This window comes from Phyllostomus discolor, chromosome 1, assembly GCF_004126475.2.
Source record: "Phyllostomus discolor isolate MPI-MPIP mPhyDis1 chromosome 1, mPhyDis1.pri.v3, whole genome shotgun sequence".
In the NCBI taxonomy this organism is placed as follows: domain Eukaryota; kingdom Metazoa; phylum Chordata; class Mammalia; order Chiroptera; family Phyllostomidae; genus Phyllostomus; species Phyllostomus discolor.
The window spans coordinates 177,669,292-177,740,243 of NC_040903.2; the positions used below are offsets into that span (position 1 = coordinate 177,669,292).

At 45.9% G+C, this 70,952-nt stretch overlaps 2 protein-coding genes across 2 annotated transcripts; one reads left to right on the forward strand and one right to left on the reverse strand.

Annotated features, from left to right (window-relative positions):
- Positions 1–12,062: 12,062 nt before the first annotated feature.
- Positions 12,063–49,670, forward strand: NOX5 (NADPH oxidase 5). Its single transcript, XM_036009657.1, has 17 exons — positions 12,063–12,383; positions 16,270–16,393; positions 17,809–17,959; positions 22,146–22,356; positions 23,385–23,619; positions 27,911–28,064; positions 28,287–28,465; positions 29,371–29,553; positions 31,089–31,221; positions 34,456–34,598; positions 36,826–37,020; positions 37,913–37,957; positions 38,316–38,440; positions 38,737–38,821; positions 39,507–39,606; positions 46,048–46,214; positions 47,259–49,670. Exons 1-17 carry the CDS (start codon positions 12,334–12,336, stop codon positions 47,388–47,390), a joined length of 2,412 nt encoding a protein of 803 aa, XP_035865550.1. The 5' UTR covers positions 12,063–12,333; the 3' UTR covers positions 47,391–49,670.
- LOC114492928 (nucleophosmin-like) lies at positions 18,736–19,596 on the reverse strand. The gene is made up of 3 exons (XM_028507568.2): positions 19,548–19,596; positions 19,036–19,255; positions 18,736–18,950 (listed from the first exon to the last, which is right to left on the reverse strand). Exons 1-3 carry the CDS (start codon positions 19,594–19,596, stop codon positions 18,773–18,775), a joined length of 447 nt encoding a protein of 148 aa, XP_028363369.1. The 3' UTR covers positions 18,736–18,772.
- Positions 49,671–70,952: the final 21,282 nt, after the last annotated feature.

A 70,952-nucleotide genomic window follows, 5' to 3' on the forward strand; every position in this document is an offset into this window, starting at 1 on the left:
AATATCATGTCATCTGCAAATAATGAGTTTTACTTCTCCTTTCCAATTTGGATGCTTTTTATTTCTTCTTCTTGTTTGATCCTTGTGGTTAGGACTTCCAGTACTATGTTGAATAAGAGCCATGAAAGCAGACATCTTGTCTTGTTCCTGATCTTAAGAGAAACGCTTCTAGTTTTTGCCCATTGATGTTGTCTGTAAGTTGTTCATATGTGGCCTTTAATATATTGAGGTATGACCCCTCTGTTTGCACTTTGCTGAGAATTTTACCATAAATTGGTGCTAGATTTTATGAAATGCTTTTCCTGCATCTATTGATGTGATCATGTGATTTTTAGCTTTCATTCTGTTTCTGTGATGTATCACATTTATTGATTTGTGAATATTGTACCGACCTTGCATCCCCAGGGTAAGTCCCACTTGATCATGGTGTATGATGTTTTGATGTATTGCTGGATCTAGTTTGCTAATATTTTATTGAGGATTTTAGCATCTATGTTCATCAGGAATATTGACTGTAGTTTCCTTTCTTTGTTGTGTCTTTACCTGGTTTTGGAATTAGAATAATACTGACCTCATAAAAAGAGATTGAAATTCTTGCCTCTTTTTTAATTTTTTAGTAATAATTTGAGAAGGATAGGTGTTAGTTCTTTGAATGATTGGTAAAATTTGCCTGTGAAGCCATCTGGTCTGGGACTTTAGTTTGCTGGTAGGTTTTTTTTTTTTTTACTGCTTCAATTTCATTAGTTGTTATCAGTCTATTTGTTTTCTGCTTCTTCCTGATTCAGCTTTGGAAGGCTGTATATTTCTAGAAATGTATCCATTTCACTCAGGTTGCCCAATTTCTTGGCATATAGTTGTTCATAGTAGTTTTTACAATACTTTGTATTTCTGTGGTATCAGTAGTTACTTCTCCTCTTTCATTTCTGATTTTATTAATTTGGGCCCTCTCTCTTTTTTCTTGATGAGCCTGATTAAAGGTTCATCAATTTTGTTTATTTTTTCAAAGAACCAGCTCCTAGCCCTGGCTGGTGTAGCTCAGTGGATTGAGCATGGGCTGCAAACCAAAGTATCGCAGGTTCGATTCCCAGTCAGGGCACATGCCTGGGTTGCAGGCCATGGCCCCCAGCAATTGCACATTGATGTTTCTCTCTCTCTCTCTTTCTCCCTGCCTTCCCTCTCTAAAAATAACTAAATAAAATCTTAAAAAAAAAAGAACCAGCTCCTGGATTCATTGACCTTTTGAATTTTTTTAAGTCTCTATGTCATTTATTTATGCCCAAATCTTGATTAGTTCCTTCCTTATATGCACTCTGGCTTTTCTGCTGTTGTTTTTCTAGTTATCTTAGGTATAGGGTTAGATTATTTATTTGATATTTTTCTGTCTTCTTGAGGTAGGCCTGTAATGCTGTGAACTTCCCTCTCAGGACTGCTTTTGCTGTGTTCCATTGGTTTCGGAGTGCTGTGTGTTCATTTTCATTTGTTTCCAGGTACTTGTTGATTTATTTCTTGATCTCATTGATGACCCATTCATTATATAACATGTTATTTAGCCTCCATGTACTTGATGTTTTTGAATTTTTTTATTGAAGTTGATTTTTAGTTTCATGCCATTGTGATCTGAGAAAATACTTGATATGATTTCGGTTTTCTTGAATCTGTTAAGACTTATTTTGTACCCTACCATGTAGCCTGTCTTTGAGAATGCTCTATGTGCACTTGGAAAGAATGTGTATTCTACTGCTTTGGGATGAAATGTTCTGTAAATATCAATTAAATCCATTTGATCTAGTGTATCTTTTAAGGTCGTTTTCTTGTTGATTTTATCTCAGGAAGATATATCTATTGTTGACAGTGGACTGTTAAAATCCCCTATAATGACTGTATTGCTATTGATCTCTTCCTTGAAGTCCACCAAGTTTTTCTTTATATATTTAGGTGGTCCTATATTGGGTGCATATATGTTTACACAGGTTATATCCTCTTGTTGGATTGACCCCTTCAATATATGTAGTGACCTTCTTTGTCTCTTGTTATGGCTTTTGTTTTAAAGTGTATTTTGCCAGATATAATTATTGTTACTGCAGGTTTTTGGCCTCCATTTGTATGGAATATTTTTCCTATCCTCTCACCTTCAGCCTGTGTAAATCTTTTGTTTTGAGGTGAGTCTCTTGTGACAGCATATTTATGGGTCATGTTTTCTTATCCATTCAGCTACCTTATGTCTTTTGATTGGAACATTTAATCCATTTACATTTAGGATTATTATTGATAGACACTTATTCATTGCCATTTTATTCTTTATACCTATGTTCCTCTCTTTCTATTTCTTCTTCTTCTTAAAGTAGTCCCTTTAACATTTCTTGAAATGCTGGTTTGGTGTTAATGAGTTCCTTTTGCCGTTTTTTTTTTTGGCCTGGTAATTTCTTTTTTTTCACCTTAAATTTTAAATGATAGCTTTGCTGGATAGAATAGTCTTGGTTGCAGATCCTTCTGAATACTTCATACCAGTACCTTCTTGCTGAAGTGTTTCTATTGAGAAATCAGCAGTCTTATTGGAACTCCCTTGCAGGTAACTGACTGTTTTTCTCTTGCTGCCTTTAAGATTCTCTTTTCATCTTTATATTTTTCAATTGTGATGTATCTTGGTGTGGGCCTCTTTGGGTTCATCTTGTTTGGGACTCTGTGTTTCCTAAGCTCCTGAGACTTTTTACTTCACCAGGTTAGGGAAGTTTTCTGTCATTATTTCTTCAAACAGGTTTTCTATCCCTTGCTGACTTTCTTCCCCTTCTGGTACCCCTATGATGTGTATATTGTTATATTTCATGTTGTCCGAAAGTTTCCTTAAACCATCCCCATTCTTTTAAAATATTTTTTCTTTTTGTTGCTCTGCTTGGGTGTTTTTTTCTACCTTGTCTTCCAAATTGCTAATTCAATCCTCTGCTTTTAATTCCTGTTAGTGTATTTTTCATTCCAGATATAGCATTCTTCATTTCTAACTGGTTCTTATTCATGGTTTCTGTTGAAACCTTTTTCATGCTGATATAGTACCTACTAAGTTCTGTGTAGTTCTCACTAAGTTCCTTGAGCATCCTTATAACCATTACTTTGAACTCTATGTCTGATAAATTGCTTGTCTCAATTACATTTAACTTTTTTTTGGAGGGTTCTTCCTTTTCTTTAGTTTGGGAATTGTTTCTTTGTTTCCCTATTTTAGCTGACCCTTTTTGTTTGTTTCTACATATTTGATAAATCTGCTTTTGCTGTCTGTCTTTGTGGTGTGACCTTATGTGGTAGGAGTCTTGTGGGACCCAGTGGTACAGCCTCCTTGATCTCATGAGTTGGATGCTCTAGGAATGTCCCTTATGTGGGTTCTGTGGACTCTGCTCTTGTATTTGGGTCTTGATTGTTTTTGGCCCATTCATTTATGGGATCTCCTCTCTGGCTGGCTGACTGCAAAGCTCAACGTACACCTTCCTTTGCCACATTTTATAGCTGTTGTACCGGTACTGACAGAACAAAATGTAACAACACAAAAACCAGAACTAAAACAAACAAAAAAAATCAACAGTAAAATCAATGACAATAGAGCAAAGAATAATAAAAGTAGAAAGACTAATAAAATAGTAAAAGAAAAAATAATATAAGAAGACCAGAGGAAAGAAAAATGATTATGAGAGTAGAGAAGGAGGAGAAACGATAAGAATAAGGAATAGAGAGAAGAAATTGTCAAAAAAGAAAAATGAAAGGAAAAAAGATTTTAAGGGAAAATGGAGTAAGAAAAGGGAAGGGTAAAATAAAAAATATGACAGAAAAATAGAGAAAAATAGAAGAAAAAGAAAAAATAATAAAAAGGCTAAACAAAAGAAAACAGTGAAAAGAACGAGGTGGAATTTGGCTCAGCAGAGTTTAGTGCTCGCCTGTTGGGTTTGCCCTTTGGATATGGCTCTGATGTTATCTGAAGCTGGTATAAGCCAATGTCAGATGCTGTCCATATCTAGCCTTTGGCAGCCTGTTTGATGCTACAAGCAATCCTCTGTTTGCAGCTGTCTCCTCCAAGCTGAGCTGTGCCCAGGATGAGCCACACTGCATTGTAAGGCTTGCTTTTATCAGCACAGGGCCCAGGGGTGGGTCAGCAAATGGCCAAAGCCACCACAGGATCTACCTCCACCTGCTTCTGTCTGCTGGCCTGCTGTCGGTCTTAGGCTAGCCATGGATCCAACTGTTTCTGAGAGGGCTTCTGTCAGAATCTGGAGGATTAGACCCTTGGATCTCCCTTGGGAGGTTCTGTTCAGACTTCAGGGAAGATGGTGGATGTGTTGCTCCATCCCTGTGACACATGTCTAAGTCTGTCCAGATTATTTCCTTTAACCGTAATAGAAAGTAGATGGAGCTACCATAGCCTAGTGTCTGGGTATGCTGGAAACCAGAAAGGTGTTTCTATGTCTCTCCCATGATGGGTAAGAGCCAGTCTAGTTCCTGGGAAATTGTATGGAATGCCCACACCCTAAAATCATTCTCTGATACCCTCTGAGTCTGCCCATGGGGCTGTCTCCTCTACAATGTTTAAGACACAGGGTGGAGAACAGTAAAAAAAAAAAAAAAAAAAAAAATGCAGGGCGGGATGAAGAGAATTCCAGATGTCAGATGAGCAGTTTCCCACAGGGTGGAGCAATTGTTTTTCCCCTGGAGGGACTTGCTCTTTTCAAGGAAAATGAGTCTGTGGTATGTCTTGGCACAGGGAACCCAGCAGCTGTTCCCTGAAGTTTCTCCTCAAAACTTCCTACTCCAGACTCTCCTCAGGCAACTCCAGTCTGTACTGCTCATCCTTTGCCCAAGCCCAAGATCAGTGGCTATGAATGAGAAACCTGTGCTTTGGCCCCTTAAGAAAAAAACAAAACAACACTGGCTTTTTCTCCAGCAGGCTCCATCTCTTCCCAGCAGACAAAAACCCTGCAACCTTTCACTGCTGGATGCCATATGGATGGCTGATCCCAGCACCCTGTGCTTTGGAGCCCCATCTGGGGTCCAGGCTTCACTCATCTTGGGGAGAAGTCTCACAGCAGTGCCATTACCTCAGCCTGCCACCTGTGGGAGAAATGCCAGCCCTTTTCACATCCCCACCCTTCCTACAGGTCTCAGTCCTGAGATGATTTTCTGCCCATCCTTGGCAAGAATTTCCTCTTCAGGTAGTTTGGTTGTTTATTTCAGGTGGCTGTTGCCCTCATTATTTTTATTTCCAGTTTGGTTCTGGGAGGCAATGCAAGAAAGATCCTCCTCCTCCACTGCTGTCTTACCCCTCTCCTCTTTCTCTTTAGCAGAAAATCATACCTCAGTAGGGTCCTAGAAAAGAGCTCTGTGCTAGGAGTCCAGTAACAGAGAAACCACAACCCTCTGGGTGTCTCAGTTTCCCCACCTGTGCCATGAAAGCTTCCCCTGGTAAGCTGTAGACCTCTCTAGGGCCTATGGGCTCCAACCCTTTTATAAGTGGGGCTCCCAATATATCCAAAGGGCAAGACCCCAAAGAATTCCTATCTAGGGTTGCCATCCAGAAGCTGCCCACAGAGGCCCTTGTCTCTATAGTGCTTCCTGCTCTTCCACTTAAAAATAGTCCACACTCAGCTTTGATCAGATCAAAGGGATACATGCTCTGTATGTAACTTGCTGGCCAGAGACTTCCCATGTTAACTCTTGCCTTTTGGTCACAGGTGGGTTTTACCCAGTTCTCTAGAGGTAAAAAGAATAAATAAGGAATATAAACTCTATGAGGACAGGAACCATGTTTCCCTTGACCATTGATTTATCTCTCAAACAGCATAGAATATTTCTTGAAGGAAGGCATGAATGAAATAGGGAATGACCTGGCAGGGTAGTTGGGGAGAGAAGAGATACACATATAAAAGTTAAGTAATGATCAAGGGACCAAGTTACCATATGAGACAAAGGTATGAGATGTTGCAAGACAGCCTGTGTTCAGGCCAAATTTGTGGTGTAGACAGTAAGGGCTGAAGGAACATAGTATATCTGGGCTGGGTACAGCAGAAAGGGCCTCCAGGAGGAGGTGGACTTTGCCCCTGCAAAGCCTTTGTGTTGAAAATGAGGAAGGCATGCTCAAGCTCTCCAAAAGAGTGTGGGCCTCTGCCACAGAGAGAAGGGATACTGGGCAGAATTAGCTTGGCCAGAGCATTCTGTCCAGGCCATGCTCCTCTGTTCATCTGTCTAATAAGCAGAGGCTCAGAAGTCCATCCCACTGGGGTCTTGTTGGGAGTCCCTGGGATGTGTCTGTGCAAGCATCTTGTAGTTTGAGAGATGTTCTGCAAATGCTGATGCAAACTGCAACCCCAGGGCTCCCTGAGAAACCTGTTGCTTGAGACAGGCACAGTGTTTGCTCTCTCCATGTTTTCCTCAAGCTGAGGGGCAGTAATCCAGGGTACAGAAAACTGATGAGGACCAACTCAGCCCGTACTGGTGGGGCTGAGCTGTGCAGGAAATACAGGAGGAAGAAGATGGGCCCCAGCCATCTAGGTTTTAAATAAAAGATAAAAAAATCTGGTGAAACTTCATGTCCTCTGAAATTTTATGTGTTAGTGACCTTAAATGCCCTGTTTCCATGAGAGGTTCATTTCAACCCAGGGGGATGGGGAATGATAATATTTCATTTCATTTGAATAAATCTTAGTTATATCAGCATTCTGCTTGTTTTTTGTGACTCCATGGATTCCAAACTGATGGACGAGAATCTGGGGGGAAATAATCCTTAGAAAATGGCTTGTAAACAGCTCCTTGTGAGGCTCCTTCCTGGACATGAGTTCCATAGTGTAGAGGCCAACATTTTTGGCTTTAAAAATATCTATCCCTGTCTGCTCTGATATTATGTCCTGAGGCAGGGAGTACAGAGAGAAAGATCTCCATTGAGCCGGTGAGAGACTGGGTCCTGGAGAGAGGAGGTGACTTTCCCAGTCCATGCAGGAAGTTAGGCTGTGTGTAGAGGTTACCTTTCCTGATTAATGCCTGGAGCTGGTTGGTCCTCTATTCCTGCTGACATCAGGAACAGTTGACGGGAGTGTGGAGCTTCCTCTACGTAGCCAGCCTACTTCAGCGATTTACTAAACACTGATGGGGTGGCTATTATAGTTCAGGCACTTTCCTAGGCTCTTGAGATTCATCTACAAATAAAATAGACCTAAGTCCCTACTTTTACAGAACTGACATTCTAGGGGAGGAGGCAGATATAGAACAATAAATATAATAAAGGAGCACATGATATAGCATGTTAGAAGATGATTCATGTCTGGAAAGAAGAAAGGAAAGCAGGGTAATAGGGATCAGTAGTTTGGGATGAGGTGAGACCCAATTTTAAAATATGGTGCTCTGGGCAGACTTCATTGAGAAAGCATGAGACAAGCAAAAGGTTGAAGGAAGTGAGGGAGTTAGCCAGGTAGATCTCTTGGGGGAGAGTATTCCAGGCAGAGGGAATAGCCAGTGCAAAGACCCTGGGGCAGAAGTGTGCCTGCTATAATCAAGAAATACTGAGGGAACCAGTGTGGCTAGGCCTGACTGCTGGAGGGGAGAGCAGGAGATGAGGGCATCTAGATGGTCATGGGGCCATGTTGTGGAGGGACTATGGGGGGCGTTGGTGGTTATTCTAAGTGGGATGAGAAAGCATATGAAGATGTTAAGCAGGGGAGTGATCTCAACTAACTTACATTTGAACAGAATTTCCAGGACAGTTAAATAAAGAACAGACTATAAAAGGTTAAGGGTGGAACAGTGAGGTGCATTAGGAGGCTGTCAGAATAGTCCAGGTAAGTGAAATATTCTGGCTTTAGCTGGGGTGACAGCTGCAGAGAGGCAGTCAGATTCTGGATCTATTTCTAAAGTAGAAGCAACAGAATTTGCTTGTGAATTGGGTGTCAGGCAGGTGGGGAAGAAAGGAATAGATGAGCACTTCATGATTCTGAAGTTAGGTGAGTGGGGAAAGGGTCATTCACCGAGATGAGAACACAAGGGTGGTTCAGAGTTAAGGACACCATGGGTCCAGTTTGGGGCATGTTGAGTTTGAAATGCATATCAATATTCAAGTGGAGATGGTCAATAAGCAGTTGGATACATTAGGCCACACAGTTCAGGGCCAAGGATCAGTAAATCAGGACACTGAGGAGTCAGTGAGTTAGAAAGGAAACCAGGACCCTGGAAATCAAGTAAAGATAGGATCTAGAAAGAAAGAGTTCTCACCTTTGTTAGTGCTACTAATGACTGAGAGTGATCACTGCACTTGGTCATGAGGAGGTTACTGGTAATCTTATGAAGAAAGGTTTCGTTGGGGAATAGAAGTCTGATTGGAGTAAGTTTCCCCCCAACCAAAAAAAGGAAATGAAGAAGTAGACACTGAGTTTAGGTAACTCTTTCAGGAAATTTTACTATTAAGAAAAAGTTGGTCAACATCTGGAGAAAGGATGATTGAGCAGGGAAGGGAAAAATAATGCAGAAAATGAGGGGATAAAAGCAAATAAAAATGCAAGGTATTATTTCTTTTTAGCCTAATTGATAAATATTTTAAAAGACAATCCTTAGTATTCACAAGTGTTTCATGAAACAGGCATTCTCTTCAAACAAGGGTGAAAACAAAGGCATTCTCTTCAAACAAAGGTGAAAGTGAAAACTGGTTCAAGATTTTGGGGACACAGTTTAACTATATTGAAAGACTTAGGAAAATTTGTACTTTTGGGGCTCAGTAATTCCTCTTTTGGAAATCCAATCTAGAGAAACCACTGGAAACTTGAAAAAAAGATTTAATCATAAGATTTCTCACAAACTTGAGAAAGTTACAGTTAATGAAATAAATATAAAGGAAATTAAACTGTCCAAGCATAGAGGACTAATTTATAACATTTGGCACATTCATATTTCATATTATGAAGAAATGCTTAAAATATGTTGGTAAGTGTTGCGAACTGCCCTGCCTGGTTTCAGAAGTGGTAACACCCCCATGGCTAAGGCTGAGTGAGAGACCTTGGGACCATAAGCCACTAAGGAGACAAAGCTTATCTCCCTGGCAGGGGCACCGTCTCTGCTCTTTTTACTTCACTCTGCTTGGCCCCAAGCAGATGACTGGTTAGCCAATGATAGGTAAGATTCCTCACAGGAGGGATGACCTAAGACAGGCATAGTCATGAAGGGGCCCTTAGGGAAGGGCTTGGGGGGCTATAGAAAAAGGGGGTGATGGACCCTCACCCCTCAGCTTTGACAGAGCCTGAGTCCTCATTCTGTCTGTGAGAAGTCTCCTAATCTCTTGGCTGTCTTACCTCTCCCACCCAACTTAAGCCTGAAACAATGCTGCAGGTGGTATGGCCCTGTGCTGGAAAAAGGCAGGTTCCCCTGGGGCACTCAGGGCTAAGAAAGAATGCATAAAATCCTGTGAAACCTGCTTTGCTAAGAATGTCCTCAATTTTCTGATAAGGGTGCAAGCAAGAAATGAGTTTGTTTCCCAAAGTTTTATGGCTCTTTAACTAACTGACCCTGACTCAGAATAAGCCCTCAGAGTTCTTTGTATGGTACCTGTTGTTTAATCATTACTGCCTGGCAATGAGCTTTACCTGTATTCCTGTGCAAATTGAACCCAATAAAAGCCAACTGAAGAACAGGCTCCTGGCCCTTCTCCTTTGAGAGACTGGCCACCTTTCCTTCCCAAGCAGATCATGTCTTGTTAGACTTATTCTCATCCATGGCAGCTGGGAGAACTCTGTGGGCAGAGCCTCCCCACAGATAAGTGAAAAAAGTTACAAAATTATTCCAAATGAATACTATCTTAGAGATTGTACAACCACTTTTCAACTATGTCTAGTCCAAAAATTATTCTATTTATTGAATTACTTTAAAAATTTAAAAGCCATATATTTCTCCACATGTCTAGTTTGGGTTTTCTACAACACCAACTGGGGCTGGTTTAATTTCTTCCCATTTTTATTTAAGTTCTTATCCTTTTTAAAATGGATATTTTTATTTTATTTCTCTTTTTGAGGATTCTAAATACATATGCTTAAAGTCTATTATCTTCACTTTTTACAGAAGAAATTCTCCCTGTTATTAATTTGATTGACTATCTTCCTGGTATCCTTTATTTTTGGTCTTTTGAAGTAGCAGCTTGCTGGCTCATCTTGCATAGTATATGTGTATGCATGCTTGCACATGTGTGTTCATGTTCAGCCCATCTCTAGAAGTTTTGTGGTTGCTTCCACTTAGCTTCTCAATCCCCTCAGTTCAATATGAGCCATACCTTGGTGGCTTGGGGCTCCATTCATGAAGATTTGAGGATATTGTGGGTCCAGTTACCAAGGAGCAATTGTTTCTTGTGCTTTTAGGTATTTTTATAATTTTTTAAATAATCATCTCTCTTTTGTACTTTTAGGTAGTTTTCTAATTTTTAAGTATATTTTATTGATTATGCTATTACAGTTTTCCCAATTTTCCCCCATTATTCCCCCTCCTTCATGCACCCCCCAAACCTCCAGCACTCCCCACTCTTAGTTCATGTTCATGAGTTGTACATATAAGTTCTTTGACTTCTCTGTTTTCCACACCATTCTTAACCTCTCCCCATCTATTTTATGCTTACCAATTATGCTTCTTATTCCCTGTACCTTTCCTCCCATTCTTTCCCTCCCCCTCCCCACTGAAAACCCTCCATGTGATGTCCACTTCTCTGTGATTCTGTTCCTGTTCTCATTGTTCATTTACTATTTGTTTTCATTGTTGTTGGTTATTTTTAAGTTTAGTTGTTGATAGTTGTAAGTTTGTTGTCATTTTACTGTTCATAATTTTTTATCTTCTTCAATTTCTTAGATAAGTCCTTTTAACATTTCATATAATAAGGGCTTGGTGATGATGAGCTCCTTTAACTTGACCTTATCTGGAAAGCACTTTATCTGCCCTTCCATTCTAAATGATAGTTTTGCTGGATAGAGTAATCTTGGATGTAGGTCCTTGCCTTTCTTTCCAGCCCCTTCTAGCCTGCAAGGTTTCTTTTGAGAAATCAGCTGAGAGTCCTCTGGGAACTCCTTTGTAGGTAACTGTCTCCTTTTCTCTTGCTGCTTTTAAGATTCTCTATCTTTAACCTTGGCATCTTAATTATGATGTGTCTTGATGTGGTCCTGTCTAAGTCCAACTTGTTTGGAACTCTTTGTGCTTTCTGGACTTGTATGTCTATTCCATTCAACAAATTAGGGAAGTTTTCTTTCATTATTTTTTCAAATAGGTTTTCAATGTCTTGCTCTACCACTTCTCCTTGGCATCCCTATGATTTGGATATGGGTACATTTGAAGATATCCCTGAGGCTCTTTAGCCTATCTTCATTTTTCTGAATTCTTGTTTTCTTCTTGCTGTTCTGATTGAATGCTTTTTCCTTCCTTATGTTCCAAATCATTGATTTGCTTCTTGACTTCATCCCCTCCACTGTTATTTTCTTGTAGATTTTTCTTTATTTTGCTTAGTATAACCTTCATTTCTGCCTGGTTTTTTTTTTTATGCTGTTGCTGTACTCAGTTTTTTGAGCATCCTGATAAAGCAGTATTTTGAACTCTGCATCTGATAGGTTTTTTTGTCTCCATTTCATTTAGGTCTTTTTCTGGAATTTTATTCTGTTATTTCATTTGAGCCATATTTCTTTGTCTACTCAATTTGCTAGCCTCTCTGTGTTTGTTTCTGTGTGTTAGGTAGAGATGATTTGACTCCCTGTCTTAGCAGTGTGGCCCACTGTAGAAAAGTGCACCCTGTAAATTTTGTTAGGCAGAACCTTAGGTAATCCCAGGGCAGGCAACCCATGTCACTGCTCTGTGGCTCTGTGTGTGAGAGGGTTCAGAGAGGGGACAATGCTGCAATACTGTGCAATATGTGTAAAGTTCTTAGCACAGTGCTCAACTCAGAGTAAGTGCCTAATGCCTAATGTTTTTGTTGGTAATTGATGTTATCAGTGAAGTCTCAGGTAGCTCAATGGTATCAAGCAGTGCCTGCCTCAAATTGTTGGTAATTGTTTTCATTGTACATTTCCAGGTCTTTTGCCTGCACTCTCTCCTTGAGAGAGGGAGAGTGGGAGATGCTGGGACAGAATAAAGACAGCCAGCATTCTTCCAGTGAAAGTCTTGCCCCACCCCTGCAACAGGCTTCCTTGTTGGCATTTGTTATTACATGGATGACAGAGGGACTATGGGTGTGAACAGCTATTTAGGAAAGTTGGCAAAGGAGCAGTTGGGGAGAGGTGAGCTGTGGGCTCCACCACACAGGCTGCTGTGTGGACAGCAGCTTCTTTGGCACCTATTGTCTAAAAGACAGGAGAAAGGATGAGCGTGCCAGGAAAGCCAGCCCAGGCAGATTCTGAAGGCTGCACAGGGTGAGTAGCTCATTTGTCAAGATTTCCATGCCCGAGACAAGGGAACGGCAAGGGTTCTTCACCTTTTGGGGGATCAACAAAGGGTGACTGTGTCTGCCTGGGGACAGAAGTCAGGAAACCTGAGCTCTGTTCTTGCCTGGTTACTAACAAGCTGTGCAATCTTGCATAAGTCACTAGTCCTCCCTGGGCCTGTTTTCTCATCTATAATATAAGAAATTGGCCAAGTCAGATTAATAAAAAGAGCTAACATTTGTACAGTGTTTGCCAGCTGTACTTTCCCAAATAGCATCTCATTTGGTTCTCAAGGCAGCCCCCCCGTTGGAGGAATGCTTGTCACATTTTGTAGCTGAGGAAACTACAGTGCAATGGAGTGAGTTATTCAATTGGTGCAAAGCAATGCTGGACCTAAAATCTTGGTCTCCTGGGGTCAGCTCTGGCTTCTGTGAACACATTATTCCCTGGAGCTCTGGACTCAGAAGATCCCCAGTTCTTTCTCAGGACTTCGTCGCCCTTGGTGCTGCCTTTTTTTTCCTTCGTTCTCCCTATACCCTCACCCCCTACCTAAGGCCAGCTGTTCCTCTTCTCCATCCTCTTCCCAGAGTTACCTTTCTCTTTCCATAGGCTGACATACTAACATTTCTGAGAAGAGGGAGGTGAACACCAGATACCCCGTCTCCACTCTCCCTGGGTTAGCACTTGCACGCAGTTAATTTTCTAGAGCTTTCTCTGTTGTGTGGAACATTTTCCTGTGGGATCCCAAGAGGTGAAGAAAGTGGGGGTTGATTAACTCTCAGGGCAGCATTTCTTCAGGTATAAGCCTGGACCACCCAGCATGGGTCATAAGCCCCCCCAGGATGTTGGTTAATTGTGCAGATTCTTGGGCCCCACCCCAAAGGTTGTGTTTTAGTAAACTCTCCATGTTTCTGACAGGCATCTATCAGTATTGGTTTGGGAACAATACTCTTTTTTATTTTTTGTGGGTTTTTGTTTTGTTTTTTTCTTTTTGGGGGGTAGCAGGGGACCACTACTCTTTAGTAGATGGCTCTGTTGGGCTGCAGAGGGTCATCGATAGATTTCTTAATAGTGGCTATCCTTATATTACTGAAGTAAGCCTTTCCTGATCCAGGTGGATTATTATTTTTTAAAGTAGACTTCAGGATTCAGGTTGGTTATATTTTAGTTTGAGTTTTGCATCTATGTAAGTTAAATTTGTCTAGAATTTTCTCTTTTATTATTACCTTTGTATGCAATCTTCATTGGGATTGGGTGATTCTATCTTTGTAAAATAAATTGGAAATCTTACCATTATTTTCTACAATCAGAGATGGTTTGATATTGGACTTATTCTTTGAAGATTAGATAGACCTCAGTTATAAAAATAAGGTGGGCCAGACATTATTTTAAGTTGCTGACATTTAAATGCATTTTTAGTTTCTTAAATGATTATTGGTAGGTTCAGGTTGTTACTTCTTGAAACTAATTCATTTCTCTAATTTCACCAAACATTTGCCCTTGGTACTGTTATGTCTCTGTACCCCTCCATTTTGAGGGTTCATTGTCTTTATCAGTGATAATCTGTCTTTTTCTCCATTTCTTTTTCTTTCATCATGATTTTTTATTTAGTCTTTTCAAAGAACCAATGTTCTTTGAAATATCTGTAAAACCATTGTCATAATCAAAATAAATTGATCACTTGAACCATTTTTTAAGTTTTCGAGTTTTTAAATAATCTATTCCTTTATTTGTATATTTTATTCTTTTTCTAGTTCCTTAAATGGAAGTTAGCTCATTTGTTTTTAATCTTTATTTATAAATAAAGTCAATCCTTTTTTGAATTAACTTTTCTATATTGTTTAAGTAAGCCCCAACAAACGAAGCCATTTTTTTTTAGGAAAAAAAAAAGTGCTAGAACAAAGCATGGGAGAGTTAAAAAATCATAATACTCTAGTTGTGGTGACACCAGGAGCCTTTTCTTTGCTCACCCAGCCTGGGATCCTGTCGGTCAGAGGGGAATACAAACTCTTTCTAATTGTTTAGCCCAATGTGGCTCCTTTTCTGAATTGGCACTTCTTCATGTGCCATTGCACCAGTTCTGACAGAGGGAACTCCTCAGCTCTGGGTCCCTGGAATTTGTCTGTATCTGGGTCTGCCCTGTATAAGCTATCTTCTTTTGGACAGAGAACAAACCTCTTGGGCTCTTTGTTTCGTCACATGTAAAACTTCTCATTTGCAAAGCTGAGAACATTCATTGCCGAAAGACCTGGGCTGAAGACTCAGCTTTGCCTTCCTAGAGCCTGTAAGGGCCTCTAGACCTCGCAAAGCTCAAGTAAACTGGGCCCAGAAGGAGTGCACTTCATAATCTGGTATCCAGTCTAGACAGTGTGCTCTGACAAGTCCAGTCAATTCTTGTTTTTCATGTCAGTTATGTTCTATAAAGTCACTGCAAACAGTACAGAATTCTGAACCATTACTGCTAGGGAAAATACAGGCTTTGGTTCTTGCTAACATCTGGGAACACATTTTCATCCAACGATCAATATATAACCTTGTTTTATGTGTGTTTCTGTTTAAAGACTCCTTCAAAAACATAAATTGTTAACTCATTAACATAGAACTCACAGTCAACAGCACTAGAACTCATGTCTGAATGAAGCTTACCTACCACGTGCTTTCTCCATAAAGCACATCCCAGCCTTTTTGCACTTAGGAACAGAACACTAGGCAGTACTTTAGCACAACTCTAGGGGGCTATTTTAAAGACCAAAATCACCAGAAGAAAGCACAAAAATGTGACACATGCAGTACTAAATAGATCATGAAAAGGACACTCGTTCCCTGTCTGAGAGCTGGAACAAGGTGGCAGAATGTTGTCTTGTTTGAGTTCAGCTGGGAAGGTGTGTGTCCAGAGACTCAAATTAGTCTCTGCTCTGCCCATGCCCATGATTACCGTAAAAGTGCTGCAAGGATTGATTCGGGGGTTACAAGTAGGTGTATTTTACCAAGTAGGTGAACTCACAGATACGGAATCTGCAACTAATGAGGATCAATTGTAACTAAATCATTTAAGGTTACACTGAACTCATGGGATATAGACAAAGCCATTCTCTCAGAAGAAAATTTATAGCAACAGGATGCTGTAAATCCTCACTTACTGCCTCATTTTGGTTTGCGGGGTCCTGATGTCCTCATTGCATCACTAACCTCTGTTCAGATCTGAAGTTCTAGCTCCTCTGGGAGTGTTTTAGACAGCTGAGACCCTTCAGGTATTGGAGAAGATGCCCTGGACCTGGAGAGTCAAAGGGTCCTCGCATGACTTGTACTGGAAGTGTTCAAGCAGAGGGTGGAGGCTCTGGGGTCTGATGGAAAAAACACTGGCCTTGGCTTTGTGCTCTGTCTCCCACCTGCTAAATGAATTTCTCTGAATTATTCAACTACTCTGAGCCTATTTCTTTCCTGTAAAATGTCATCGTCCACCAGATTGTCACAGAGGCCAAAGTAAGTAGTGGGTAGGAAGTATTAGGAAACACAGTACACAGTTGTGTAAATCTGTGTGAAAAGGTCATTGTCATCATGTTAAGAGCACTCTGGGAGTGTGCCATTCTATGACCTTATGCCCACAGTCTGGGGCTTCTCTCACTGAAGCTCTATCATTCCAGAATCTAAAGAGGCACGAGCCTGGGCCAGTTGATGCTAGACATGCTGGATGGAAGGAAGAGACAGGTTCTTAAAAACATAAAGCAACACTGCGAGGAGGCTCCTCTTCCATGGCTGAAGCTGACTCAGCCCCATGGGGCACCTGAGGTCCTAGTTAGAGGAAGGCAGAGGTCCTGAGACAAATAAAGGGCTAGACCATCCCACCCATAAACCTGTCTCCTTTGTCTCTCAGCACCATGAACGCCAAGGAGGACGCCAAGTGGCTTCAGTGGGTGACACGTCAGTTTGAGACCATTGCGGGAGAAGACCGGGTGATCAACTTGCAAGAATTCAAAGCAGCCCTGAATGTGAAAGAGGCAAGTGTCCACTCCAGAAGTGGGGACTCTGCATTTATAGAGGACGAGCGATCTGGTTCCCAGGACATGGTGCCTCACAAAGAGTTAAAGTTTCCCTTGGGTTCTCTGGGCTTCCTCTGGGCCCAAGACCCCACTTCTAAGCAGAACTGGAGGGTATTTCTGTTTCTGTTACCAAGGCCCTTCCACCCCTCTTGGTAGCCATGCATCATACGATCTTCAAAACAACATATGAAGCTGGGAATCAGTATCTTGTCAAATACTAAGAAATATTATTGATTTGATCTCACAATGTCCACTAGCCTTACAGGTAGAGTTGATGTTCTGCTGTAAGCCTCCCTCCAGGAAATGAGCTTTCCACACCACCACACCATTCTCAGTCCTCTGTCAGTTTCGTGGGTCCTCTGCCCATCTCCAAAACAACCTGCATGCCTGACAAACAGTGGTGACATTAGAGAGAAACAGCAGGAGTGAGCCTGCAAATGACAACTTCTCCCAAGTTGTCCTCTGGGCTGCCATCTGTTGGTGGCCTCTGTTCTTGACAAGGGCCAGCCCAAGGGTGTCTGAATGCTCCTTTTTTGATTGGAGGGTACCTCACTTGCTGGGTACTTCAAAGAAGTACCTGGGATACTTCAAAGGACTTTAAATGCTCTGCCTCCTTCCATTGCAATTATGGAGAGGGAAAAGAAGACCTTCTGCCTAGCAACACATTACCATCATGATAGGAGGCTGTAAATGTTTAATGATGAAGGACATTTCAGGATGGTAGAGAGTGATAAAGGCATTACTCAATGCCTTTGAGTAATATCAGGCCTGGTAAGCAGGGACTCTGCAGGACATGATTGTCGAGTGAATGAATGAATGAACTGGCACTTAAAAACAAGCCTTAATTGTATTCTGTAGGTAGTAGCACAAACACATAAAGGAGAAAACAAATGACATCTACTCTGTAAGTCCTTCCTGGGTTCACTTATCCCTGGTATACCCCAAAGGGGATGAAAAACCTGGGAGAGCCTGCAGGAGGACCCCATGTCTGACCCTTTTCCCATTTTGAGTGAGGGGCCACTAGAGGTCTGGACTGCAAGGCTGATGGGGGTGATGGCATGCAGGGACAGAGAGCCTACACAAATGGCCAGGCTCAGGGGCCAGAAGGGGGCCTGAGCCCCACACACAAGTCCATTCTTGCTGCAGGGCTCTGAATGGTTCTTCCCCTGGAGTGCAAACTTGCTCTCAGGAGGCTGGAAGGGCCATGGACACTGCACCCTGGTATGGCCTTGTGGGTGGATGACAACTAGAGCCTACTTGAGTTCCACCACCCCATGACACACACACACACACACACACACACAGAGCAAATGAATTCAAAGCTCAGGCCCTGTGTCCATACTTGTGCTTGTCTCCACCCTTCTTGGCCACAGTCCTTCTTTGCTGAGAGATTCTTCACCCTGTTTGACTCGGATGGAAGTGGCACCATCACCCTCCAGGAGCTGCAGGAAGGACTGACCCTGCTCATCCATGGCAACCCCATGGACAAGCTCAAGTTCCTCTTCCAGGTGTATGACGTCGATGGTAAGGGCTCTTTGTAGGGAAGGAGGGGAATCAGTGGAAGGGGACAAAGGGAATCGGCCGGTCCCCGTGCTGTGACCAACACAGGGCAGTTTTCCTCAGGTGAGGCTGATGTGTCTCCCCCCCCCCCTATCTTTCCTTCTGGTTCCTACCTCCCACATATGGGGGTGGGGGAGAAGGGGAGACTCTGGCCCAGGAGACAAATGCCCTTAATTCAGTTCACTAGAAACTAGAACTTTCCTTTGTGTCTTTTTCTGTGTTTGAAAAAAAAAACTGTTGCTTTTTCCTTATAATAATAATTATACAAGCCTGTTGTGAACATTACAGACAATACAAAATGGCTTAAAGAAGAAAGCAAAATTACCCATAACATTTTTCTATACTGTCTTCTAACTGATCACACACATATGTACCACACACATTTTTTAAACAAATACTATACTATATGTGCTGCCTTCATCACTATACAAAATGAACATTTGTTCATAAGAGACTATAAAGCTTTATAACGTTATTTTTTTATCATGGTAAATATACACAACATTAATTTACCACCTTAACCATTGTAAGTGTACAGGCCAACAGCATTAAGTACATCCATATTGTCGCCCAGCCGTCACCACCATCCGTCTCCAGAACTTTTTGTTTTTCCAAACTGAAACTGGATTACCTGTATCAGTCACAGCAGGGAGAGTTCTCACTCTGCATTATAAAAAGGACAGCCAGGAAATGAAACAAGAGGGAAAATTTTAACAGACTGTTTAAAGCATTTTCTTAAAGAGACTTCCTCCATGGCCAGTGATCTGGAATGGCCTCTTAGTCACTCATCTGGAAGCAATTCTTCACATAATTAATGAACTCGCCTTCCACTTTGGGAAGTGAACCACCTTTTTCTACACTTGCTTGCATTGTTGCTTTAATGGCCTCTACAGAATTAGGCCCTTTTGGTATCTTTGGAGTTTTTTTCCTGATTTTGAAGGATTCTTGACCTTTTGATCTTGGTGTGGATGGTTTTGAGTCTTCCCCATTCTAGTTTGATTTTCATGCATTTTTTGGCTGGAGTATCTCATATAGATTCCTTTACTGGAGCTTTTTCATCAGCTCCCTCATCTTCAAAATCATCATCATCTTCTTCATCATCGTTGTCTTCACCATCCTCTTCAGCAGCAAGTTTTACTTTTTTCTGTGGAAGCTGGCTACTACTTCCAGGGGCAAAACACTTCCCAGACACACTTAGGAGTTTCACGTCCTCCTCCTCTTCATCTTCTGACTCTGTATCTTCCTCCACAGCTGCTAAGTGCTGTCCACTACTACGCACAGGCCCCAAACCACACTTCAACCAAGACCACAGGTGGTGTTATTTCAGAGTCACCAAGGGAAACCGTTGGCTGTACAGGCATATTCAAAGTTCCCAGTGTTACTTTAATTGGACTGCCTTCCCAGTTCGTGGCCTCTGCTACAACAATGTGTAGTTCATCCTTTGCACCAGTCCCTAAACTGACTGTTCGTAAAGATAATTGGTGCTCGTTTTCACCATTATCCACCTTCAAGTGATAATCTTGGTTAGCTTTGAGTTCACACCTGGAAGGACAGCTCTGGGGCCGCAGAGGGCTCATGTCCATGTCCACCACATCTTCCATGGGGTGGCAGCACGCACTTAGGTGGGAGAGAAGGCAGATGGAGATAAACGTCTTCTGTTCTTCAGAACAGACATGCAGGACGGAATCACGCCCTTTTTTTTTTATAATAGTCGTCCTAGTAGGTATGAAGTGGTAATCAATGTAGTTACAGCATCAGTTTAGTGGCTGTGTCATATTCTACCATACATGTGTGATCCTATATTCCATATGGCATAGTGTAGTAGCAAAGATCTCTGACCCTCAAGCCAGATTACTTAGGTTCAAATCTCAGATCCACCAGTTACATACTCATGAGGTATGGGTTGACATACTCATTGATCTGGGTTTAAATTAGTTAGCTTATCTAAACTCAGAACAGTGACTAGCACAGGATACTCTCTCTATAGGTGTCAGCTGTTATTTATTATTATTTTCTCAAGCCCTATTACCAAAACAGAATTCCATTCTATATTATAAATGACACTGCAGTACACATCCTGGTTTTTCCATCTTTGGTGACTTTGTAGCTTAAAGGGTTTCTGAAGGCCTGGAATCTTCAGGACAAAGGAGGCTGAAATGGGAAAGAGGCACCCAATGAGACTGGAATGGTGAGTGAGACTAGACTATGCTGGCCCTGGAGGCCATGGTTTGAAGTCTCACTACAATGAACAATGGGGAGCCATCAGAGACTGTTGAGCAGAGGACTCACAGGGCTGGATTTCCATCCTAAGAAGCTAAACCTACCTGTGGATTTGCAAGTGGGCAAGGCCCTCTGGCCAGTGGGGTTTCTTTCACTCCCATTCCCACCTGACTCAATCTAGCCACACCTCATTCTTAGAACCTACTCCTCAAGTTGACCTGCCTGCCCACTCCATGGGCAGTTGGCCATGCTGCTTCTTGGGATCCTCCTCAGACCCCACTGCAGTCATCATGGGACCCTCTTCACTGACTACTTTCTGACCACCAAGCTCTGTTCACATTTGGGATTTTTTGATGACCTCAGGTGGAGAGATTGGCCTGTAATAGGAGGAAGCAATACACTCCTCCTCTTGCAGATGAGGTGGGGAGAAAGACAGGGAAGGGCAGATGTAAGGAAGTTTGTAGTTTTATGATAAGATCTAGAAGGCATTCCCTTCCAATGGCTTCCATTTTCAATGAGAGCCTGGGAGGGGTTGATTGGATGGGCATGGAGGTGAGAAGTGGTCCTTGCCAATACCAGCAGTGACCTTACCAGAGGAGTAGGAGAGGATTTCCAGGCAGGTTGCAGATCTTGCTGTGGCCAGGGATCAAACAATTCCTGCCCTTTTGGGCGATTTTCTTGAGCAATGTTCACTTAGCTGCCCTGGTGCAGGAAAGGAGAGAACAGATGATTGTATTCACCCAGGGATGGGATGTTTTTAGGGTCAGTGGAATAGAAGAACAGATGAGTAAGGAAGAAGGTGTACATAGTAATAATTGTGAAGGAGGACTCTGGATTTGCAAATGGCCAAGGAGAGAATAGAGCTGGATGGATGAGAGGGTGTGAAGGGGATTAGGGGAGGGACTGGAGCTCTGGGTGCAGTCTGAAACCTGTTGCATGGATGCTCTTGACTAGGAAAGCGGAGGAGAGGAGCTGTGGTGGAGAGAGATGTTCAACTCTGCTCTGTAACATGATTGCAGACTTTTGCTTTGGCCCCAGTGATGATCACAAAGCCAATGAGACTTTTCATTTATATGCAGCTACCTCCTTTTAGATACTGTGTTAAGTACTTTATAATCCTTGAACATAATTAATTCTGAAAGGGAGGATTTATTACCCCTCCCTTCAAGATGAGCAAAATGACATTCACTACTCTAAAGGACTTACAGCTCACCATCACACAGGTAGAAAGGGGTAGAAGCATGTTGCTGCATGTGTGTCTGTATCCAAAGCTGTCCAACAAATCGCTAATCGAGGGTCCTGCTATTTTGAAGAATAAATATATATATGGGAAAAAATGCCCCAAATCTCATCTCAGTTGATAGTTTTGACTTCCTTTTTGCATCATTTCACTCATGTTCACATAAGGCCACATGCTGGATTGAGTACCCAGCCATGGCCTCTCAGGACACCTGGATGAGTAGATCCTGCCACCAGCTGGGGAGCAAAAGGAACCTCACCTCTCACCATCACCTCATACAGTTTGCTCCTGGATAGTTGAGACTCTGGGCACATGTCTCCTTATAGATTAAGCAAACAAGTGTATCTTTTGTACAGTTGGTCTTGGACACTGACTGGTACTTAAAGAGGAGGCTGCAGATCCTGCAGCCAGGCATGCATCAAGGCCAAAGAATCTCCATGCTTGGGGAGGGGTTTATCTCTGTTGTGGTTGACACTAGGAAGCCTTGGAGAGGTTGTGAGCTGAGGGTGACACATGTCCTTTGTTTGTCTGGACTATACCCAGAAAGCTGATTGGTTGGCAGGAACATTGAGTGGATGAACAGGAAAAGGTCACCACTGTATGCAATGACTGAGCAGGGCAGGGGTGTCTGCAGGTCAGAGTGGGGTCCTGGAGCAGGTCCCCAATTGGCTTCATCCTCTCTTGTGACAGGGAATGGCTCCATCGACCCAGACGAGCTGCGCACGGTTCTCCAGTCATGCCTGCAGGAGAGCTCCATCTCCCTGCCGGATGAGAAGCTAGACCAGCTGACGCTGGCACTCTTTGAGTCTGCAGACAAGGACTGCAGTGGCGACATCACCTTCGAGGAGCTCCGAGATGAGCTGCAGTGCTTCCCTGGGGTCATGGAGAACCTGACTATCAGGTATGGCCCTGTCTCTGGCATCATGTCGGTTTTAGACTCCAGGTACTACGAGCGGCCTGAACTCCCCAAGGACCCCTCAGCCCCGCCAAGCCCCACCAAGCCCTGCCCCAAATCAGTCAGGCCCAGTTTAGCCCAGCAGAGACCAGCCCCAGTCTTGCTCACGGTAGTCTGCCTCTCCTGCCCTGCCCTAATCCAACCCAGCCCAGTCTTGCCCACTTTTCCGCAGAGGACAGCTGTAGTCATGCCTCCATGTTCTACTGTCTCTTCAGAATCAACTCACAGTATTAAGCATCTACTATGTGCTGGACATTTTACAATTAGAGCAATGCATTTTTTAGCACTGGTATACTTGTAAAAGGAAGTTAAACTTATAAAAGGAAATTAAAGTTATTTTGCCTGAAGTAACATACCTACTAGGATCACACAAGTAATTAGCAAAGGCAATCATTTATTCAACTCAGCTGAGCAGCTGCTGTGTACCAGGCACTGTTCTGAATAAGGGCATTGCCCCACTGGGGCTGAATTCTGGAGGGAGAGACACATAATTTATACCAATAAACAAATACATAAAGTAGAGAAGTACAAATGTAAAAAGAGCTCTGGAGAAATAATGTAAATAGGATGTGACAGACCCAGGTTTCTCCCAAGCTCTGAATAGTGCCAGTTTTGTAGTTTATTCTTTTGGTGTATTACTAGCTTTCTTGTGGGTTACTTAACACAGCACATTTCAGATTATTTCATCCTTTTCAATTCCTGGGTTTTGTTTTTGTTTTTTTTTCAATTGGGAAGTAAGGAGAGGTAATAAAATAGTCACAGATGTGGCATCAAATAGACTGGAGTTCCAACCCAGCTTCACCTAACTATGTGACTGTAAACAAGTCTCTTGCCCTTTGTTTCCTACTGCAAAAGGAGGCTGGCCTGCTTGCCACAAGGCTCCGGAAAGTTGGTGGGCTGTGGTGGGGTTCCCATCACAACCCACGTGGATTCCTCCCCTCCCCAGCTGGTCCCACCACATCCTTCTTTTGCAGTGCTGCCCACTGGCTAACGCCCCCCACCACCCAGGGGCACCTTCACCGTCCTCGCCCACTGACTGCTGCCTACTGGCACAATCACCGCAGCCAGCTACTCTGCCTGGCAACCTACCTGGGCCTTCATGTGCTGCTCTTCGCACTGGCAGCTAGTGCACACCGGGACCTCGGCATCAGCATCATGGTGGCCAAGGGCTGTGGCCAATGCCTCAACTTCGACTGCAGCTTCATTGTGGTAGGGATCCGAGGCACAACGCAGGGAAGCAGGCAGGGGGATTGATGTAGGCTCCTCATAGACTAAACAACCCACACGTGGACACCTGGAGTGCCAGGGCAGGATGGCATCTTAGAAATCAGGGTCAATACTCCATGGTGAAGACTGAGGCCCAGACAAGGGCAGTGACTTGTCCATAGTCACACAACACACAAATAACATAGCTGGCATTTTTGTGTCCTTTCCTGTGTACCAGTCCGGGTGCTGAGCACTTTCCATTTGATCTTCACAAGAAAACTATGGCAGATCTGGAGGAGGTAGAACTAGATCCAGGGCAGGGCGTCAACCAGAGAGAACCTTTCAAGAGCCTTGCCTGCCAGACTAAGGAGTCAATGTGATTGATCCTCTTGGCCAGGGAGTGAGGTCTCCAAGTGTTTTTGCACACTACTACAATTAAAACAAAACAAAAGACCCTTCCAATAACCCAGTATATGCTCACTTACTTATAATTATGTATGCCCTATTATCATTAGCCAATAGAATTATGGCACAATATAACAATAAGGCAAGTTTCATTTTTTTGCTTTTTTAAAATTATATTTCATTTTTTATGCTATTACAGTTGTCCCAATTTTTTCTCCTTTGCCTCCCCTCCATACAGCATCCCCACTTCAGACAATCTTCATACCATTGTCCATGTGCATGGGTCATGCATATATGTTCCTTGACTACACTACTCCTTATGCTGTACTTTACATCCCCATGACTATTCTGTAACTACCAATTTGTACTTCTTAATCCCTTCACCTTTTCACCCATCCCCCCAATCCTCCCTCCCATCTGGCAACCATCAAAATATTCTCTGCAACTATGATTCTGTTTCTGTTCTGCTTGTTTGTTTGTTTGTTTGTTTGTTAGATTCAATTGTTGATAGATTTGTATTTATTGCTATCTTATCATTCATATTTTTTATCTTCTTCTTCTAAAAGAAGACCCTTTAACATTTCATATAATGCTGGTTTGGTGATGATGAATTCCTTTAGCTTTCTCTTGTCTGGGAAGCTCTTTATCTGTCCTTTGATTCTAAATGATAGCATTTCTGGGTAGAGCAATCTTGGTTGTAGGTTCTTGCTTTTCATCACTTTGAATGTTTCTTGCCAATCCCTTCTAGCCTGCAAATATTTTTTGAGAAATCAGATGATAGTCTTATGGGGGCTCCCTTGTAGGTAACTAATTTTCCCTTGCTGCTTTTAAGATTCTCTCTTTGTCTTTAACACTGGCATTTTCATTATGATGTGTCTTGGTGTGAGCCTCTTTGAGTTCATCTTGTTTGGGACTCTCTGTGCTTCCTGGACTTGTCTAGTTCCTTCACCAAGTTAGGGAAGTTTTCTATCATTATTTTTCAAATAGGTTTCCAATTTCTTACTCGCTCTCTTCTCCTTCTGTCACCTCCATGATGCGAATGTTCGTGTGCTTGAAGTTGTCTTGGAAGGTCTGTATACTGTCTTCATTTTTTTGGGGGGGGGAATTCTTTTTTCTTTTTGCTGTTCTGATTGGTTGTTTTTTGCTTCCTTACATTCTATATCACTAATTTGATTCTCAGCTTCATCCACTCTATTGTTCATTTACTGTTAATTGTTCTTTATTTCAATTAGCGCATCATTCATTTCTCACTGGATATTTTTTATGCTTTTGAGGTTTTCACTAAGTTCATTGAGCTTCCTTATAACCATTGTTTTGAACTCTGCATTTATTAGATAGCTTGTCTCCATTTATTAAGTTTGTTTTCTGGAATTTTGATATTTCATTTGGACCATGTTTCTTTGTCTCCTAATTTTGCCAATCTACTTGTGTTTTTATGTATTAGGTAGAGCTGATATGCTTCCCAGATAGAGTGGCCTAAGGTATTAGGTGTCCTGTAGGGTCCAATGGCACATCCTCCCCCTATTACCCAAGCTGAGTACTCAAGGTGTACACCCTTGTGGGCTATGTACACCTTCCTGTTGTAGTTGAGCTTTGATTGCTCTTGGCACATCCAAGATAAGCCACATCCTGTGTTCTTTCTGGGATCACACAGCATAAGCTACAAAACAATCTGTAGATGGCTGCTACTTGTGCTGGGCTTGGAGGTGCCCAGGTGAGGCTAGGCTGTGAACCAAGGCCAGATGGTGCTAGTCCTGGGTCTGGGGCAATTTAGCACCTGAAGCCAGATTCTGCTTGTTTGAGAGAATTTAGGAAAATCTGAGCTAAGAAAAATCTGAGCTTTAGGAAAGCCTGGGCTAAGATTAGCCATTGGTATGGAAAAGCCACTGGAAACAACTTGGGTGGGCCCAAAAGTTGGGTGGGGCAGCAGCTCAGGGAATCATCAAGGTGGGGCAAACAGTGTGAGCCAGGTTGATGGAGTCTCAGATATGGCGCCCACCTGCTCTGTAGCTCTGTGGGTTGAAGGCTCAGAAAAGGAACAATGGCCTCTGCCTGCATTTCTGTCTGGGAGAAAGCTGCCCCCAAGCTCTTACCCTGATGCCAGATAACTCATTTCCTCCCCATATGTCTCTGATGCCTTTCAATCTGCCCCTGCACTGGAGCTCAGAGGGAGTGAGTCCAAGTAAGTCTGCATGTGAGCCCTTTAAGATGAACTGCCTGGGACTCTATAAGTTTCTGTCTTCCACAGCCTCAAACCCCACTGGACTTTACAGGTAGAAGTTATGGAGATTTACCTTCCTCACACTGGAACCCTGGACTGGGGGGCCTGGTATGGGGCTGGGACCTGTCACTCCTGAGATATCCCTCCTGGTTTTTATCTGCCACATGTGGGTATGGGACCAGCCTATTGGTTGTATGGGAAGGCAAGTTGTGTTTATCTACGAAGACATTTGTCCTAAGCGGGTGTCTGAGGATGGCTGGCCCACCAAAATTCCAATCTATGGATGTGGATCAAGATGTCTGGTTGCAAGAGCAGCTGCATTGGCCCCCTTCCCTGAAAGAAGTTGCTGAGGGCCAAATCTGGCCAGCACGAACTCTGCCGCCAGGGACAGGGCTGTTCTACTGCCAGCCCAGTTAGTGCAAACTTGCTCTTGCCGCGCCCTGCCTCCGCCCTGGCCTTGGCCCAACCCCAAGCTTCATTTTTTTTAAAAAAGTAAAAAGTCAAAGAGAGTTTTTTAAAAATTATTTATTTAGAGGGGAAGGGAGGAGAAGGAGAGAGAAAGAAACATAAATGTGTGAGAAAAACATCAATTGGTTGCCTCTCACACACAACCCAACAGGGGACCAGGCCAGCAACCCAGGCATGAGCCCTGACTGGAAATTGAACTGGTGATGTTCCACTTTGCTAGATGACACTCAACCAACTGAACCACACTATTCAGAGCAGCCAAGGTTCATTTTTAATGGTCAGGAATGTATGCCTCCAGTCCAAACATTCTTCTTCTTTTTTTTTTTCTTTTTTCAAAGATTTTATTTATTTATTTTAGACAGAGGGGAAGGGAGGGAGAAAGGGAGAGAAACATCAATGTGTGGTTGCCTTTTGCACGGCCCCTACTGGGGATCTGGTCCACACCCCTGGCTAGTGCTCTGACCGGGAATCAAACCAGCAACCCAATCCACTGAGCCACACCAGCCAGGGCCAAACAGTCTTCTTGATAATATCAGCTTCTTATTAGAGTGGATTGTAATCTTAACCTCATAACTGGGACTAAGAGTTCCTACCGAGGGTAGGACATATGTGATTCATTTTCTTGGTAACTTGCTATTGCATGATCAACACTATTTTCAATCTTCCTTTTCTTTGCAGTGAATCTTTTTAAGCTACTGGTCACATCTGTGAAGAGTAGTTATCTTAAAGTTAAAACTTGATAATGTAATCTGCAAGTCCACATATCTGGGTGCACATAACTACATTGAAAGCAATTGAGCAAGTGAGGGAGCCCTTGTCAAAAGTGTCTTGGAAAACCAAGTCTTTCCCTAGGACAGCTTGAGAGCCACACGTGACATGTGTCCATCTGACATACAGACTGAAAGAGGGCACTGTGTCAACATAGATATTCAGCATCAGTAAAGCCATATGTGTTTCCCATGTGTTTAGATCAAAGTAATACCAGTAAGCATTCTGTAACATTTTCTCTTCCCACCCCTGGGGTCTTAGAGACCCCAGCTGTGGACCCAGAAGAGCAGGGAAGGCTTGGAGACAGGATGCATGGTGATGGGGCCCCTTCAGGAAGCACAGCTAGGTCAGAGGGAGGCAGGGAGACAACTGCTGGAGAAGGAAGACAAAGCAGAGAGAGACAGATGGCTTTCTGCCCCTTTTCCCTGCCAGGTGCTGATGCTCAGGCGCTGCCTCACATGGCTACGGACCACATGGCTGGCTCAGGTCCTGCCCCTGGACCAGAACATCCAGTTCCACCAGCTTATGGGCTATGTGGTGGTCGGGCTCTCCCTTGTACACACTGTGGCCCATATTGTCAACTTTGGTGAGTAGCCTGGGGCTGGGGGTATGGTGGGACTGAGTCTTTCACAAATCACTTAGTTATCCAGCCCCCATGTGTCCTGCCTGCCCAATGGGTGGAGAAGTGTTGCCCTTGATAACCAGAACTCTGGACAAAAGTCCCTGCCTGTACGGGTGTATGATGGGGAGACTTAGAGACACAAAGGGAAGGTTAAATGGGAAGAGCTTGTCTTGTGCTTGTCTCCAGCGCTCCAGGCTCAGTCTGAGTCCAGCTCCTACCAGTTTTGGGAACTGCTGCTCACCACAAGGCCTGGCATTGGCTGGGTCCATGGCTTGGCCTCACCAACCGGTGTGGCCCTCCTGCTGCTGCTGCTCCTCATGTTCACCTGCTCCAGCTCCTGCATCCGCAGAAACGGACACTTTGAGGTATGTAGTCCTTGCTCCCTTGCTTCTCCCAGGCTGAACTCCCACCCTCATTTCATGGTGCGTGCCCTGTGACTTACTCCAGAGTCCAGGAAGGTTCCCGGCCAGCATGCATATTATGTGCATGTGATTTGAGTTCTGCCATTGGGCTGTAGTCGATGTCTGCCACATGCAAATATTTTGCTCTAGAAGATTCTCTGGCTCATCCCCTTGCTCTAATTGGATTAAACTGGGCTCAAAATGGCATAGAGAAGGGAAGGAACATAAGCCCCCAGGGTTCTAATCCCCACCCCACTATTTACAGGTCACTTAGCTTCCTCATCTGTAAAATGAGGCTATACTCCTCTACCTTTGAAGTTTTTTTAGGAATCAAATGAGATAATATATGTGAAGCCAGTAACTACCTACCTGGAACATAGGTGCTCAAAAAATGTTATAATAGTTTCCTTTTTGCTTCCTTCTCTCTAACCTCCTCAAGACACAGGAGGTCACAGAGGATTTAGTTTGGAGACCCTGGCTGTCCCCTGGACTGATCTCGTCACATCAGAGATAGACATATACAGAAACACCTACTCTGGGCCAGCGACAATCCTTTGAAGTAGGAATCAGCATCCTCGCTCAACTGATGAGGAATCTAAAGCTCAGAAAAGTCATTTATTAGGCCACCATCCCAAGCTAATTGCAGGGAACATGCTAAATCTCAGTGCTTAGCTCTTTTCTTTTCCATTCCCAGAACAAAGAAGCAAGGAAGCTTCCCACCCCCAGCCTTTTACTCAGCCAGGTGACCAGGAGAGGGAGTGTATGGCCAAGCCTCTGGGCACCATCCTGGCTTTAAGGATGGCCTGGAGCCCTGGCTCTGTTCTACCCCAGGCTTTGAACCCCAGCAGCTTACACCCCCACCCCCACAGGTGTTCTACTGGACGCACCTGTCCTACCTCCCCATGTGGGTCCTGCTCATCCTACATGGGCCCAACTTCTGGAAGTGGCTGCTGGTCCCTGGCACCGTGTTCTTCCTGGAGAAGGTCATCGGGCTGGTAGTGTCCCGCATGGCAGCTCTGAGCATCGTGGAAGTCAATCTCCTCCCCTCCAAGGTACAAAAACGGCCTCAGCAGCCAAGGGGAGATGCAGGTAGTGGTAGGGTGCAGCGGCTGGCTACCCTGTTCTATCCCTAAGGAAATAGGGAGCCCCGGCACAGTGGAGAGGACCAGCAAAGTGCACGACCCAGTGCAGCCCTTCAGGAGTGATGCTATAGGAAGGGGAATGACAGGATACCACTAAAGGCCAGGTCTGCAGAGAACACGCTCAGGCAGCATATATTAAATGCCTATATGATAGGAGGCTCTGCGCTAGGTGGCAGAGACACAGAGAGGGCTCAGGCCCTGTCTTGCTCTCCACAGGTCCAGCAGATAGCAAGGAATCAGCCCTTTCACTGTAGTGCGGGACTATGTTGGTGAGAGAAGTCAAGTTCCAGGAGGTATCAAACTTGTTGTCTTGGAGAGGTCAGAGGAGACTCCTGAATGAGGGAGAAGATGCCATACCCGGGTTTTGAGAGATGTGGAGGAGTTTGCTGGACAGACAAGACAGGGAAGGGTATTGCTGCAGGCGTGGGCAGGGCCTGGTGGTGAATGGAGTCTCACTTGCAGGCCCCAGGGAACCCCGGACCAGGGCAGGGATATTAAGCTGCTTTATATTCCAGACAGATTTCTTTAGTTTCTCTGTGGAAGATGGCTCAGAGAGGATCGTTAGGGAAGCTGTTGCACATATGCAGATGAGAACTCATAACAGCCTTGACTCTGAACTTAGGCAGTGGCTTTGAGGTGGGGAGGGGGTCCTATCACAGCAAGACTCAAAAGGCAACTGGATGCATTTTAGGATAGAGAAAGGAGGCTAGGACATCTGCCAGGTAGTTGAGGAGTGACTGGGGCCATTTATGGAGAAAGGGAGGGTAGTTCTGGGGGGGCTGGGGTCTGGACAACTGAAGTGGAAGGACATGGAAGTTAATAATGAGGTTGTGGTTTATGTCCAGGCTCCGGCATCGGACAGCTGATACTGGATTTGAATCCCACGGTTTCCTAGCTGATGGTCTTGAGCGAGCTATTTAACTTCTTTGGGCCTCAGCTTTTCATCCAGAAAGTGGAGAAAGTATAACATTAGCCTCAAAGGGTTACTGTGAGGACTAGAGATAGCACTTAAAGTGCTCCCCACAGCTCTGGCACACAGTAAGTGCTCAATAAACTGACGCTGTCATCCAGGAGGATATTATTATCATAGGGGAGATGACCATTAGTGGTTTCAATGCTGGTTGAGTGCTACAGAAGTACCAAGAAAGGGGCTAGAATAGTCAGGGAGGGCTTCACAGAGGCAGGGGCCACTAAAAAGTAGTATTTACACCATAAGAAGTGGAATCAAGCTATGAACCCCTTCCTGACTCCTCTCTTCTCTGATAGTTGCCTTGCCGTGGTTGGCGGATAGCTCAAGGGTGGCCCTCACTCATAGGTACAGAAGGGTCTCACATCTGAGCTGACTTGGTTTATGGCGGAAGATGGCCCAGCCTCTGCCCTCTGGTCCCAGAACCCCTGACAACTTTGGGTCTGCACGAATGATGCTGATTTCCTTCTTTCCCCAGGTGACTCATCTGCTCATCAAGAGGCCCCCTCTTTTCAACTATAGGCCTGGTGACTACTTGTATCTGAACATTCCCACCATTGCTCGCTATGAGTGGCACCCCTTCACCATCAGCAGTGCTCCGGAGCAGAAAGGTATGCCAAGCTGTCCAGTCATTCAGGCATTTACTGAGTTCTGTGTGCTAAACACAGGCTGGGAGCCAGGCACACAGAGGTGAACAGAACCAGAGGTGCAAAGTCGACCTCCAAAAAAATCCCTCTGAAACAAGGAGGAAGACGGGCAGACACTCACTAAATGGCATGGTCAGGGCTGACCAGCTACTGTGAGGGTCACAAGGGAGGGCCTGGCATGGTGGGATAAGTGGGCCAGGCTTCGCAGGCACGTGGCATTGCAGTTGAAGTTTGAAAGGTTAGTAGGAGTTTAGTAGTCAGGGAAGGAGATGCAGAAGGAGGCAGAGGGAGGACCAGAGGCAAAAGCTTGAAAAACTGGAAGCGTGGGACATCTGATGTTGTTAGAGCTAAGAGTGGGGGTGGGGTAGAGAGAAAGGAAGGGAGGGACAGAGAGATAGTGGGAGGGCAGGAGAGAGGGTCAGTGATGAAAGGCAGTGTCTGAAAAAGCTGGTTAGATCCCGTGTGAGACCAGGAGGACTTTGAGTGCAGAATTAGAAGCTGGATGGCACAGGCAGTTGGCAGCCCATGAATGTCTTAAGCAGAGGAGTAGCCAGCACACAGGAAGGGGTACCTGGACATTTTCAGGGGGTCTGTGACAAGAAGCCAGGCTTTCCTGCTCCCTGTGGGCAACAGCCCAGCGGAACCCCCAGGCAGCAGACTCCCTCTCACCCTCTGCCCTCAGTCCTACACTACTGCCATTTCTCTGTGGGTCCCCAGCACCCATAGAACTGCTCAGCTGACTCTCCCTGGGCCCAGCTGTCCCCTGACCTCCACCATGCCTGTGCCTTTCTTCTGGTCCTGGCCAGGCCAAAGACTGGCCTTCCCACCTCAGGTGGTGCTTCTGACAGGAAAGACCTGGCATGGTCTGTCACAATGAGACCCTTGCTTGGCTTCATGACAGGTAAAGGGGTTCGCTGACACATCCCATTAAAAGATAGCTTCACTTAGGAAGCCTCCTAGCCGGGGCCCAGCAGGACCCAGCTCCCACAGCTCAGGGTGCAGACCCAAGGCCAGGGCTTCCCCCACTCAGGCTGCACACTACCTGCCCTGCAATGTCCTCATTGGTGGCCTGGACATACAATGGGACAAACATAGGGATAAGGGTTGAAGAAGGTAGGTTGTTTCCTTTCTATTTTTTCTTCCCTTTCTGTTTTTTTAAGAAGTTATATGCTCTTGGAAAATTCAGGCAACACAGAAATTGGCACAAAAGAAAATTAAAATCCCTCAAATAATTCCATGCAAAGAAAAGCGTTGCCGATCTTTTGGTGAGCGGTGTCCAACCTGTACACCCACGTGGATAATTGGATGCGGAGATAATTCTGCATACATAGGATCACACTGTTCACTCTGTTTCACAGCCAATTTTTCCTCAGTGAACAGTACATCATGAAAATCTTTCCATGTCAGTTCTTTCAGAAAGAACTTTCCCTTTTTGTGGCTGCATAGTATTCTAGCACATAGCCACTACTCTGATGTTAATGACTATGTTTATTATATGGACGGGTCATTTATTTGACCAGTTTCTGACGGGGTTTCTTCAGGGTCTCAGCTCAGAATTTGCTTATCTCTTGAGCCCTGGACCTCTGGCATTGAGCTGAGTCCTTATGGAGAATGGTAAATACCCTATTTACAAAGCTGGGTTGCAGAAACCAGGAGTGGGACTCAGGCTGGCAGCTGTGGCTGATTGAATGCAGCTGACATTTAGGGAGGCTCCCTTGGTGAGTCACTGTGTGAAGCACTTCAGGGTGTATTTGTGTGGAGAAGGCCTAGCCCACTCACCCCCACACACACACATCAGGAAGGAGGAAGAAGCTTGAGAGAGAGACATGGGAGCCAGGGTCTGAGGAGCTGAGCTCTGGTCCTGACTTTTCAGTTCCTTCCTCACAAAGCAGTGAGACCACACCACACTGCCCTGGACCTCCGCAAATACAGGGTTGAACCAGTTTATTCATGAACTTGGATGGGGGAAAAAGTGACATCTTTATTTTCACTAACCTCTGATGGAAATCTAGCCTTTTCTTTAATTAGGAATGCAGATAACAACCCACAGTAGTGTTAGCAATACCTGTGACTTTTTCTAAATAAGAACTGTACGTTCCTTTATGTCACACAACAGTTGTGGCTGATACCTCATCACTACTATAGAATTCCGGTGGCCATGCCACTCCCCAGTGGGGAGTTATTTCTTGTGTTAACAGAGAAGCACACGTATTCCTAAATCACACATTTGGGTTTTTAAAGACTTTATTTATTTATTTTTAGAGAGAGGGGAGAGGAGAGAGAAAGAGAGGGAGAGAAACAACGATGTGTGGTTGCCTATTGAGTACCCCCTATTGGGGACCTGGCCTGCAACTCAGGCATGTGCCCCGACTGTGAATCCAACTGGCATCCCTTTGGTTCACAGGCTGGCACTCAGCCCTTTGAGCCACACCAGTCAGGGCACACATTTGGTTTTTAAAAATATTTTGATAACTTTCTCATTATGACTGGTTTCATTTGTAATGTGTATGCATGTTACTTTATATATTAAAAACCTTATTTTGAGGAGAAGTCTATTCATTTCCTTCACAGAATTGCCTAAACAGTCCATAGTTGAAAAGAAAAAAAGAAAAGAAAAGAAAAAAGAAAAAGGAGATCTCTTAGGGGCCTCCTCACTCTAATGCTGTGGATTCCCTCTGGTCCCCTCAGCAGAAGGGTGGCCACCCCCCACCACCTTCCTGCCAGTCATCCACTTAACAGAAAACCTTAGTAAGCACCTGCTACATCCCAGGCACTGGGTGAAATAAAAGTCATTGGTACCATCATTTAGACACATACTATGTTCCATTAATAGGCCATTAATAGGCACCTGACTGAATGTGGGAGGGAAATGACCCCCTCCTTGGTGAGATCCTGGCCTGATGGTGAAGGCAGGGACCTCAGGGACCCTAGGGAGCTCCTAGTGTGTTCAGGGCAGCTGTGACCCCTGCCTTGGCAGAGGAGACGGAACCCTTACTGTGTAGGCTTAGATTGACTCCACTGAGAACATTTGTAAGGGAGAGATCAGATCTTCATGCCCTGTGGCCGTGGCTGCTGGTTTGGATCGAGGAAGGAAGTTCAGCCCAGGACCTGGGCAGTGGATACCCAGCCCCAATCTCTCAGATGAGGTCCCCACTGTAGTAACCAGCACTGACACACCCCTGCCCATCTCTTGTTCAGATACCATCTGGCTACACATCCGGTCAGAAGGCCAGTGGACAAACAGGCTCTATGAGTCCTTCAAGACATCAGACCTAGTGGACTGTGACTCCAAGAGGCTGTCAAGGAGTTTGAAAATGAGAAGGAGCCAGGGGAGGCCCCAGGTAGGTGACTGTGGGGAAGGAAGTGTCCACCACGGAGGCCAACCCATGGGGACCAAGATGCCTCCTTCCTGGTTGGCAGGCACCGATCACTGAGCAGCAGTGTGTACATTGGCTGAGCAGCAATGCAGCTGAGCACTGTGGGATGCAGGAACTTCCTTGAAGCTTGACCGCAGGTGCTCCCCAGACCATGTTCTCTGTTAGAAGGTGGGGGATAATGAAAAGAGAGGGGAAACTGATATCAGGAAAAGTCACCTCAATGTCTGCTCCAGCACTTGCTAACTGTATGGCCATGTGCTCATCTTTTAATTTTGCTGAGCCTCAGGTTGTTCATTTATGAACTGGGGGTAATTCCCATCTTTTGCTTCCCTTTCTCACACGGTTCTTCTAAGGACCAATGGAATGAATGACTGTAAAGTATTGAGTAAACTGGGATGCATGGTCCAGGTGGGCCATTCATTATCACCATCAACACCATCAGCATTAGCATCAGCATTGTTGTCTTTTGAGCCCCTGTGAAACCCGCAAAGCTGACAAGTGCCTGGAGTGAACACAGTGCCTGCAGCGGAGGAATATACAGAGATCAGGGCAGCACCCGAGGCAGTAAGAACATTTGAAGGAGGCTGAGGGTGCCAGAAACTTAGTGGGCTGTACCACCGGGCTGGGCGACAGGTTCACATGTGGAACCCTGCTGAAGGTCAAAGGAAGAGAAGCCCTCAGGTCTGACTCAGCCCTGCCTTGCCCTAGAAGAGTTTAAAGTCCTGTGGGAAACCAGGTGGAATCCAGCCTGGCCAGACCAGAGGAACCTTCTAGAATGCTGCCAAGAGCAAAGCTTTGGGAAATGGAGAGCTAGGTGCAAACAAGAGAGTGTTCTCTGCCATTCATCAGGGGATACTTCCTGAAGGAGGAAGCTGACTTCCGAAACCAGGAGAGCCATGGCACACTGGGAGTTGTTAAAACCTGTGTTTCCTTGGGGCCTTAAGCATTGCTGCCAAAGAATAAGTTGGCACAAACTTTCTGGTGGGAAGTCTGGCCATATGTGCAGTATACCCACTGGCCCAGCGATTCCATTTTTAGGGATTTATCCTAAAACAGTTAATTGGACAGGTACACAAGAAGTACGTTCATCCCCTTGTTTATTCATTCATTTAGCAAACATTTATTGAACACTTGGAAAAACGGTAGTTTTCCAAGTACTGTTCTCGATGCTAAAAATACATCAGTAAGCAAGATAGACACAATCATTGCTTACATTCTGAAGAGATAGACAGTTATCCAACAAAACAGATACTGTATCAAATGATAATAAATATTATGAGGAAAATAAATCAGGGTAAAGAGGTGATTTTCAACCCTTTTCATCCCATGGCATACATAAGCTTATTACTAAATTCTGTGGTACATCAAAAAATATATTTTTTGTCATTCTGACAAAAATAGGTATAATTTTGATTGATTTACAAAGAATAATAATAATAGTAATTACCTACCCTTTTTGTTCCAAAGTGACTTTAACAAATATTAGGCACCTATACTTGTATATGAGGATATCTGGTACCAAGAATTCACCAATCAGATGCAACCTTATTATGCGACATGACCAATAAGATGCAGCTCTTTTACATGACCTATATACACGTGTTTATGGTTCGAGACCGGGCATTCACATCGGACGGCTATTGTTGTGTTGGCTGCTGTCACTTTTTAATTTGACAGTCTAAAGGAAAAGAGGTCAGTGCCCCTGACTAAATAGTCAGGTGTTGCATGTTTTAATAATTCTTGCAGCACGCCAGTTGAAAATCACTGGGGTAAAGCATAGAGATGGAAAAGGTGCAATTTTGTGTATGGTAGTTGTTAACAGTAATGGAGAAATGAGGGTAATCAGAATTTCACAATAGGGAAGTAGCTAAATAAGTTACTCATCACCCTGATGATGGAACAGTAGGTCACCTAAACAAAGGGAAGCCCTGGAAGCATGAAAGCCCAGTCGAGGTGGAATGCATGGAAAAGCCCGGTCACAAAGCAGTATGTTCCATTTATGTAAAAGTGTGTGTGAGCAAGGGAGAGAGTCTGGAAGGACACGGAGAAAATGTTTAGAGAAGTTATATCATCTGATTCAGGTACTTTTTTACTTTATTCATTCATGTTCTGTAATATCTCAATCTTTAAAGCTAATGTATTAATTTTGTGATTTAAATAATAAAGCGATTCCCATTTTGAAACCAAACAGGGATTGCAACCCCAGCCCCACGACTCCAGAGCCCTGGCACAGGGTCCAGTGGCTTCCAGTGAGGACGTCACAGTGGAGCTGACATCCTTTGGGCATGAGGGCACTCCGTGGAAGGGGGACGAAGGCCTGGTGCCTGGTGGGATAAAGGACAGGACTCAGGCACAGTGGGGAGCCTCCGCCAGCACCCGGGTTCCGGTAAGGCTAAGGACGCTGGGCTAGAGGCTGGGGACCCAGTGGTCTGTCTCCCCAGCGACGGCGGGTCCTTGGAACGTGGAAGGGAGGGCCTCAAGGGTAGCCCATGTTCAGGGCACCGCACATTTCACGGGGTTTCTGCAGCCAGTCATCTGCCTCCCACCTTTGTAGCTTTTGCCGTACTCACCTCCCACCTAACACTAGGTATTTCCTACCTAACACTTCTCTTTATATCCCAACATTACTTTAAACTTAATTGTATTTTAAAAAGGACTCTTTCAAGGGCTCTTGTTAATGGAAAACTAGTATCCTGTGCCACAAACAGAAGGTAGCTCTAAAAGTAAAAACAGTGAAAACCAGTGTTACTAGATTCTTGCCAGATGTTTCCGACTGCCAAGGTTCGGAGCTCGGAGCTGCATTCCACTGCTCTGCCCATGTTTGTTCGTGTTCTCTCTCTCTCCCTCTCTCTCCCCCTTTCTCTCTCCCTCTCTCCCTCTCTCTCTCAAAAGAAAAAAAAGACAAGGGATTAGTAAGTGTTAAAGACATAGAAACTATAACATAAGGCTTTCTTTCTACAATCAGAAGGATTTTAGAAAACTTGGGGTGAGTATCATGAAACACAGGCCTTGGAGGGACCCCCGATGGCAGTATTTATACCAGGAATCAACAGACACCCGAATCAGAAATTTTGGTGGTGATGTTGAAAAGTGCATTTTACAGAACACCACTGGTGTTCTCCCTTTGAAGGGCTCCATGCTCCTTGGAATGGTTGGGGCAGAAAAGGCAATTCCCTTTTTGTAAAGTTGCTCAGACTGGCAAGGGCTAGGAAGCCTCTGGGAGATGTCTGACGTGCCCACTCCCAGGGACCCACAGCTTACTACTGTACTCCTCGCAGGTCTCTGAGCTGTCCCCTGAGAACCACCAATTCTGTAACATCAAGGTAAGTGGTTCCAGAAAACCCTGCCCCCACCTGCCAGTAGGGAAGGCTTGCTGTGGCCCTCGGTGCCCAAGTCCCACAAGTCCCCGTGGGCTGACCTCCAGGTATCCAGATGATGGAACCAAACCCCCGTCTCAGCTGCACACAGGATGCTGGGTGAGCCCTGCTCCCATCAGCTCTGCATGCTGGCCTCCTAGGGCTCTCCCAGATGAGTGCTCGGAGCACAGGAGTAGGAGCCCCTTAGACCTGGGTCCCAGGCTAGGAGATGACTCCTGCGTGTTAAGGGGGTCCTGAAGTCTCGGGGTCCAGCCCTCCTCGTACCCACTCACCCCCTCTTTCCTCCAACCTCTCCGGTGCGCAGTGCTACATCAATGGCCCTTATGGAACCCCCACCCGCAGGATCTTCGCCTCTGAGCACGCCGTGCTCATCGGGGCGGGCATTGGCATCACCCCCTTTGCTTCCATCCTGCAGAGCATCATGTACAGGTAGATGGACAGGCCGTGGTCCTGGCCGGCTCCCTGGGCAGAGCCCTGAGACAGCCCTCCTGTCTTCTCTCCCCCTCCCCTCTCCCTTCTCTCCTTTCACCTGTCTCCCTCTCCCCTTCTCTGTCTTTCCTCCCCTACTCCTCCAGCCTCTCTTGTTTGGGTCTCATCCCCCTCCTTCCTCATAGGATGGGTTCTGTCACTCCCCCTCCCTCCCTGTTCCCCACACTGTTCTCTGAGGTCCTGGAAAGTCTCCTACTCACTCTGCATTCAAAACTCCTGCCCCCACCTCCCCTAAGGTACCAGAAGAGAAAGCGCACTTGCCCCAACTGCCAGCACTCCTGGATGGAGGGCATCCAGGACGATGACATGAAGCTCCACAAGGTGAGCATGGCCTCCCCTAGGCCGGCCTGGAACCCTTTGCCTGGGATGCCACCTGGAACAGGAGCCAGGCCCTCCTGTGCCAAGGCAGGGGAGGGACAGATGACTTCTCCCCTGCTGGGGTCTGCTGGTCCCCACACTCCCCCCGGTGCTCCACATTCTCCTGGTGCCTACTAGGTGTCCAGGCTGCCCCTACCATCACCCCTAGTCCCCTCTGAGAGAGGTTCTGAAGACTGCATCTCATGAGACACCAAGGAGCTTGAAAATCAGGCGGCCTGGATTCAGCTACAGCCATGATGCTTACTAACGTCACCCAGTGGTGGTTTGACAAATGAAAATGTTTGCCTTTTGAACATTTATTATTTTGACTGGGTCACTTCCAAGAATCCCTTAAAAAATAAGTCATGTTATTCTGGCTGTCCCCTGTTTAAGATCTCAGAACACTGCGTGCTGTAGCAAAAGAGTCTTGCCAAAAAACCTGACCCAGCAGTCAGAGCCCGGGCTCTGGTGCTCTGCCGCTCAGGGACCTGGTCAAGGCTCCTCCCTCCGTGAGCCTTGGCCTTCCCCTCTGTTCAAAGGGGATGAGCGTGTGTGCCCTGCTCACACTCGGGTGGCCTCGGAGACCGCCGATACGAGCACGCTGTGAACAGGAAGGCCCCGACTCAGACCGAAGGGCCCCTCTCCCTAGGTGGACTTCATCTGGATCAACCGACACCAGCGGGCTTTTGAGTGGTTTGTCAGCCTGCTGACCAAACTGGAGATGGACCAGGCCGAGGAGACTCAAGAGGGTGAGCGGGTAGGAGAGGCATAGGGCCGAGGGGGTGGGCGTGGGCCAGGGGCCAGGGGCCAGGGTCTTTGTGAGGAGGCATTCTATCAAAAATACAGGGGAGAGAGGGTTCCTCTTATTTCCTATTTAAATGTAACATTTTGTGAAACAAAAATTAAAGAAGGAAAAAGGCATTCATAACTGTATCCACTATCCAGACTATTCCAGACTTTTAAAGGGTTTCCTATCAGTATTTTCTTCTCATTCACAGCTTATAAAAGTGTGTGCCCTTCTTTTTTCTAATTTCTCTTTTTCACTACGTTTCTTTCTTTTTCTTTTTTTAAATCCTCACCCGAGGATACATTTTATTGATTTTTAGAGAGAGAGGAAGGGGCAGAAAGAGAGAGAGAGAAACATCGATGTGAGAGAGACACATCAGTCAGTTGCCCCCCACACGCGCCCCGACCAGGCACTGAACGAACAGCCCAGAACCTGCCCGGACCAGGGCCAAACCCATGGCCTGTGGTGCACAGAACGACACTCTAACCAGCCGAACCACCCAGCCAGGGCTCACTGTATTTCTTTTAATACAAAGTGAGTACTTGTTAAAAATTTAGGTTTCCAGCCCTAACTGGTGTGGTTCAGTGGGTTTGGTGTTGTCCCAAAAAGGGAAAGGTCGCTGGGTCAATTCCTGGTCAGGGTCAAAGCCTGGGTTGCAGGCCTGGTCCCCCATTGGGGGCGTGTGACAGGCTACCTATTGCATTGCACTGGTACATCGATGTTTCTCTCCCTCTCTTTCTCCCTTTTTTCCACCCTCTCTGCACTAGATAAATAAATAAATAAATAATCTTTTTAAAAAGATTTAGATTTCCAGGCCTCACCAGCGATCTTCCAAAGCAATTTCTCTGGGTGAGCGTCCCGGATCATATACTTTAACAGACTTCTCAGATGACTCTTGTTCAACTCTTTTAAAAAAACGTTTTCTTAGGGATAATTTACATACAATAAAATTCATCAGTATAATTGTGCAATGAATAAAATGACATTTCGATGAATGTGCATGGTTGTGTGACCAGGGGCACGATTGAAATAGGAAACATCTCTATTGCCCCCCAGAAGCTGCCTCATCCCACTCTGCATCGACACCCTCCACCCCAGCTTGTCCTCAGCACCCGCTGACCTGCACTCTCTCACTATGGTTTCACATACATGGAATCGTGTAATGTGTAGTCTTTTTTGTGTGTTACTTCTTTCACTTGACCTGTCTTTGAGATTCATCCACATTGTCTCATGTACCAGCAAGTGGTTAATCCCTTCCATCACTGAGTAGCGTTTTATTTTATGATCTATCACAATCTGTTTTTCCATTCACTAGTTGATGGATATTAGAGTTCTTTTCACTTTTTGGCTATTTTAAGTAGAACTGCCAGAGATGTGTGCATGTAAGTTCTTGTGTGGACATATGTTTCCATCTCCCTGGGATAAATATTTAGAAGTGGAATTGCTGGGTATGTGTTAGGTTTAACTTTATTGAGAAACTGCCAAACTGTTTTCCAAAGTGACTGTGCCATTTTGCATTCCCATCGGCATCGGACGGGAGTTGCATTGGTGCCACACCTCGCCAAGATTGGATGTGGGCGGTCTTTTTAATTTTAGCTCTTCTAGTGGGTGTGTCGTGGTATCTTAATGCGCTCTTAATTTGCATTTGTCTAACGACTAATGATATGGAACATATTTTCATGCTCTTGTTCGTTGTTTGTACATCTTTGTAAAGTTTCAAATATTTAGTCCACTCCATAAACCCAAATGTTCTCTTCTTTTTATTAAGTTGTACACGTCGTCTTCAGAGTCTGGAGTGTGGAAACAGGGTCTCGCTCAGGCGAACGTCTCTCAGACACTTCTCCCCAGTCCGCTGCTCGCCTTTTCATTTTCTTAAACTGTCTTTTGAAGTACAAAATGTTCAAGTGATCAATTTTTTAAATTCTTCATGTTTTATTTGGTCCTACCTAAAATCTTGGCTTTACCCAAGTCCTGAGTATTTTCTCCTTTGTTTCCTTCTAAAAATTTCATAATTTTAGCTCTTCATTTACATCAGCGTCACAGTGAGTTCGACAAGGTCAGGATATAAGGTCAATATGCAAAAGTCAACTGTATCACTATTTACTAGCAGCAAATGATTCATAACTGAAAATTTTTAAATAAAAATTTAAAAAACATGAAATACTTAAGGATAGGTGTAGCAAAATACGGGCAAGATCTAAACACTGAAAACTACAAAACACTTCTGAGAAGTGGTTTTCTTCACATTTCTTGTGCTTGGAGTTCATTAAACTTCTTGCATATACGGGCTTATAGTTTTCATCAAATTTGGATAAATTTCAGCCATTCTTTCTTCACATTTTTTTCTTCTTCCTTTTCCTTCCTGTCACTTCCATTACACAGACTTTAGACGGTTTGGTGTTCCACAGGTCCCTGACACTGTCCTTTTTAATTTTTCCCTTTCAATCTGTTCTTCATTTTGAGTCGTTTCCCTTTCTATGCTTTCAAGGTCACTGATCTTTTCTTCTGCAGCACCTTTCCCATCATTCCCATTCGAATCAGACTTGGAGCAGTTTTCAAAAAATGCATATTGAGAAGCTGATACTAAAATTTATTTGGAAAACCAAGGGACCTTAAATATCTGTGAACCCTATTCGGTGAGGTTGTGTTTTTCCTCTCTAGAAGTTCTGATTGGGCCTCTTATGCCTTTCATCTCTCTCCTCATCATACCTGCTTCATTTTGATTGTACATTCTCATACCTGTGAAGCATGTTTGTCTCAGTCCATCACACCTGTTGTTTCTGGGTCTGTTTCTAATTACTGAGTTTCTCCTTGTTATGAATCATGTTCTGCTTCTTTGCCTGCCCAATCATTTTTTATTGGATGCCGCGCATTGTGAATTGCATGTTGTTGTGTTCTGGATTTGGGGGTATTTCTTTAAATAGCATTTAGTTTGTTCTGGGGCACAGTCACATTATTTAGGATAATTTGGATCCTTTCAAGACTTGCATTCAACTTTGGTATGGTGAGTCCAGAGCAGACTTTACTGTGGGACTAATTTAGCCCTGGTACTAAGACCTTACACCTCTGAGGACTCTACCTACCGTCCTGGGTATCACAAGGTCTCCCCGCTCTTGCTGGTGGAAGCCCGAATTACCCCCAACTCTGTTTGAGCTCCAGGTACTGTTCAGCCTAGTGTTTTCTGGAAACTTTCTTTCACACACGTACAGATTGATGCTTAGCCAAAGGCTGAGGGGAAGCCTTATGCAGATTTCCAGAGCTAGCTCCCCCCGCAACTCCCTCTCTTCCTCCCTTTCTCTTTCTCTTCCTCCTTCCCGCTCTCTATCTCTCTGCAGTCCCCTTTCCAGTGTTGTGCCTGCACATTCTAGTTGTCTTGGCCTCCTCAAACCTCAGTTTCTGTCTCCGCACTCTGTGGGACCAGCTCTAGGCTGGGGCAATTGCAGGGCTCACTTCATTTTCTCCGGGGCCATTTACAGTCCCGCAGTACCTGTTCGCTGTGGTTTTATGCATTTAGTCCACCATTTAAGGTGAGAAAATACATACGGTTCTTCTCACTCCCACCTACATGTTCAATGTCCAGAACCAGTTAGTAGAAATGAACATGTGAATAAACATATGTTTATTGGGATTGAAGCTTCAATATTTTTCCTGATGCAGTGGCAATAAAAACACGTTAAGAGCAGTCTAAGATAAGCATTTTAGTGTATACGAGTTCTTTTACTGTGTGGTCCCTATTTTATACTTTCATTGAAAATGAATGTTTCCAATGCTGTCCTCCGGCCCCTGCAGTCTGCCCCCACCCCACCCCGTGTACATTCTACAGTTTTTACTAAACCAGTGCTTAGTGTGTGTGACCACATGCTTCTCTGAGGTACATCATTATCTTCATGGGACATCTTCGTGGCACACTGAGGTTTTGTCCTGCATTCTAAAGTTAACCTGTTAGGTTCACTTTTTTTGTTTCGTTTTGCTTTCCTTGTTGAATAACTTATACAGGGAGGAATATCTTTAGATATGTTTCTAACTTCAAGAGAATTGGTGTGGTTTTGTTTTTATACTGGTTGAATTCACTGGAAGTAGATCTTATTTGGCTGTTTAATTATCACAAGTTTGCCGTGAGTAAATTGAAATTCCTATAATAAACATAGTTTATAAGTTCAAGTAATCAGCCATAGTTTTCTACAAGAAACATTCAGACAGATGTGATTTACTATAACAAACATTCAAAGCCTTAAAGCCCAAGTCAACAGTCTTTGGAAGATAATGATTAAGCCTTAGGATGTTACAGGAAATCTCCTTGCCCTTTCTTGTAAATAACATTATAGCAAATATTTATATGGTATCCACTTTGTTCTAAATGGTTTTATGTATATTAATTCATTAGAGACTGGATTTTATGATGACAAGAGAGAGGAAAAGTATAGATTTAATTAAAATTTCTAGTTACTGGTGTGAGTATTTGCTGCTTGCTTCTTCCCTATCTGTGTAAACAAAGGGTAAGCATTAATCCAATGCTTCCTGTTCTCAGTCACTTGAGGCAAATTTTATAAGAAAGTTTCAGTTAAAGAATTTGTGACTTCTTTTGAATTTTCATAGCTTAAGCATCAGTCATTCTGTTTGGTTTGAAATCTTTATCCCTTGATAGCTATAGAAGCCTGGGCACATTTTTAACTGCTTTGCTTTAGTTCCCTCATCTGAAAAATATGGCTACGGCTGGTACCCATCTCATGGAACCGTTGTGGGGATTTAATGAGATATCATCTGTACAGCACTTAGAACAGTGGCTGGAGCTTAATAACTGCTCAATAAATTAGTAGTAATAGTAGTAATGGTAATAGTAACTGCTCAATAAATTTAATAGTGGTAAAAGTAGTAACTACTCAATAAAACTAGCAATAGCAGTGGTAGTAGTATTTAATGGTTATTAATGAATGATACAGTTAGTGGTTTGCCACAAATTGTTTAATGAAGCTCCTACTACTAACCATTTTTTAAATTCCTGGTTTTCCACTATCATAAGTAAAGCTGTTATTAATATGTACATGCACATAGTTTTTTTTCCCCCTTCCTTGGATGATTTCCTTAGAAGAGCATCCCAGAAATGGGATGAGTGTCTCAACCTCAGCTGCTTTGGAGAGGGTGAAACTGTGACAGGTCAGATCTTTCTCCTCCCTCCCCCACAGCGTCTCCTCCTCTGGTCTCACACCCCTCTCCAGGGTGCGGAGACTGCAGGAGGAGAAGAGGGACAGGGCGCTCTCAGGCAGGCATCCCTCACCGTCCCTCCCACGTCTCCCAGCACTGCTCAAGTTCACTGATACGGGAAATAAAATGTCGTATCCTTTCTAAGGCCATTGCATTTTAACAGTGGCCAAGACCTTAAGAAAAACGGGAAACTGGGCTACTGGTGCCCCACGAAACAGTCGAGAGCTAGTTGAGAGCTGCACAAGGGGATGCAGGGCTCATCGGCCTGTGAATCCAGCCACCCAGATCGTGCCCTGCCACTTCTGACTTTGCACGGATGCAGGGTCTGAGGCAGCACTTGCCGGAGTGGCACACGTGGAAAATGGTAACATATGTATGCCATGTCCGGGAAAACAGAGGGAGGAGCCCAAACACAGAGCTGCCTACTTGGGCCTCCCATTGCTCTGAGTACTGAAGGGTGAGCACCCCACTAACCTGTCCCATTGCAGGGATATAACTGAGGGTGCTCAGACCTACTGGTCTCTGTGTCGCCAGCGTGTGCCCTGTCTCTTTGGCTCTCTGACTCCCCTTTCTGAAATGCTGTTTGCATCCTGTCACACCTGGCTCAGATACCCTCCACTTGCCCCCATTCCCTAGCTGGGCATTCAAGACCTGTCACATCATAGCCTCAGAGTATCCAATTCCACCTGCTGCTCCTGTTCAAAGCCCTCTGCTCCAGCCAGGCAGTCCCCTCATGCCCCACGGTCACCCAGTTTGTTCCAGCCTCTTGTCCTTGGTTCATGCTACTTCTCCTTCTTGGGATGCCTTCCTTTCATCTCTTCTTTGAACCTTGCCCATCTTCCAAGACCTAACCTAGTCCCCGCCCTCCCAGGAAGCAGCTCTGTCTGCTCCAGCCCTTCCCTGGGTACCAGTAGCATGTGTCCTCTGATCCACTCACTCAACCCTTGGCCCTCTGGTCCCAGTTACCTTCTCATGTGTGCATGCCTCATGTCCCAGCCTGACCGAGCACGCACTGTATGGAATGGAAGGTACACACTTCAGAGCCCAAGGACTGCCCCCTGGGTGAACACGGCGGCTGTGGGTGTGAGTTCCAAGCCCTCTTGGTGTCTCTCCAAGCCCCAGGGCGAGGTGGCTGACATGCTACTCTGTCCCCGTCACTGCTGCTGGCCCTTCAGTGTCACCCTCTCCTCCCACCACATAGGCCGCTTCCTGGAGCTGCACATGTACATGACCTCTGCACTCAGCAAGAATGACATGAAGGCCATCGGCCTGCAGATGGCTCTCGACCTTGTGGCCAAGAAAGAGAAGAAGGACTCCATCACGGGCCTGCAGACGCGCACCCAGCCTGGGCGGCCAGACTGGAACAAGGTAAAGGTCAATTAGAGCCACTCAGCCTGCAGGGACCAGCGGGGCTGAGAGCCTGAAGTAGGGCCTGGGTAGACTAGGGGCAAGCAGCCAATGGCAACACATGAGTCCAGCCAGTATCTCAGGGCTGGACCTGCGGCAGGGAGCCTACGTTTGGGTCCATCGCTGGCTTGCTTTGTCAATCATTGGTCTCAGTTTCCCCATCTGTTTAGAGAGAAAGTTAGCCTGTCTGACATTCGAGGCCTCTCCCAGCCCTGATTCCTACAAACCAGAGTCAGATGGCCCAAGCCAATAGCATCCCGGTCTTATCCCTTCCTGGTACAAATGCGGGAACTGCGCGTCCCAGGGACACAAACTAGTTTGCAGCCTTCCTATTTTACTTCTCAGATTGGTTTCATTGTTGTTCTCCCCTGTGCTTACCAACCAGAGTCTAGAGTTCCACAAAATGACCCAGGAGTACTGCTTTCAAACTGCTGCAGATAACTCAAGCCCCGGTGGTGGGAACTGGGAAGGGAATGGGATGCTGGTGGAGCTTGGGCACTGAAGAGGACTTTCCACAAAGGCGATTCTTAAGCAGAATTTGGGGTGGAAAAGGGACCCCACAGTGGTAGTGGGGGTGCCTAACTAGGGAAGAGACGTTTCACGGGAGGCACGTGGCCAGCTGGGGGCCACCTGAGGTTCAGGCAGTTGGGTTCGGCTGGCCGCACCCTGGTCCGCCAGCCCGGCAGTTAGAGTGGTGTGCAGTTCGCCACAGACACAGCTCCTTGGGCGAGGGCCTGGGTCTTATGCTTTTACTGGCCCACACCCTCCCTGGGGTCTGGGTCAGGTTACAGGTGAAGCAAATGCCCCCTGGACAAGTGGCTGCATGTTGGACTTTCTGCTCTGAAGAGAAGCAGCTGAGTCTGGGTGTTCCTCATGGGGACAGACGGCCATTGCTGCCGCTGCCAACCCATTACATTGTCAGTCAGCTGCAGGTGGGTGTGCCACTGGGTGGGTCCACGGTCCCACCTCTCCTCACTCTGCTCTCCCCAACCCCGTGCACTCCAGGTGTTCCAGAAAGTGGCCGCGGAAGACAAGGGCAAGGTGCAGGTCTTCTTCTGTGGCTCCCCGGCCCTGGCCAAGGTGCTCAGGGCCCACTGTGAGCGGTTCGGCTTCAGATTCTTCCAAGAGAACTTCTAGCCCCTCCTTTCCAGGCTCTGCCCCAGTCCACACGGCCGGCCAGCTGGATGGCATTGCTACCAGTGCCCCACAGGGCCCAGCCTTGGACAGCCACTGAATCCTGCTCCACACGCAAAGCGGGAGGCCCCAAGGGGCAGATGGACTCCCCTCACCAGGGGCTGGGGCGGGGGGCTTCCAGGGCAACCGCTCCTCCAGAAGTCCCCCAAGGGGACCTCCCGCTACAACAGGGGTCCTAGACCCACCGAATCATCACGATCATTTGGGAACTTTCTCCCTTGGTGTTCTGTGAAAATTTTCAAACATACAGAAAATTAAGAGAATTGTACAGTGAGCAGTGTTATCTAGTTTCTAGAGTCCTCAATGAACATCTTGCTATATTTGCTTTATGACATGTTATCCCTCCCTCCCTCCCTCCCTCTGCCCACCCAGCAGTGTACCTTACTTTGTGATGCATTTCAAAGCACACTCTGCCACTCAGTAGATTTCTTTAGGTGCTGATTCTTGGGTTGCACTCCCAGAGATTCTGATTTTGAAGATCTGGAATGAGACTGGGAATGCATATTTTCTCTGAAATCTATCCCAGTAGGGAGAGAGAAGCACCATATTTTTTTTTTACCTTTCTCTGTGTCATTGTCTTCCCGTCATCTCTATCTGTGCTCCTTTTCCTCTCGCTCCCTCCCTCTCTGTCTCTGCCTCTTGCTCCTGGGAGTGTCCCTCAGTGCCCCTCCTCTGCTCTGCCTGTCAGTGCCCCCCTTTCCTCACTCACTGAGAAATAGGATGTGGACAGTGCTCGTGTGTCTGTAGGGCCACAGAAGGGCCATGTGCCAGAAACCGAGCAGGTTGAAACCTGAAGCTCAGCTCAGCCACACCCCAGCCGTGTGGCCCTGGCAAGCCCTGTGAGTCTGTTGCATCATCTGAATAATGGGAATGATGACCTCTCCAGTCCCAACTGGAAGTGAAATGAGACATCACTGTAAGCACTCAGGGCATTCGTCTTCCATCCCTGTGTGGTTCTTTATCGTGGTCCCTGCACCTTCTGGCTATGTCAGGGCCCCCTCCTTCTCTGCATCCTAGCGTCTGTTTGCATCTGTCACTCTCTGGGCAGGAGTGGATGGCAGAGCCGGCAGATGCGAAAACTCTCCTAGGAGACACTTTGGGGAGTAGAGGCCCTGGGCTGCAAGCAGGGGTGGGAAGGCTGGCCTCACTCCTCGGATATGAGCTGCCCCTCGCCACAAGCCCCTGTAAACCCCAGGGTTCCTGGGAACCCTCCACCTTGCAGCCAGTCTTGCCAGGTTCTGTCTTTTCTGTGACAGTCTAGAACACTCATCCCCAAGCTGCCTTCATGGGGTTGGGATCAGGCATTTCCCAACAGGATTGTAGATTGTGCCTTTCTTTTCCATGGATTGGGTTGGAGTTCCCTGGGGGAGAAGAGGAAAAGAATCAAGATTCTAAAATCCACGTGTTTGATTTGTGACCAAGTGTGTCCAAAGGCTTTCTCTCCAGGCATATTCCAGTTGCCCACTGGAGGGCGATGCTGAATCAGGGATCCCAGGAACAATCATTTGCTGGGAAGGAGGCTGCTTCCTGAGTGGCCCTGAATCAAAAACAGGCTAGAGAAGACTGCACCTCACTCCAGAGCTCCTGGCTCAAGGCAACATGTCTCTCAGGCACAACTATGATGTCAGAGAGTTCATTTTCAAGGTCAGAGTTTCTCTAGCTGCCAGCCTCTTGTTCCAACACACCACGCACACATGTGTGCCCACACCTAGTGACCAGATTCTGGGCTTTGCTCTTGCCCATCTGCAACGTCAGGACGGGCCTACCTGGGGAGAATTTGCAGGCCCAGGCTCTGCCAGCTCATATGATCACAGGTGGCAGGATCAAATATGTAGGTGTGCAGATCACTCGGTCTGTCCACCCGGATGGTTCCCAGATGTCCAGATGGGACCATCCTGTTGTCAGCAAGAGTCAAATGCATCTGCATGGCTGGCTGATTTTTCTCTTTTCACCCAGATGTTGGCAATGCTGTAGATACATCTGGGCCCAAGAGAACTAAGGCTGACACACACACACTGAGAAGAGGAGCACAGGCCGACTTCAGACAGACAGCGGATGGGTGCTGTGAGCTCCCCGGGGTCAGACCTGGGCCCCGAATCTAGCACAAAGGGAGGGGCAACAGGCCGAATGCAGACATCAGTTACGACCAAGCTACAAGGTTGCTTAAAAGGGAATTATCCTTGGGAAGGGCTTCCTGAATATAATTGTCATTTGTAATCTGGAGACGAAGGTGCAAACGCTAGCTCACCGAGTGAATCGCTTCACCAGGTTCTGAGACTCAGGTCTGCTGTGACGACAGCTCTGACAGAGTCAGCGGGCATTCGTGAAACAAAAGGGCAGGCAGGTCTCCAGGTGTGCAGCACAAGTCCATTAACACACTGAGAACCTACAGCATTCCTGGAAGGGGTGGGAGACATGGGAAGTAGTGAGAAGTGTCACCGCCCTGCAGACCAGGTCAAGGTTAGGAAGGGATTAGAGACATCAGCCCAGACCGGCTGTGCACAAACGCCTCGCAGACATTTAGTGGAAACGTCTTTGCCCTCTGAAGTGGGGGCACTGGGCTTCACGATTTCCTCTGCTCCAGGCAGCTGTGTGACCTTGGATCTGCCCGTGACCTCTCTGAGCTCTCACTTCCTCATCTATAACATGAACAAATGATGGGTACATGTGTTTAAAGGCTAGTATATGCATAATCATGTCTTCAAAGGCACACAGGAACATGTATTTATCTGCTTGCTTTAAAGAGTGGGAATGGAGGGAAAGGAAGGAAATAGTTTTGTTTTTTTAATGTTTATTTTCTTCCCCTCTTTAAGTTTGAAGTTTTTGTAATAAACATGTATTAGTTTTACTACATGTATAACGTTATTTTTTATATAAACCCAAAATAGGATGTTAAGTAAAAAGAGTACCAAATTTCTAGATGATTCTAGCCATGTAACAGAACATGAACTGTGTGTGTCTCGTGCACGGGATAAATAGGTAGAAGTGCATTGGAAGAGGGTGAGAAGGAGGAACGCCACGCAGTTCATGGTGGTCAGCGCTGGAGGAGGTAAAGGGGGACTTCAGCGGTTTTCTCTTCCTGTTTCACGTGCTTATGTATTTCTCATGGGGTGTCTCACAGTACAGAATTTTTGCGCTATGTATTTCATGTATTACTCATATTTTACTTTTTTATCTATATACTTATATTATGGTCTGTGTACATTTTTAAAAGAATAAAATAAAATGGAAAGCTTGTCTGAGCTATCATCTAAAATTCCCTCATATTGATTAGCTCTCAAATGGAAGTGTTCCCGACACATCTGAGGCAATGGGAACCCCCCTCCAGCTGTGGGCCCCTCCTGAAAAGTGAGGCTGTTCCTGCTTCGCTACTCAATATACAAAGCTACCCTTTAAAGGTCTAAATAGTAAAACAAAAGGCCTCTTCCTGGCCTGGGGCTGGTCCAGGGGGACCGCAGAGGGGAATTTTGCACACAGAGCGGGCCAGGGCCAGCACCTGCCCAGCCTTGCAGCCCAGATGCCTCAGGGCATGCCATTTCCACTAAACAAATCCTCATATTAACCAGCTTTCCTGACAGATTGATATATCTTTTTATGATCTGTCTTTACAATATGATGACTTTCTCCTTTTAAAAATAAGATTAATTCAGGCAAGACATTCATTTTATGAGGAAATCTATCCCAGGGGGAAAAATACCCAAGCTGAATGGCAGAGATGGCTGGAAGAAGACTTGATTGTCAGGGAAGCCTCCAGCCACGAATGTCAGCCTTGCAGGAATGGCCCCACATGGATTGCCCTAGTCCTGCCCACAGACAAACAGGACCGTCTGTGGGCAGGACCATCCCACGGTCTTGAACCATCCCAATGTGACAGGGGAGAAAAGGGCGCATTTAAAAAAAAATCACCCAAGGATATGTTCATTGATTTTTAGCAAGAGGAAGGGAGAGAGACAGACAGGTGCGGGGACATCGATGTGAGATAGAAACATTGGTTGCCCCGACCAGGGATTGACCCCAAAACCTAGGTATGTTCCCTAATCAGGAATTGAACCTGCAAGATTTTGGTACAGAAGACACACAACAATCAACTGAGCTACCTGGCCAGGGTGAGAAAACAGTGAGATTTTGGGTAAAAGAAAAAAAGTTCTGCGATTCACCCAAATTTGTTTGGATGTGAGTTTATATATACAGATGAAGCTTATCTTTGAATAGCCTGAAGAAGTTTCAAGGGAAATGAATTCTTCCTCTCTATGCATCTGTGACTAGAGTAGCGCGACCTCCTAGTAGGTGCTCAACAGTGTTTCGTAAATGTTTCTGCCCCCATGAGCCCTGTTTCCGCTGGTGGTACCAGGAGGCACCCTTGACTCCTCTACCTCCCCCACTCTCCCCCTTCAGTCAATCGCCAAGACCTTTCAATGTGAGGCTTTACATGTTTCTCAGATCCATTCCCTTTCCTATTGGCCCTGCCTTGGTTCAGTCCATAAATCGCCTGGACTCTTGCGTCACATCCACCTCCTGACTGGTCTTCCTTTCTCCAGCTTCTTTCAGCTCCAATGTATCCTCCACGCTGCCGGGGATCTTACCACACAACCTACTGTTGGACAACTGTACTGTTGCTGTTGTCAAACTCCTGAGACCTGCACACAGGCCTGCCCCACCTAAATGCTCCATTGAGATCTGCTGTTATTATTAAAACCAGTATTATCCCTGCCCTTGTCTACTGCTCGTGTCTTGCCAATGTCCACCGCACTCTCCATCCTCTGAAAATGGGATGTACCAGTAGCTCAGAATTCCCCGTAACACCATGCAGCATCACACCTTCCAGCCTTTGCCTCTTCAGTGTCTGACATTTGCAGCACACTTTCCACCTTCGGATTGAGATTTCAGAACATTTTATCATCGGCCCATCTGTGAAGACTTCCTTGCAGGTCCCTGTCATCATGAAATAAACAGTCTCCCCCATATGACAGTGTGTGACCCACGCTGTAGCTACAGCACCTACTGCAGGTATTGCATTTACCTGAGCCTTACTTGTCTGGGAGCAACCTGAGGGCAGGAACAGGGTGTTCGCCTCCATCTCCCCAGTGCCTGGCACGTAGGAGGCGATCAAAGAGAATGTCGGTGAGCTGACATGACTCATTTAGACCCCATCTCTCCTTCCTTTTTCTGCCTTCTCTGCTTCTCCCATTCATGGAGAGAATGCCAACATCCTGCAGGCAGACAGGACCAGCTTCACATGCAGACAGAGTGAGCCTTCAGAGTGCAACTTTGGGGGCCACAGAAAGAGTCCTGCCCCCACCACCTCCCACACCTCCCACAGTTGCTTCTCTTCTTCAAGCCAAGTGTGATTTAACACAGATCTCCTATGGCGGAGGGGCAGTCTGTCCCCAGCTCCTGCTATAAAATGAGGAGGTGGGGCTAATGGTTCCTGTAACTGTGATACCTCTTTCTCCTCTTCCTCACTCTTCTTCCTTGAACCCAAAAGAGATGAATGAGTTAGAAAGAACAAATGAATCAGAAATAGGGAAAGAAAAAAAAGACAGAGAGTAATTTTGCCAAGTTATTATTCAAAGGAGCATTCTGGGACCCAGAGCGAGAGCAGCCCCATCAATCACCCCACAGAGCTCTGGGGGTGAGTGGGTGGGAGCTCCTCGCACAGTCCCTAAACAGCTCTGTGCATAAAAGGCCAGGCCAGGCCAGGAGCCCGGGGCCCTCTGCCTGCCACCGAGGAGAAAGACCAAAGACACTGAAAGGGGACAGTCAGCCCAAAGGCCAAGGATAAGGCTCCCTGACCTGCCTTCTTGACAGGCTAGAGCGCCTGGAGGCCCTACTCTGGGCTGGGCCGACTCTGGGAAAAGCACTCCTCAGAGGTGAGGAGAGGGGCTGGGGTTGGGCCTGAGGCTGGAAGCCTGCTCTCTAGGCTGCTCTCTCCTCAAGCCTCTGCTACGCTGACGGAGCAGCCACTATCTCATCCCACCAGAAGGGGCCTAAGGCACATTCAGCCCTGTATCCCTGGGCTTAGGCATGGAAGCTCCTCAAATGAGTGTGTGAGGGGATGGATGGACGGACAACTAAACTATTACAGCACATTATTGGCTTCTTTTTCTGTGTTTTATTACTTCACCATAGTTTTTATTTATAGCTTATCCCTGTTTATTGCATTGTAATTATAATCTACTTGGGCCACGAGCTAAACCTGATGCTTCTCTGCACACAAGTTCTGCATCTCGGGAGCCCTTAACAAAATAAGTGTGGGGAAAAAAGAGAGCGGGAGGGACGGGGAGAGCCTCAGTCCATCTCCGGTCACACTATGCCACTTCCTGGCAGGTTGTTGGTCCCCGGGCTCCACGTTAAAGCACATCGTGGTGTTAAGTGGATGAGTTTGTTAAGTTCCTACCATCCTGGGTGCTGGAGTTCAACCATAGATGGAAGAGTCAAGATTCCTGCTCTCAGTTTCCTCATCTGTAAAATGGGGACAATGGTAAAAATGGTACGTATTAGAATAATGAGAAGGATTACATGAGCTACTGTGAGAGAGGTGCTTCAAACAGAGCTTGGCGTGTAGTTAAGTTTCAGTAGATGTGGGTTAGTTCTGCCTTAGTCCATTTGGACTACTATAACAAAATACCACAGACCGGATGGCTTATAAACAACAGAATTTATTTCTCACACTTCTAGTGGCTGGGGCCCGAGATCAGGATGCCACCATGTTGGGGCCCTGGTGAGGAGTCTCTTACCAATGGCCCCACTGCCACCAGGAGGCATCTGAAGCCCCTTGTCTTCTGCTTCTTTATGACCAGCCACATTTGGGGACCAATAAACACCCTCCCCTCCCCTAGAGTGACCATGAGACTCCCAGGGGTTAGCAAACACCCCTCCCACTCCTTCTCACCCTGGGGGAAGCCCTGGCCACACACGCTGGAGCAGACGGCACCCCTACAAGCTCCTTTCTCAAACCCACTAATCCTGGGCTGCAGGAGGCAGGAGGAGATCAAATCACAGCTCCCCCAGCTCATTAGTGCTGCATTGTGGATTCCGGGGATAATGTATGTTCTTTTCTTCCCTGATTGCCTCTGAAATCTCCTGCCTGTTTATCAAATCTGAGCCACGCTTCCCCACCCTCCGGCTTTGGCTCTGAGCTCTACTTCTCCAGAAGAGGGAAACAGGGAAATGCTCCCAGTGAAGAAATCCTCGGTGCTGGTGATGGGGAAGGAAAGCTAATTTTCAGGAGCCCATCCCCAGGGTTGAAGGGAGATGGGGGGCTTCAGGGGAAGGAGGCTGGAGGGCCTCAAAAAGCACCTGACCACTGTCCCCCCTGACCAGGCTGGACTAAGGCTGATCTCCCAGAGAGGAAAACACCTTCCTCATGCCCCCACTGTGCCCAGCAAAGCCTATCAAGTGAGCTGAGACCCACTAGTTCACCATCAGAGAATCATTCATTCATTCATTCATTCACTGCACAGCATTTGTTGAATGTCTGACTTATGCCAGGCACTGTCCTACGCAACCAGGTAGGTTCCATTGCAGGGCCTCATGAAGTGTGATGGTGGCTGAAGGATGAGTGAGTTAAGGTCAGGTTTGGGTGAGATGACCCCTGCCCCTGGTTGTGAGGGAATGGGAAACAAGGATGCATGGTTGGACGGCTGGGTGGGGGGCAGATATTTGTGGATACAAGTCTGGACACCATGACTGTTTATCTTGGGGCAACTGGAGGGGGTGGGCGTTGGGGGAACAGTGTGGGGAGGAGTGTATGGGCAGGGACGGGCCTGGAGCCTGAGCTCTGAGGAGCCATTCAAAGGTTTAAAGCCAGGTGTGACAGGTCACCTTAGAAACATGTGGCAAATGAAACAGAGAGGGGAGGGTAAATGCAGGGGGAGCATTTGGGGGAAGAGGACCTGGGCTGAGGCCAAGGCAGGGAAGACCTAGGGAAGGGGTAAGAGGTAGGTGAAGGAAAGAGGAGGTAGGGGGGAGGACGACGGCTTCCCACACCAAGATTATTCAAGTGAGACACAAAATCTCTTCAAACCAGCCTCAGTGAAAGAAAAGCCGATGGTCAGGATGCAACAGGCAACCCCAACCCCGGGATAGGATGGACCCAGGTCAGGAGTGAGGGCCTGAGAGGCCTCTTGACGTGGCTCCACAGGCTGTCAGGACCTTTCACACTGGGCAGTAGACTCTGTGCCTCTCATTTCAGATTCTCCAGAGAGAGCATCTGAGTGGCTCGCCTCTGCTCGTGGCTGCTAGCCTTTGGCCCAGGGACGTCAGCTATGGCTGGGGCCAGGGGTGAGGGCACTGGACATCACAGGACTATCCCTTTAGAAGCTGTCACACATTCTCCAGAAGGGGTGTGAGCAGGACAGGCTGAGAGAGTGCCTCTTAAACTGCCTTTACTTGGGGCTCTCCTCGATCCCCATGCCTTCCAGTCCCCCCAAGGCCTTTTTACTCTCTCGTGGCCACAGGCTGTTTCCTATGTGTGGGTGTGACCTCCAGCCCATCTGTAAGTTCCCTGAAGCTGGGTCCTCTCTTCCCCCGGCACATTTCCTATGGAGCATTGGAAAGACAGTAAACAGCAGGCACTCAATAAAGACATTTTGCCAGATCTTGGGTTGCATCTATATCATTGTTAAATTTACAAAGATTTGCAATAGTGTATTTGCCCATGGAGTGTTGGCCTCTGCCAGGGTCTGCCTCGGCCCATGAACAGGTAGGTATTGGGGGCCACCTGACCCTAATGCCTTTCCCCTTCTGTGCTCACTGCTGACTGCTCTGGGCAACCCCAGGTGATAAATGATGACCGGAGTCAGTCATGAACATGCCGATGTAGCCAAGTGCCTGTTCTCCCTTGTGATTATCAGGGGGAATCTGCCGGGGGTTCTGGGAAAGCTTTGTTCTCCTGATAAAGGAACAGGTGAGGCTGGTGTGAGTTGTATCTCCTGCTTCCAGTCTCACCGGAGATTCCTAGACTTCCTGAGCAATCCAAAGGCCACGAGGCAGAAACCAGTAAAGAGTCAACGGAGGAAAAGAGATTGTTCAGACATTCGGGGGCGGGGGCGGGGGGGGGGCGGACAAGGCCCTGCCCTCACCTGGACTGGAGTGCTTGGCACTCGGTCACTTCTCAACACTTCGTTGTGGATTGAGGGAATTCTGTATTGCTTAGGCCGCTGTCAGGTGGGAGATGTATTACTTACAACTAAACATATTCCCAACTGATTCATTCAGTACCTGTAAAACTTAGTAACAGAGTATGCTAAGATTATAAATGGAGTAAACTTGTGGACCCACAAACTCAGGTACCACACTAAAATTTGAAACAAGATGCTGTGATGGGGTGTATGGCCTCCTAACTCTCAGCTTTTTTCTGCCCAGAGTGAGCACCGCTGGTCCCTCTCCCCGCTCCAGCTTGCACTTGCACACCCCCCCCCCCCCGCCGTTCTGTGGGGGACAGGCAGTGGGGCTCATTTTCGTGGGAGGTACCATTTCTTGGTGCTAGCCCTCTGGCCTGGCCCCGACTCCCGCAGCTGAGGAGGCAAACAGGACCCAGCTCTTCCCAGGGAGAAGAGTGTCAAAACACCCAAAGAGGGGGCACTTAAAGTCATTCCTGCCACATGGCTCCAGCCTGGCATTATCCCTGATGTGAGCCATTAACCTGCTAATTACCAACCAATTAGCTCTGGTTGGAGCTGCTGCTTTCACAGTCTTTTAAGCCTCCAGCTCCGTGGAGGGGCCCTGCCAACCTCACTTCCCACCCTGCACAAGCTGTCCTGGGGGAGACCCAAAGGGCTCCCTGCAAACAGGTTCTGCACATCCTCCTGCGCTCCCTCCAGTGGGCGCTGAGAAGGAACTTTTCCTCCGGAGACTCCACAGTCGCAAGCCCGGCATGTATAATTCAGCAGGAAGGAGATGCTGCCATTCGCAAGTTATATTTTTACTGAATGGGAAGGAGACAGGGAAGATCATGAAATAATCAACTTTCCCGAGGTCCCTGCTGCAGGCCTAGAACCTGATGTGGCAAGATCTCTTTTTAGCTCCATTTTTTGATATTCAGCTAACATCAAACTGAAGTCTCTCCATTCCCTCTCTCTCTGTGCTCCTCATTTTCTTGCCATGTTGCTATCAATGCCCCACGCCCGAATCTCGGAAATGTCATCTAATATCATCTGCCCTTGCCTTCAAAATCCAGGTCAAAACACTTTTTTTCCTCTAGAAAGTGTTCCCTGCCTCCCCTTCCCAACCCCATCACTAAACGGCCTGCTTGCATCACGCTTCTGAGGATACTCTATTGGTGTAAGAAGAGTCTCCTTGCCCAAACTAAGTTCCAGAGGGTGGTTCCTCTGTATCCCCCATAATGAGAGCATGCAGTTTGGTCCACAGTGAAAGCTCGAAGGTATTGCTGACTCTTTCAACTCCCTGTTGCTGTGTAATGCACTACTCCACAAGTTCACAGCTTAGAGGAACCATTCTAGAGCTCATGAGTCTGCACGTTGATTTAGATCAGCTGGGCAGTCCTCAGGTTGCACGTGATACCGGCTGAGGCCGCAGCCATCTGGGAGCTGGTTTGGGCCAGAGCGTCCAGGACGGGCCACTCATCTGTCTGGTGCCTTGGAGAGGTGGTTGGAAGGCTGGGCTCAGCTGGGAACAGGGCAGGTAGGGCTCTCTGTCCACATGTTCTCTTTTTCCACACGTTCTGTCTACGGGGTCTTTCTAACACAGAGAAACCAAATCTCGCACATGTTGGCTCAAGGCCCACAAAAGCACAAAAGTGTAAGTTTCTAGGACTTCTTAAGGTCACAGAACTGTTCCCGGGTCACTTTTGCCACATTTTACTTGTTAAAGCAAGTCCCAGGCTGGCCCAGATCCCATGGTGAAGGGGACCACACAGGCCGGGACTATGGAGAGGGGCCAGTTTGCTGGGCAATGTCTCTGACACTCACTTGTCTCTGACTGAATCCCCACAGCATTTGGTCAAGGCCAGGGTCTGGTTTTCTGAAGGGCTCAGGTGTTCTTTCCCTCAGACTGTTTTCATCAAGGATAGGAAACACTCCCCCCCCCCCCCCCACAAAACAGCCCTCCTGGGACACTGCCACCCCAACCTATAAAAATTACAAAGTCTTAGAGAGGGTGAAGTTGTATGTATGTGATGAAGGAGAGATTAAACACCATTATTTTTTTAGCTGCCTATTTATAAGATGTCTTAGATACACTATCTCATTTGATCCTAATCTCCATCCCCATTTTAGAAATGAAGAAACTGAGGCTCAGAGATGTTACATAATCTGCCCACCGTGGTGGAGCTAGGTCTGTCTAACACCACGATTTTTCATCATACCAAAAGGAATCATTAGAGAATGATGTAAATGTGTCTAGTCTAAAGAAATGAGACCCTAAAGGCAAAATTGCCCAGAGTCGCCCAGCTAGGCCCTGATCCCCTTTAGAAAAGAACAGATGCAAAAGCAAACAGTACAGGGCCTGGCACATAGTAGGTGTTCAGTAAACACAAGCTCCATGGCTCCTCCCAACCCTTGTCTCCTTGCACAGCTCCCTGTCACTGGTCCCAAGAATGCAGCATGATGCTGTGTGATTGGCATAATTGCGGGTATGACTGACTCCTTCTCTGATTGGTGGGAAGTCTGAAGGGCAAGCTTGGAAGGGCTCAGTTCACTCCATCTCACTCCTTTTCCTACTCAAATTTCACCCAACAGTCATTTGCTTTTTGAGCAATCTGTTCCTGGAAAGCAGAGGAAAGTAACAGATTGATGCATTGACTGTGTGTGGCCAAGTGATTTATTTTTAATGTGACTAAACAAGACACACACCTGCCTATGGAAATGTAATCACATTGAATCATCAGGGACTCAGATGGCCATTTAGGCAAGGAGAGACAGAAAGAAAGCAGAGGAGAGGGGAGAGGAGACAAGACAGGGGGGTGGGGGAGACAGGGAAATTGGGACCAGCTCCCTAAAAATTATGATTTCAACAGCATCAGTGAAGCACCCCAACTGGGCCAAGTGTCCCTCGTTTAGTTATACTGATGCCTGAAAATTCATCAGTAAATAACAGTAGCTGCTTAAACAGGACAGAAGTTTTACTTTTCTCTCATACTCTCAGACTCTCAGAGTCTTGTTCTCTCAGACTTTCAAAAGTCTGAGCTGGTAGGAAGTCATGGGAAGGAGGGTGGTTTGCCTCCCCAAGGTCATCCAGGGACCCAAGTTCTTTCTATGGCCACCCCACCATCCCCAAGGGTGCTGCCTTCATCACGTGGTAGAAGTTATCTCCTACCACATCTGTTCTCCAAACAGTGTTCTGCAGGGGGAGAGAAAAGTAGGCTAACAGCCTCTTTAAGGGCATGACCCAGAAGTTTCCCGCATTATTTCCCTTTAGCTAGAACTTGGTTACATGCCCTGTGCAGCAGCAAAGGAGCCTGGGAAATACAACTCAAAATGTCCAGCAAAAACTCAGGAGCTCTATTTTGAAAAGGAAGAAGAGAGACAATGGAGGTTGGGGGACAATTAACAGTGTCTGGCACAAACAGGAATTATTAAAATGAAAAGTGCATATATCAATTGACCTAACAATCCTGGTTCTAGAAAGCTATACTAAGGAAATATTCATACAGCTATATAAAAATTATGTATAAGTGTAGTACTCATGGTTTTAAAATAGGTTCACACATTCTTTGACAAACCACCCTTTGGAAGGGCTATATCTCGCTTCTAATGAATAGGTGTGACATATGTGATAATGTGTGACTTCTGAGGCTGAGTCATAAAAGGCACTGCTAATTCTGCTTTGTTTTCTCTTGAATGACCCACTCTGGGGGAAGCCAGCTGCCATGTTGCAAAAACACTCCAGCCTGGTAAGGAGGCCCCCATGGGGAGGAGCAAAGGCTCCCCACCATCAGCCAACCCCCAGCTCCCAACCCCAGAGTGAGTGGACCCTCCAGCCCTAGTCACACCTCAGTGACTGTGGCCCAGCCAACACCTGGACCACAACCTCATGAAAAACAGTGAGCCCGAAGCCACCTAGCCAGTAGCTCCCAACTTGCTGACTGGCACAAACCATGAGCAATAATATGTATCATAGTTGTACACCACCAAGTTCTGGGGTAATATGTTAGGCAATAGATAGCTAATGCAAAAGTCATTGCTTCCTTGTTTGTAATAGCAAAAACAAAACAAAACAAAACAAAAAATTAGAAACACCAGAAAGGGCAATGATGAGAGGTTAAATAAGCCATGAGATGGCCATGGGTTGGAAGGTGCAGCGGTTGGAATGAGGTAGGGCTGTGTGCAGAAGACCCATCTGTCCTGTCATTGATGGCTCCTGCAAACATATTACCATGTGAAAGTAGGAATTTGCTGAATATGAATGATGTAGCCCCAGTTATATAAAACAAAGTTGTATATACATATATGTATATGCACAGCTGTAATAAAGCCGTTTTTTGCATATACCCACGTGTATATCTTTATCTGTGTGTGAGCAGGGACGGAACGGTGCATAGCGAAGTACTGGCAGGCGTTCTACCTGGGAGGGGGAGTGGGAGTGCAGCAGGATGGCGTTTGGCTTCCTAATCTCATGCGTGTATTGTTTCAGCCTCTCACTGTGAAAATGCATTTGTGTGTTCCACTGTGTGATAAAACAAGGAAAATCCTAAAAAGAGAAAGAGAGGCAGGCAGACAGGAGATAGAAGGAAAGGAGGATGAGTAGGAGAGGCATGACAACCCACTGAGTCTTGACTACAGGTCCTTCATTTAAAAACAATCAGAAGGAACTGCCTCTCTGTGGCCTTGGGTGTGCTCCGCTAGCGCGTAGGGGCTGGTGTTGTTTTTGAGCGAGAGGAAGATGGTAACTACCCGATTTGACACCCCTCCTCGCCCCCACCCCTGCGCCCCACTTGTGGAATTTGAGGGAGTACAGGGTTTACACCCTAAAGAACAGAGCAGCAGGCTGCACGGAATGGCAGAGGGGGCGTCAGGGGAGAGGAGGTAAAGGGGTCGCCTTGGTGAACCTGTGGCAGGGTGGGTGTCAGAGAGCTTTTGTTCTCCTGGGTGCTCTCCTGTGCTCCGCCCTGCAAGGAGGGCAGCAAGCCCAGGAGCCTGGCTGAGTATGCGTAAAGGCCTAGGGAAGAATTGGTTGGGGCACAGAGAGGATGGATTTGGTTTGCATCCCTGTGAGGTCGGGGAGGCACCAGGGTAGAAGTGGGCCTCTTTCTCGGAGATCCCGCCGCCTGGTTGCCTGCTTGTCCCCACCCTGCCTGGGTTGACCTGGACAGGCTGTGTCTAGGGAGAAACCAAGTATAGCACCGAACTCTTCTCTGCCTTCCTCTGGGCAGGCTGGGCCTGCATCAAGGAAACCAGGCCTGTTTGCTTCTGAACCAACTTCCCTGGACCCTGAGATGGAACAAAGAGTAAGGTGGGCTTGTTACTGTCCCCTTGCTACTGTGGTCTTAAGGAGCTCACCATCAGAGCCTAATGCAGACCTTCAGAGACCCCAAACATTACACAACTTATGGGAACCACCATCGATGTAATTTAAAATAAGAGTAGTACACAAATGCAACTTTACCTAAGAGCTGATTTCTCCCTGATCAAATTATTTCCACAACAGCAACTACCACCCTTTTGCCCTGCCTTGTGGTTCGCTGGCCTGCCCATCAGAGGACCTTAGGAAGGCTTGCACTATGGCTGGAGTCCTCCCGCTCCCACCCGACCCCTGCCAATCTTGAATCCTCTCTGTCCCCTGCGTCAGCCCTACTTATCAGTTGCCAATTGTTTAAAAGCTCAGCTTTTTCCTCCTTCCAGGCCTTTTCTAAGTTCCCACTGCCTGGCAGGCTCCTCTGTTCTCTCCACCTAGCTAACTTTCACCCACCCTTCCTAGCCAGCTTGTGTTTCCATTCCTCCAGAGGCCTCACCTGACTCCCTCCTTCCCAGCTTCCCTCCTTCCCAGCTTCCCATCCAGCTGGGTTAGCATCCTGGGACTTACCACTGTAGGGTAATGTCAAGGACTGAATGAGTGCTTCTCCCTGCCCCTCAATGTCATATGTTGAAGCCCTAACCTGTATGTGCTCATATTTGGAATAGGAAGGAATTCAGGTTGAATGAGGTCATAAAATGGGGCCCTGATCTGATAGGATTAGTTTTTTTTTTTTTAATTGAGAGAAGGGAAGGAAGGGAGAAAGAGAGGGAGAGAAACATTGATGTGAGAGAGAAACATTGATTGGTTGCCTCCTCTACTTGCCCCGAGAGGGGACCAAACTTGCAACCTAGGCATGTGCCCTGACTGTGAATTGAACCAGCAAACTTTCGTGTTACTGAATGACACCCAACCAACTGAGCAAGGCCAGTCAGGGCAGGATTAGCATTTGTATAAGAAGAGACAGCAGGGAGCCCTCTCTCTCTCTCTCTCTCTCTCTCTCTCTCTCTCTCTCTCTCAACCTCTCTCTCACATACACACCGAGGAAAGGCCTTATGAGGACATAGCAAGAAGGAAGCCAGGAAGAGAGCTCTCACAAGAAACTGAGTCAGCTGGACCTTGATCTCGGACTTCCAGCTTCCATAGCTGTGAGAATAAATTGCTATTGTTTAAGCCACCCAGTCTATGGACTATGTTATGGCAGCATGAGCAGACTAATACAGATAAGATCCTTTTTTTTTTGTCACCCTCTCTGCACTGAGAGGTCTCAGAAGCACAGAGATTTTGTTTGTTTTGTTTACAGTTATATCCTGGAACCTAGCATGAGGTCTGATATACCGCTGTATACAAATAAATACATCAATATTTGAAATTAGCCATTTATACATAGCAAATAATACAGAGTAAACATACATAGTTCATTTTGGCCCATGCAATTAATTCATTCATTCCTTCACATTATTCAGCTTGTTAATATTTTTTGAGCTCCTCCGATGTGCCAGACATGTAATGTTACGAGATAGGAACCAGGCCCAGAGGGGGTCTGCCTCTGGCTGACCTGTAGTGTGTGGGCTCTTGACTGCACACAGGAAAGATTTCACAACATGAGTCCCGGTGATTTTGAGAGTATGTTTATCAAAGCTAGGGACAGCGAAACAAGGAAGGGCTTAGGATAGAAGAAGCAACAGGAAAGGGCCTGGGTGGGGCTGCTTTGGCTCTCTAGAAATGTCATAGGAAAGACAGGAGCCCAGGCGAGGCTGTGTGGGCTCATTGGAAAGTCAAAGAAAAGGGGCCTGGGAGGCAGCTTCAAGGGCTTAGCCCAGGAGGAGCGGCAGCTGCCCTTTGCTCCTCTGGTTGCAGGACTTACGGGGACCCTCAGAGTTTGGGAGGTGCGTGCCGATGGGGGAAGGAAGGTGTGGGGAGAGTGTACCGTGGGTCCTTTGGCCTGAGGGTTTTAAAGGCTGTGAGTTTAGGGGAGGGCCTCAGTAGGATATTCATCAGTTTTATGGTGATGTGCCAAAGTGAGATTTATTCCCCTGACTTCAACAGTCCTTGAGTGTGGCTGGCACAAATGGCACTAATTGGGTTTCTGCTATCCGTCTCAAAACAAAAGTACAAAACCAGGTGCAAAAGTCTAGGGTGATTTAAGACATTTACCCTCTGGTTGGAGAGGAGAATTATAAACCATTTACTCTTAAGTTAGGGAAGAGAGGATTTTGCGCTTTACTAGATGGCTGTAAACTGCTTGGCCAATTGCTATTTGTCTCAGCTTCCCTATTCCACTTGTCCCAGCTTACTGCCCCTTCTCAGTAACACTCAATATGTGTTCGTTTCCTTCACGCTAAAATAGACTCGGTGTCCACCTGACTTCACTGAAACCAATTATCGTGCCCTTTCCCCGGGTGTCTGTTGAACTCGGTGTGCCCGTCATAGCCATAGAAATATCACTAACAGGAAATGCCAGCAGGATTAGATCTGCAAAGTGTTTAAAGTTTAGTGAGAAGGCTTTCTGCAAATGTCAACACTATCACTCAGTTCCCTGCAAACCAGAATTTTAATCAGCAGGGCTGCTGTTTCTAGCTTATTGAGCAATGACATAAAAATGTCCCAACGCAGTCAGTTCTGTAGAAGAAAAACACCGGAAGACAGAAAAGAGGTCATAACAATCACAACTACCTACTACGTGCAAGGTATAGTACTTCCTGCTTCAGTTACGTTCACTGTCGATTCTTAAAACACTGATGGATGGAGAAGCTGAGGCTCACAGATATCACACAGCTGCCACTGAGGCCCTGTGGGGGCTTCCCCTTCAACCTCCTGTTGGAGCGGGAGGGACATCAGAGGTTAGACTCAGGAAAAGAGCACACTTGTGCTCCTCATACAGCGAAGGGCTCGGCTGGAGCTCCCACCTTTTCTTCTCCCTCTTCAATTTCCCTCAGAGGCCAGGTGTAGGGATGTGATGATGTTGGAAATTTTGAGCTGAAGAAGGAAAACACTTTTTTTTTAAGAGGGAGCTGTTAGGTTGTTTGCTCACTGGGTTCCTGGCATAGCACCTGGTAGACTTGATGAGATTCCAAAATGAAGTTACTAATGGAAATTATTCACTGGGGACTTTCTGAAGAAATTGATAACAGAGAGCAAGCGGCTCACACCGGGTGGCTTCAAGTGTTGCCCCAGGTTGTCGCAGCTGTGCACAGAAGGGATTGGACCAGGCATGGCTAACATGTCATGGTAGGGTCGCCTTTCACATGTAGCTCTGCATAGGAAGCGTATCCGAGGAAGAGCCAAAACAAAAATGTAAAACCAGGTGAAAAAGACAGTACGTGAAGTATCCATGAGTCTGTCTCTGGGTGTAGATCTGAGACCTTTAATGTCTCAGAAACACAGTGTTTCCCAGTGCCTAAGTCCTGGTAGGGATGGATAGGTCGGAGGCAGAAAGTTCTTCACTTTGATCTCTAACCATTCCTGAGACAGTGTAGTCCTTGGTTTTCAGCCCTGGCTGCTCACTAACGATATCTGGTGAGCTTTTAAATAAACACGAAAAGCTCAGGACTCATTCCTAGATGGGTTAAACTGGAATCTATGAGGCAGGGATCTGGGTAAAGTGATTCTACTATGCAGCCAAAGTTTAAAATCTCTGATACAGCCTCGGTAGACAGTGATTCCAAGAATCAACTAGAGAACTCCTCCAAGTAATTTTGCCCAGGCTACTCCCCTGTAGCTCTTGATTCAGTGGATCTGACATGGGCCAGTGACTCTGTATCTTGAAGATCTCCTTGGTGGTTGTTATGATCAAATAAGCTTGGGGACTCACAACTGTAATAAAATGCTATATTGTCATATTATCATCACTATAATCACCACTTCTGACATGTTATATTTTCATTTGTGTGCATGTTATTGTTTTACATCCATCATTAGATTATAAGCTCCAAGGAGGAAGGAACTGAATGTTGTTTACTGTGGTATTCTCAGCGTGAAGAGGAGTGCATGGGGACTCTATGGGCATTTGTTGAATGAATAAATGTTTTTTGTATTTTGTCACTTCTACCTTATGAACCAAGTCAAGCTGGAAAGGGAAACTTTGAAAGAAAATAAAAATATAGACAATATTTTGTTTCATTTTCCTTTATAGATATAATGTTCTGTTGTTAGAAACATAAAGATATATTTTTTTAAAATATATTTTATTGATTATGCTATTACAGTTGTCCCATTTCCCCCCTTCTCTCCCCTCCACCCTGTACTCCCCTCCCACCCACATTTCCCCCTTTAGTTCATGTCCATGTGTCATACTTATGAGTTCTTTAGTTTCTACATTTCCCGTACTATTCTTGCCCTCCCCCTATCTATTTTCAACCTACATTCTATGCTACTTATTCTCTATACCTTTTCCCCCTCTCTCCTCCTCCCACCCCCTTGCTGCTAACCCTCCATGTGCCCTCCATTTCTGTGGTTCTGTTCCTGTTCTAATTGTTTACTTAGTTTCTTTTGGTTTTGCTTTAGGTGTGGTTGTTAATATTTGTGAGTTTGCTGTCCTTTTACTATACATGTCTTTTCTTTATCTCCTTTTCTTAGATAAGTCCCTTTAGCATTTCATAGAATAAGGGCTTGGTGATGATGAACTCCTTTAACTTGACCTTATCTGAGAAGCACTTTATCTGCCCTTCCATTCTAAATGAAAGCTTTGCTGGATAGAGCAATCTGGGATGTAGGTCCTTGTCTTTCATGACTTGGAATATTTCTTTCCAGCCCCTTCTTGCCTGTAAGGTCTCTTTGGAGAAATCAGCTGACAGTCTGATGGGAACTCCTTTGTAGGTTACTGTCCCCTTACCTCTTGCTGCTTCTAGGATTCTCTCCTTCGTTTTTACCTTGGCTAATGTAATTATGATGTGCCTTGGTGTGTTTCTTCTTGGGTCCAACTTCTTTGGGGCTCTCTGAGCTTCTTGGATTTCTTGGAAGACTGTTCCCTTTGCCAGATTGGGGAAGTTCTCCTTTATTATTTGTTCAAATATGTGCTCAATCTGTTGCTTTTCCCCTTCCGATTCTGGTACCCCTATAATTTGGATATTGGAACGTTTAAAGGTGTCTTGGATGCTCTTAATCTTTTCCTCAATTTTTTGAATTCTTATTTCATCATGCTTTCCTGCTTGGTTGATTCTATCTTCCTTCTGGTCCACTGTATTATTTTGACACTCAGATTCCTTCCTTTCACTATTGGCTCTCCTCCGCGTGTCTTCCTGCATCTGTTTTATGGTAATCTGCATTCTTTCATCTAAATTTCGTCCAAAATCAACCAGTTCCGTGAACTTTCTGATCACCAGTGTTTTGAACTGCGCATCTGATAGATTGGCTAGTTCTTGGTCACTCAAAAGGATGAGTCCTGGGGGACTGATCTGCTCTGTTGAAAACATAGTTTTTTTTTTGTTTGTTTGCTTTTTCCCCCTGTCTCTCCTTTTTTTTTTTTTTTTTTTTTCCGGTCTGGTTGCTCTTGTTATGGTGGGGGGCGGAGCCTTAGGTGCTCGCCGGGGCTCTGCACCCCAGTCGCTAGATTGTGACGTTATATGTGGGGGCGGGGCGGGAGCGGGAGTGGGGCGGGAGAAAACAATGGCGGTAGTTCCGTTCCCCTGGACTCAGACCCGTGTCTGGGCTTCTGGGCCACGAGTTCTGCCCTGGTCCACAATCGCAGCCCCTTTGGGTCTGCCAGCCGCAGCTTGCGGACTCAGGGATCACCGCTGCGTTCTTGCGCGCCGGATGGCTTTTGCGCCGATTTCGCGCCAAACCTTCCCCTGGCCTCCGCGCACCGCCGACCCGAGCCAGCCCCACGCCCGCCCGGCTTGTCTTCTCCTACCAGTCCGGATGAACGCGTCTACTTCAACTTCTTGGCTGCCTGACTTCCATTCAGATAAATCCTCTGCCGGATCTGGGTGTCATTCTGATAGTAAATTATTGTTGTAAATTATTGGTTTTCTAATCTTGGTTGTGCGAGGAGGCACGGTGCGTCCACCTATTCCTCCATCTTGCCGGCCATAAAGATATATTTTATATGGAATTTTATTTCTTTCATTCAATCATCAAGTTTGGATATTTGGAGATTTAAAGACCGAGAGAAACCAGAAATGTTCTTGAGAAAAAAAAACTTTCAGCCTTGACCGGGGTGACACAGTTGGGTGTCATCCAGCAAAATGAAAGGTCACCGGTTTGATTCCCAGTCAAGGCACATGCCTGGGTTGTGGGTTTGGTCCTACTTGGGGCACATAAGAGAGGCAACTGATTGATGTTTCTCTCCCTCTCTCCCTCCCTTCCCCTCTCTCTACAAATATTTTTTTTAAAAATCTTAAATAAGTTTAAATAAATAAACTTAGCTAAAACTGTTAGATTTACTTTTAAAAACTTTCAAGAGAAAAATCTATTCCTAGCCAATTTTTTTCCTGAAAATTTCTGCTTTATTGCAGAACTTATTTATTGTGTAACCACTGTTTTCCAGTAAGCGCCACTGGGCAATCAGTGAAAAATAACACGTGGTCCTGCCCTCAAAGATATCCCAGTCAGTGGGAAGCTCGCCTTTGAACTAGACAGTTACAGCACAGTGCAGTGCGATAACACGGCTCACCGAATCTCAGATGCCGTCTGCTGCAAGATGTACCATAAACGTTTGTGCCACTAACATAAAAGCTGCCAATGAAACTGTGACAGGCCAGGGGCCGTAAGACCTATTCTAATTTCAGATGTGAACATACAGGGGGAAAATGTGCATTTTAGAATTGATAAAATATCACTATGTCAGCACTGAGAGGTAAACTCAGGTCCAAAGGACATTTGGCAGAAAAAGGCAAAGGGTGGGGGTGGGTGGGGGAGGTAGAACATGTATAGAGGGAGCAGCGAGTGCTGAGAGGCTGGAGCACGGCTGGGGTGAGGAGGGTCCCTGGGCTGGAAGGTGAGAGGAGAGGCTGGAGAGGGCAGAAGGCCAGACCAGGACTGGCCTTAGAAACAGGTGACCTTTTGTCCTAATTTAATCTTTAGCACCTCCTCCATTCAATCTCAAAAGTGCCCTGATGGACAAGAATTTCTGTAGCTGCCCTACTACTGAACCATTCTGAGACCTGTGCTTTTTATCCTAACAGCAATGAGAACAATTCAAGGGTTTGAAAGGAGGAGAGTAAGTCAACAGTCAGATTTGTGAGTGGCTCTGTGTGCTGGGGCAGGGTAGGAGGAGTTGTGGGACTTCTTAATTAGAATTTTTTTTGGTGAGCTGATATGTTCACACAAGTCAAACTTTTAAAAGACATACAAGTGAAACTTCTTTCCTCCACCCATGCCTTTTGGCACCCATCCACCTGCCCAGTTTCCCTTCCTAGAAGCAAACCACATGATCCATTTCTTGTGTGCCCGTTAGAAGTATTTAATGCCTGTACACACAGATCTTCTTTGTCTTTCATATCTATGGTTGTCTCTCTAATCCTTTTTTTATTTCTATTTAATTTGCTGACTTTTCTATTCCTCTCTTGCTGAGCTTTTGGCAGTATTTATCCTCCGTTTTCCTCCTTCCGATTTTAGACTTCATATTAAGAATGAAGTTTGGATGGCTGTCTGTTTTTCCTCCACTCCTCTGAGCTCTGCCAGCCCCGATTCCCGGCCTCCTGTGGCTGCATGACCTCTTCCCTGATCTCTGGTGTGTGTGCTTCCTTCACAGAGGCAATTTCTTCACTGTGTTTTTAAAAATTTCTGGCTAGAATTTTCATCTGCTCCATGGAAATATTTTTTGATGTGTCTTCTTTGCCTGCTGTTTTTTTTCCTCCTTTTTTCTTGTCAGATCTTTGTATAGATAGATAGCTTTGTATAGATTGAAGCAAGTGATTTTTTTTCCCTTCCCCATGGACCTCCTGTACAAAAGCAGCCAAGGATGTCTTCCAAGTAAGCTAAATTTTCCTTATGAGCCAAGGTTAATGTAAGAGTTCTCAGCCTTGAATTCTCTCCAGCCAATGGTGAGGCTTTTCCCAATGAAAAGTTTCTCCTCCCCTGTTGCCGCAGAAACAGACCACTTCCCACAAAGATGGCTAGTGTGAGTAATGCCTCGTTTAGTCCCAGTTCACACAAGGACCCATGCTACTGGCACGTGTCCCTGCTTCCTGCTGTTGCAAAGCAGAGCTTTCTGTGTTGCACTGCTAGGTATTGTACCTGCGCATTGCACCTGCACCTAGGTATTGCTAGGTGTGCCCCTCACCTTCTGGGTGAGTGTTTTTGAGCTGTCCCTGAGACTCTGCAGCATGGTGTCCTCACTCCACTTACTCCTACCAGTGCCTCTGCTGAGGATCCATTGTTCGAGGCAACTCTTCCACCTATTTTGTGTTTTAGGTGGCTCCTGCTTTTACTAAAAATGGGGTTTATGTACTTACTTCTCAACTCCTTTCTGGTTTTGGATTATTTCCAGTAAAAGAAGTGGGAATTGCTTACTGGACATTATCTGCAAATCAGAAGTCCTAAAATTGGGACGATGGTGCTGGCTATAGCACAGAGATCAGATCAAGCTAGAGAAAGACAAATGCCCTATGATTTCACTTATATGTGGAATTTAAAGAGCAATGTAAATGAACAAACAAGACAGAAACAGACTTGTAGATAACAGAGAACAGACTGATAGTTGCCAGAGGAGGGGTACCAGGGGTCCGGGTGTAAAAGGTAAAGGGATTGAGAAGTACAGGTATGTAGTTACAAAATAGCCACAGGAGTATAAAGTACAGCATAGGGAATATAGTCAATAATATTGTTATAACTCCATACGGTGCCAGGTGGGTACTGGAAATATCAGGGGGAACACTTTGTAAGCATATTATTGTCTAACCACTATGCTGTCCACCTGAAACTAATATAGAATACCATTAAATATAAACTATATTTAAAAAAAATACTTTTGATTCCTTAAATAAATAAATAAAATTATTAAATGCCTTTAAAAAAACTGGGTGCAGAATGTCCTGTGAAAATTGTTACTATCCCGATGTTTCCTGCTGGGCCCTGACTGAAAACCTGGGGGCGCGGGGGCAAGGAGGGGGGTCACCTGTTAGAAGTCATACAGAGCACTCCCTGCCTCCA

Excerpts from the sequence above, each read along its gene's own strand:
- NOX5 (XM_036009657.1), top strand. The coding sequence starts at position 12,334 with ATGAGCGTGCCAGGAAAGCCAGCCCAGGCAGATTCTGAAGGCTGCACA. Across the intron at positions 17,960-22,145 it reads CCAGGTGTATGACGTCGATG|GGAATGGCTCCATCGACCCA; the intron begins GTAAGGGCTCTT and ends CTCTTGTGACAG. Across the intron at positions 46,215-47,258 it reads GGCGGCCAGACTGGAACAAG|GTGTTCCAGAAAGTGGCCGC; the intron begins GTAAAGGTCAAT and ends CGTGCACTCCAG.
- LOC114492928 (XM_028507568.2), bottom strand. The coding sequence starts at position 19,596 with ATGGAAGATGTGGTGGACATGGACATGAGCCCTCTGCGGCCCCAGAGC. Across the intron at positions 19,256-19,547 it reads CCCTCTGCGGCCCCAGAGCT|ACTTAGCAGCTGTGGAGGAA; the intron begins GTCCTTCCAGGT and ends GTAGTGGACAGC. Across the intron at positions 18,951-19,035 it reads GATGAAAAAGCTCCAGTAAA|AAAAGGTCAAGAATCCTTCA; the intron begins GGAATCTATATG and ends CACACCAAGATC.